Here is a 72089-nt window from a genome sequence, read left to right as displayed (position 1 = left end):
GTGCGCCAGGCATCGAATGAAGTGCTTAAAACATGTTTCATTTGATCCTCACGATGACCCTGTGAGGGAGGTACTCTTAGTCATTGCCTCCCCTACCTCGCCTCTGTGCCCTCACTGAGTGTTACCCCAGGCACCTGGGGGTACCTCCCAAGTGCATACACAAGCGGATCCCCGCCTTGCCGTCCTCCCAAATATATGTAGTCCGCTTGGGTGTCCCCCAAGCACCCCCAAGCTACAAAATTCATTTCACTCCCTCCACAAACCAGCTTTTGCTGCTTTCGTTCTCACAGTGACACCAGCATTTAGTTTCCCATGTCTGAAATCTTAGAGGTCTCTTTGACTCTTCCTCACCCCCATCTAGTGAACTACCAAATCGTTGATTCGATCTCAATATCTTACATCTATCGTCTTGACTCCCAATCACCCCGATACAGGTGCTCACCATTTTCCCTGGGTTTTTGAAATTGTTTTCTAACAGGCCCACCAGACACACGCTCCTCCTTCCAACCTATATCATGTCCCACAGCCAGGCCCATTTTGCTTTACACGTTGACCCAGTTGTGTTATTCCTTTGCTCACAGCCTTTTCATGGCCTCCTATTACCCTACTGATTAAAACTTCAGCTCTACAGCCATGCACAATCTGGCTGCTGTCTCCTCGGCAGGAGCTCTTATTCATCCACCCACTTGTGATAATATTTATGGCGCATTCTAGTTTGCAAACCAGCTCTGATTATCTCATTCTCATTACCTCACGTGAGCCTGATGGTAACCCTGGGAGGCAGGGCCCACACACCTCACTCATTTATGTTCCAGCCAAACTGCAGTACTTGACAATGTCAGCTAACATTCCGTTTCCCACCTCCTTTTCCTCCACAATTCCCTACACAGGCCGACTCTAGCCCTTGGAATCCTCTCCCTTTTTGACTCTGCCTCTTGGAAGCCCTAACTATATTTGAGACTCAGCTGAAGTGCCACCTTTAGTGTCTACATACTTATCCTCCAGTAGAATGTAAACTCCTTGAGGACAGGGTAGGCACAAAGGGAATTGAATTTAATTCTGCCTTCTGCATAATGCCCAGGGGAGTTCTTGGCAGTTCCCTCCTGGGTGGCACCCCATTTGCTGGCATCTCTGTGAGCTGGCTGAAGGATCCCACAGGTTTACCATACTTACCTGTGAGGACTTCTGGGATCCCGGAATGTGTTTAAGACTTGGTAAAGATTGGGGATGGGGGAAGGTTGCCCATTGTAGAAAGGACTTTATGCCTCCACTCTCCTCATCCCAAGGGCTCTGAATTTAGATGGAAATCTTTATCACTCAGGTATGCCGGAATGTCAGGATGCAGTGGAGTTCTAGTCTTAGCTCTGTCACCGCGTCTCTTGCCCCAGTTTCCCCATTTATGAAATTGGGATAATATATTTTGAGCTGGAAGGGACCTTGGAAACATCGAGCCCAACCTACTCACTTTACAGATGGGGAAACTGAGGCACAGAGAAGTAACATAACTTGCCTGGGATTACGTAGCTAATAAGTGTCTGAGCCGGGATTTGAGGCCAGATCTTCCTGATTTCCAGGTCAGTGGTCGGACTAGATCCACGATAGTCTTTCCAACTCTGGTGTTCTCATTTATAGACATTTATTTTGTATGCACAGAACAGAAGACTGTGCTGGCAAGGAGTTGTCAGTCGAGCTGAGTACTAGATAGAAAAGTCAGAATCTCAGAGTTAGAAGGGGATCATCTAATCTCAAATCCTCAATGTATTGAGGAGGAAGCAGACCCACAGAAGGAAAGGATGTCCCCCAGGGTCAGGTAGCACATCAGTGGCAAATGGAACTCAAACCCAGGCTTCTTCCCACCCAGGCCAGTATTCTGGACAAACACAGGTTGCTTCCCCAGACCTTGCTTCATCAGAAGAAGGAAGATGTGATCTCTAGAAGGAGGAAATGCTTACTCCCTTCATCCCTGGAGCACACTCTTACCTTCCTGGGGCAGGCGGATCAGTCCACGGCTCCAACATTCGAGCTAGAGGCTGGGATAAACGTTAGCTAGAGGCTAGGCTAAATGTTGTCATCCGCGTTTGCTCCTCTAGTGGTCCTGGGTCCCTGTCTGAGAGCCAACAATTTTTCAGGGGGAGGAGGGAGGCAATTGGGGTTAAGTGACTTGCCCAGGATCACACAAGTAGTGTCTGAAGTTGGATTTGAACGCAGGTCTTCCTGACTCCAGGGCCAGTGCTCTATCCACTGTGCCCCAAGGTGCCCCGGAGAGTCAGTGTTTCTAAGCCAGGGCCTTAACCACCCATGTTTCCATTCAGTGCAGGCTAGCTGAATCCTTCCTTCACAGTAAATGAGTACCTTCCCATGAAGGGGCTCAGGCCCTGCCAGTGAGTGACCAGAAGAGAGTCGTCCCTCCTAATTCTTGAGGACTCTTTTCTGCCCAACTAATGACTGGGTTTTAGAGGCAGTGTGGGCTCTGCAGAGTATGAGGCAGGAAAAAAAAAACCTTTTCTTGTTCCCTTCCATGGGTTTAATGAAAACCTTTATTCAAATGGATCCCAGAGCAGTGTATCTTACTTCAGTCTCTTCCGAGCCACTCATTCACCCCCAACTGCTTCTTGGACATCTCAAAGTGGATATGCTTCGTGCAGGCATCCTGAAATCAACCTGTCCAAAACAACTCATGATCTCCTGAAAACCTCTCCTCTTGTACGTTTCCCTGTTACTGTCAAGGACAGCAGGAGATCCCCAGATACCTTGGTGTCATCCTCAGACTCCTCACTTTCGTCCTCCATATTCAACCCACAGCTAAATCTTGTCATTTCCTCAAGGATTGGCCCCCTTCTCTCTAGTCAAACAGCCACAATTCTGGCTGAGGCTCTTGTCTTCTCTGACCCGCAGCCTTCCATAGCTGATCTTAAGTCTCTCTCCCCTCCATTGTATCCACCACTCAGCTCAGGTGATTTTTCTAAGGCACAGTCTAACTGTCACCTCCCTGCTCGGCAAGGTCCAGTGACTCCCTCCAACATCAAATGGAAACTACCTTGACATTTAAAGCCTTTCATGACCCATCCCCTTCCTACCTTTCTAGTCTTTTCACACTTTACTGCATTCAATTTCCTCTATATCCAGCTATACTGGCCCTCATGCAGTTTCTCAGAAACAACACTCCATGTGTTGTCACTGGCCATCCCTCCTGCTCAGGATGACCCCTTATCTCCACCTCTCAATTTCCCTGGCTTCTTTCAAGATTCATCTCAAAGTGTACCTTCTACAGGAAGTCTTTTCTGGTCTCCCCACTGCCAGCAACTGAATGTTTCCCTTTTCGGATTGCCTTTCCTCCCTCCTTCCCATCTCTCTGTTCTTCCCTCCTCTGTGTATTTCACTATCTGTGTCTTTCTCCCCTTTCCTCTTTCCTTTCCTCCCTCTGTTTGTTTCTATATCTCTCTCTCTCTCACCAAACGTACATATATATGTATATATCTCTCTCTATGTGTGTAGATACATGTCTAATATACATACTTGTATATAACATGTTTATGTATGTATGTATACATTTATAGACATACACATATTTCCATCCATCTATCCATGCATCTGTCTATCTATCGACCAGTGAGGTGGCTCAGTGGATAGAGCACCGGTGGATAGAGTTGAAAAGACTCATCATGAGTTCAGAATCTGGCCTTAGACACTTATTAGCTGGGCAAGTCACTTAACCCTGTGTTTCTCAGCTTCCTCATCTATGAAATGAGCTGGAGAAGGAAATGGCAAACCACTGCAGTATCTTTGCCAAGAAGACCCCAAATGGGGTTACGGAGAGTTGGACATGACTGAAACAACTGAACAACAAATGCTGATTTACATGTTGTCTCCCCCATCAGAATGTGCACAGGACTATTTTTTGCCTTTCTTTGTATCCCCAGTGCTTAGCACAGGGCCTGGAACACAATAGGTATTTAGTAGTGCTTTTTTGACTAACCGGGCTGGATGGTGTCTGGATTGGATGAGGGTCTGAAGTTAGAGCACTAGCAGGTCTAAAATTTGCCCTTGTTACTGTCAGTGTTCAATCCCAGTTCTGGATACTGAGAACCTCTGGAACAAAAGCATAGGTGTCTCCTGGCTAGAACGGACTTTAGAGGACATGTAGTCATCCTTATGCCCCTTTCCTGGGGTGGGAATGCCCTCCACAGTCAGAAAGCCTATGATGACTCTGAAGATTCCTGTGGACTTCATTTGCTTGGGGCCTGCAGGTGGCACTGTCTCCTAGAGATTAGAGATTCAGCTCAGTTGGGAGTCTAACGACAGAGCCATATATTGAGTGAGCATGCAGGATAGCATTTAGCCAGGCCCAGAAGCTTCCACTGCATTGACCAGTCGAGGGAGGAACCTGGCAACCTTTGTGGCCTCAGATACCTGGTTTCAGAACATTTTCTGTGTCTGCATTTTTACCTTTTCTTTGTAATGAGTAAACTCTGCATGTAATGAATAGGTGCTCTATTGCATTATGGCAGAATAAACTCTTTGGAACTGAGAAAGTAGACGCCCTGGCACCATGCTAGTCTGGGCTTCCATTACCAGCCCCTGAACCATTGTGGTCATCTGTTCTGGGTTCCACACTCTCCTTCAAGCCATCCTTCACACTGCTGCCAGTTTAATCTTTCTGGTGTATAGATTTAGGCACAGCATTCCTTGGCTCAAAAATATTCTGTGGCTTCCTATTGCCTACCCAATAAAGTTAAAGATAAAAATTCTGCCTGGCATTCAGTGCTCTCTACAATCCGGCACCACTCTCCTTTCTCACAGAATCCAGCTAAACTGTTCTAATGTCTTATCTCCAGAATTTACATCCTATCACCTTAATGACTTTGATTACCTTCTTCTGTATGCCAGAAATGCCCTCCCTCCACCTGTTAAATTCCTGCCCATTCTTCGAAGCCCTCCTCAAATGCCATCTCCATGATGTTGGTCATCTTTAACCATCCCCTTCACACCTCACATACCAGGCACTTGTCTGGGTTTGTGTCATTTCCCCTTAATAGACTACAAGCTCCATGAAGGCAGAGATCATGTGTTATTTAAATTTTGTCTCTCTCCCAGTGTCTAGCCCAGTGCTGCATAAAATAGGTACTGTATTGTGGTCCAGTGGAGCACCAGACCTGTAGTCAGGAGTTAACGTCCCAGTTCTGACATTAGCTTTGTTTGCCCTGGGCAATTTCCTTCCTCTCAGAACCTCAGATGCCTCATTTGTAAGTTGGGGGCAATAGTATTGATACTACCCAACTCTCCATATTGTTGTGAGGAAAGTGCTTTTAAAAATATAATTGGAGTAGCAGACAGTGGAGTAGGGGAGCCACTCAGCTGATCTCTCTTAACATTCCCTTCTAAACAACATTAAAATAATGACTCAAATGAAATTTTGGAGTGGCAGAGCCCACAAAAAATCAGAGTGAGACATTTTCCCAGTCTAAGAAAATTAGGAGGCCAGCAGGAGGAGACTGTTATATTAGGGTGAAGGTGAAAGAGGGGGAAAAATACACACACACACTCAGTTGTATATAGATATGTAAGTTACCCGATAGGGAAATAGCAGGGAAGGGCATAAGAGAAAGGAGTAGGGCAGATTAAGGGAAGCAGTGGTTAGAAGTAAAATAGACATTTGAGGAGGGATAGAATAAAAGAGAGAGAGAAAGGAAGAAACAGAAGAAAATGGGAAGGAGGGAATTATTATAAAGTTAGTAATCATAACTGTGAATTTGAATTGGATGAGCTCAACCATAAGACAGTAGTGGATAGCAGAATGGATTAGAAACCAGAATCCAACAATATGCTGTTTACAAGACACATAATTGAAACAGAAAGACACACACAGAGTTAAAATAAAGGGCTGGAGCAGAATCTAATATGCTTAAACTGAAGTTAAAAAAAGGCAGAGGTAGCAGTCATGATCTTTGATAAATGCAAAAGCAAAAATAGACTTAATTTAAAAGAGATAATCAGGGAAACTACATTATGCTAAAAAGTACCATAGAAAATGAAGTAATATCAAAAAATTTGCAGCAAGTTTCTCTGATAAAGTCCTCATTTCTCAAATATATGCTGAGTCAATAGAACTGAGTCAAATTTATAAAAATAAGAGCCATTCACCAATTGATAAAAAGTCGAAGGATGAAAACAGGCAGATTTCAGAAGAAGAAATCAAAGCTATCTATAGTCATGTGAAAAAATTCTCTAAATCAGTATTGATTAGAGAAATGCAAATTAAAACAATTCTGAGGTCATACCTCAAACCTATCAGAAATGAAAATAATGGAGGGGATGAGGGAAAATAGCTACACTAACAAACTGCTGGTAAGGTAGTGAACTGTTCTGAAGAACAATTTGGAGCTATTCTCAAAGGACTATTAAACTGTGCATACCCTTTGACTCAGCAATACCACTATCAGGTCTCTATCCTTAAGAGATCAAAGAAAAGGAAAAAAAGACCTATATGTATAAAGACATTCATAGTAGCTCTTTCTGTGGTGGCAAAGAATTGGAATTGAGGGGCTGTCCGTCAGTTGGGGAGTGGCTGAACAAGTAGCATATGATTGTGATGGAGTACTGTTGTGCTGTGGAAATGGCAAGGGGTTTGGTTTTAGAAAAAGCATGGCAAGACCTATATTAACTGATGCAAAGTGAAGTGAGAAGAACCAGGAGATCATTGTGCACAGTAATAATGTTGTAATAATGATCAACTGTGGAAGAAGTGGCTACTCTGGTCAATCCAGTGAGCCAAGACCACTTCAAAGGACTCATGACAAACATGCTCTCCATCTCCAGAGAGAGAACTGATGAACTTTGAGGGCAAATTGAAGTCTAATTTTCTCACTTTCTTTATTTTTCTTGCTTCATTAAAAATATGGCTAATATGGAAGCATAGTTTGCATGATTTCACATGTATAATCGATATAATATTGCTTGCCTCCTCACTGGGCCTGGTCTTTACCTAGGAAGATTCTCTGATCCCCTGTAGCTGTAAAGCATAAGCCAAAGTGCTCTCTTTGTCCTGGAAATGGGACCAGGGCCACTGCTCCCTTGATCCCCAGCACTTCTCTCCACCCTGGAACTGTGACCCAGAACTACATATGTGCAATAGAGTTACTAGTCAATGCCAGCTGTACCCAGCGCCAGCAAAGCATCCCCTGTAATCTCTTTCTGGCCAGTTGTCTGATTCCCTTTCTGTCTCTGGGCTGAGAGCTCCCAAACCTCCTCCTACTGCTGTTGCTGTTGCCACTTCTGCACGTGTAACCTCCAGACAGGCTTCCACCCTAGTATAACAAACTATTGCCAACCTCTTAATTGGAAAATTGGAAAAATGTCCTACTCTTATCTTTTGTTGGCTCTGCCTCTCCAAAATTTGATTTAAGGCATTATTTTAAAGTTGTTTGGAGGGGAATATTGAGAGACTTCAGCTGAGTTGCCTCTAATCTGCCATCTTGGATCTGCCCCACCAAAGTAATTTGAACTAGAGCAAGACCCCACCCACCTACCCACCCAGCACTTTGGGGTAGGCCCTCTGCAGTGAATTTTTCATTATTTTTTAAAATTCTATTTTTTTTTTTTTTGCTTTTTGGCTAGGCAATCAGGTTAAGTGACTTGCCCAGGGTCACACAGCTAGTAAGTGTCATGTGTCTGAGGCTGGATTTGAACTCAGGTCTTCCTGACTCCAAGGCCAGAGCTCTATCCATTGTGTTACCTAGCTGCCTCTTGTAGTGAATTTATAGGGAAGCATGGAGGAAGGTCACATAGGGTTGGCAGGCATGGATGGATTATTATCTCTACTTTCAGGTGATCAGTGAGGCCACTAGTCAATCAATGGCAAGCATTTATTAATTGACTACAATGGGCCAGGTACTGTGCTCAGTCCCATGGATACAAAGATCAGAAAGGAAATACCTTTCCTTTGAAGAGTTTAAAGTTTGCCAGAGAAAATATGCACATATAAAAGTACCTATGAAATACATACAAAACAAATAAAAATCATTTTTTGAGGATGGGCCAAGGAAGGCACAAGAAGCTAGGCTGTAGTATTGCTAGAGGAATCCAGAAAGGCCTCATGTTGAAGGTGGTGTCTGAACTGAGCCGTGAAGGAAACTAGAGATTCTGAAAAGAGGAGGGAGGAAGTGGGAAAGGTGGAGGTGGGTCACAGCCAGGGCAAAGGCTTAGAGGTGAGAGAAGAACAGCTTTGCCACAGCTTGTTGGAGCATTCACGTCATACCCCTTCTTTGATACCCTGAGCCTCTTTGGGGCTGGGAGAGTGTCTTCTTTAACTCTGTGTCCCAGAGCCAGGTGCACAGTCCCGAATATAATAGTAAGCACTTAGTAAATGTTTGTGGAACCTCTAAAGAAAGGAATCTCTAGCAGGCTTGCCCCTCCTTGGCCAGGAGATGGAACTGGAGGTCAGACAGCCCCTCAGCCTCTGACTTCTTAAGGATCTCTCTTTTTATACCCCGTCCCTTGGCATGCTAGTCTCAGATCACAGGTTTGAGCCATAGCAGAGGCTGCATGGCCCAATCAGTCAACAAACAGTTAATAATCACTTACTCTGTGTGCCAGACAATATACTAAGTTCTGGGGATACCAAGAAAGAAAAAAAAAAACAACAGTCCTTGCCTTCAAGGATCATAGATTCAGAGCTACAAGGGTCTTTAAAGGCCACTGAGTCCAAACCCTTCATTTTACAGATTGGGAAACTGAGGCACAGGGAGATCAAGTGATTTGCCCGTGGTCACAGCCAATAAGTGCCTGAGGCAGGATTGTAATTCAGGGCTTCCTACCTCTCAGTCCACTGTAGCAACCATGCCACCAAGCTGCTGACTAGCTTTGTCGAATAATTGGAGATAAAACTGGAAAGGTGATGTCACAAAAATAATGAAGTCAGAGAGGAGCAGGTTTAGGGGAAAGATAAACCTTAGACATTCTGAGTGTGAAGTGGAAGTGTGAAATCTGGGTGATTTCCTGTTAAGTAGTTGGAGATGCAGGTTTGGAATTCAGAGGAGAGATCAGGACTGGATATACATATCTGTTATCACTTGAGTAGGGATTAGAGTTGAAGCCGTAAGAGCTTGTCAAGGGAGTGTGTAGACAGAAGAGAAAAGTGTCAGGGGCAGAGGAGTGAGGAGGAGGGTGAGAAGACACTGAAGGAAACGGAGGAACAAATAGAGAGAGAAGAAGAGAATCAAAAGTGTACATTCCTCTAAAGCCAAGGAAGAACAAATTATCCAGAAAACTTTGGAAGTCAGCTGTTTCCAATGCAACAGAGGTAAAGGAGAATAAAGCCTGGAAAAAGACTTTTAAAAATGTTTTTGTTCAAATCTGGTATGCATTGGTGTCTTTTGCACTTACCTAAATTTCATTTTTTAAAATTTAAATTCTTTTTCACAATTAACAAGGAATTGAAGTAGCTCAAAAGAAACACGAGATGTGCAAATTTAGAGGATCCCCCCCAAATATTCACATGGACTATTTGTGCCCATCCTGTGGTAGAGCCTTCTGAGTTTGTAGTGGTCTGATCAGCCACAGTCGGACACAGTGTAACTTGACTCTGACATAGTGAGGTCATTTTGGTCCTTTCTGAGAACAGACAAAAACCAACTAACCCAGAGCTCTGCCTCGGTTTCTTTTATTATAGAACGAATGGGTTCTGGACCCACAGTTATTCTCCTGGCTTTGCTCACCTCTCTGTGTCAGGTCTCAAAGGGCTTCCCACTTTTCTCCGAAACTGTTCTTTTTTATCGTTTCTTTTGGTGTAATAATATTCCCTTGTATTCATTTACTGTGATTTATTCAGCCATTCTCCATTTGATTGGCACTTCCCTAGTTTCCAGTTTTTGGTTTTGGTTTTTTCGCTACTACAAATGGAGCTGCTACAAATGGTTTTGTACATAGGAGTCCTTTCCCCTCTTTCTTTGATCCTGTTAGAGTGTAGGCCTTGTAATATGACTGAGTCGAAGGGCATGCACAGTTTAGTGACTTTGGGGGCATAGTTCTAAATTGTTTTCCAGAAAGGCTGGACTACTTGAAGCTCCACAAGCAGTTTCCCTTGGTACTCCAACAATTGTCATTTTTTGGATATCTTTGCTGATCTGATGGATATAATTTATGATCTTAGAGTTAGTTTGATTTAATTTGCATTTCTCTGCTTATTAGTGATACGGAGCATTTTTTTTCATGTGGTTGATGATAGGTTGGATTTCTCCCTTGAAAACTATCTGTTCATATCATTTTTATCATTTTTCGGTTGGGTAATAACTCTTGTTCTTATAAATTTGAGTCATTTCTTCATATATCTTGAATATGAGACCTTTATCAGAGAAATTTGTTGCAATTTTTTCCCCAGTTACCTGTTTCCCATTCTAATTTCAGCTACATTGGTTTTGTTTGCACAAAACTTTTGCAATTTTATGTAGTTGAAGAAGAAAGAAAAACAAAAGTCATCCAGTAAAACCAGTAAATATATGAACCATACCTGATAGGCTGCAATATTCTATACCCCTAGTTCTCCACCTCTGCAAAGAGGGGAGGCAGGTTGGGGTGGTGAAGGCTTTCTTGATTAGGGCATCACTGGGGATGTTAGAGCAAATGCAGTAGACTCTAGAGGAGGTCATATTTAAAGGGATTGAGGAGATAGATTGTGAGCAGTGAGGAAATAGGGGCATCAGGTATGTACAACATTTTTAGGAAAGGAATAAGAAATGGTACAGACATGGACAGCAGGTATTTTGTTTCTCTCTAGTGCCTTTATTGTATAACATTGTATATTATACTTATGCCTTTTGTCTTACTGCCTTATGTCCTTTTGTGAATTTTAAAGGAGCAGGAGTATGTCTGATCTGCTTTCCTTTTGATTCAGAAACCTCACTTATTGTTCAGTCGTTTCAGTGAAGTCTTACCCTTCATGACTCTATTTGGGATTTTCTTGGCAAAGAACTGGAGTGGTTTGCCATTTCCTTCTCCAACTCATTTTACAGATGAGGAAACTGAGGCAAACAGGGTTAAGTGCCTTGCCCAGGGTCACACAGCTAGGAAGTGGCTGGGGCTGGATTTGAACTTAGGAAGATGAGTCTTCCTGACTCCAGGCCCAGAGCTCTATCCACTGTACCACCTACCCGCCCCCAGAAATCCCACTACTATCCATCTTTTCCAAAGAGATTACTCTGTTTTCCTTCTAGGATGCCTAGGTGATTGTCTCCTCTATCTTTATAAAATCTTGACTTGACCCTGCCATCCCTGAAAGTCTTTATCCTATATCTCTTCTCCTTTTCACTGACAAACTCTTGGTCTAGCAGATTCCATCTTGACAACTCCCTTCCATCGACTCACAAAGCTATCAATTGTGTGTGGGCTCTCATCACCTTTCATCTGAACTGCTATGATAGCCTGCTAATTGGTTGCTCAGCTTCCTGTCTCTTTCCTCTGCAATTGGTTCTCCACACAGCTGCAGAAATAATCACCCTAAATCACAGGGTCTAGTCATGTCACTTCTCTGATAGGATGAGATAGAAACACCTGAGCCTAGTGTTTAAGACCTTCCACAGTCTGGCTCCAACGTACCTTTCCAGCCTTATTTCATAGTACCCTCCTTTCCCCCACTCTATTTTCCTCCCAAACTATCCTAACAGATGTTCCCTGAACCTGGTATTCTGTCTTTATAAAGGAGGAAAAATGGTATAGAAAAATCATTGGGATCAGAGGATCTCAAGTTCTAAATCTTGTCTTTATTACTTACTAACTGTGTGACTTTGGACAAATCACTTTAACCGCTCTGGGCCTCAGTTTCCTCATTTGTAAGATGAAGGGGTTGGATTAGGTGGCCTCTACAATCCTTGCAAGCTTTAAATCTGTTACCCTGTAGATATGCTGATTTTTCCACTTGACAGCCTTCAAATACTTAGAGACAGATAGTTTGGGTTCCCCCCCCCCCCCCCCCCCCGCCTAGCCAGTCTGGCATGAGCCGACAGGCTCATGTCTGGCCCTGGTGGTGGCTATCCCTGGTCTTCCCAGAACATGGCAGGAATAGCCCTGATAGCTGTACCACTGAGTGCTGTGGCTGTAAAATTAAGACCTGCTTCATTTTACCTGGACTTTCTAACATCTCCACAGATTGGACAGCATTTGTAACTCTCTCTCTCTCTCTCTAGGCTCCATACCCAAGTTGCCCTAACCCTGAACCAGATAGTGCCCATCTTGATGAACACCCTCCAGTGAGTGGTAGGCTCCAGCCTCCTACTCCACCCTCACTTCTTCCCCAATTCCTTCCAACTCCCTCTCATCTCTTGATCTTTCTAGTCACTTCCCTTTCCTGTCTGTGAACTTTATCAACTCCCTCTTTCTTTTCCTACTCTCCCATCCTTCCTCCCTTCTTCTTGATCAGACGTTCCCAAACTTATTTGGCCTACCACCTCCTTTTCAAAAAAAATTACTCAATGGCCCCATGGAAATCTTTCCTTAACACTTTAATGGTTTGGGTTTTTTTTTTTTTGAAATTTGTGCCATTTCAATATATATATATATACATGTATATAGATAGATAGATAGATATAGATATAGATATATAATGAAGCATCTTAAACTTAATAATTTGTTGTTAATTTGTGGATATTTTCCTGCATCAAAATTTTGATGACACAAAATCCCATCGTGTAACCTTAAAGTATCGTATCGTAAGTAAGTCATTGCACGCACATATTCCTGCCGATGTATGCTGGACTTCCAGACAATGCACGACTTGCTGGCCTGTCAACACTTGCTTATTAAGATCTGTTGGTGGACTTGACCATGGATTGGTTATAACTTGCATTTTGTGTGTTTATTTGGAAAATAATGTAATCACTACAACTTTAACTCTGTTACACAACAGATGAAACATTGTACAAATGTTTTTTCAAAATTTTCGGGGTTAAGTGACTTGCCTGAGGTCACACAGCTAGTAAGTGTTAAGTGTCTGAGGCTGGATTTGAATTCAGGTTCTCCTGACTCCAAGGCCAGAGCTCTATTCACTGCGCCACCTAGCTGCCCTCCAAATTGTCTTCTCTTCTTTCCTTATGCTTCCACTGTTTCCTTATTTTTATTCAATGCCCCCAATCACACCCGAGGCTACCACCCCCCCTCCCCAATCATTCCAGTGCTCCCCAGAGGGCAGGATCACCCACTTTGGGAACCTATGCTCTTCACCAAAAAAGTCCTTTAAATCTGAAGCTTCCTATAGGAGTATGTGAATATGGGCATAACCAAGGCAGGCTGGAACTTGAATTTAACTTCGGAGGGGAGAAAACTGAGGGATGGAACGAGGAAAGGTCTTACTTAAGGCTAGAAAGGTAGGCAACAGGCATTTATTAACTATGTGCCAGGCATTGTGCTGAGCACTGGGCATACAATACAAGCAAGAAGAAAGAGGCAGGAGCCTTTGAAGAGCTTACATTCTAGTGGGGGAGGATAAGACATAAAGGGGAGCTGAAAAGCAGGGAGACTGGAGGGGGGAAAGTACCCACTAACCTGTAGGTAAGGACACAGAGGGAATTAACAGCAGAGCCAGGATTTAGACTCATGGAACTACAAGAGTCCTTAGAACGTTCCATCCAAACTCTCCATTTTATAAAGAAGAGAAGGGATTTAACCAACATCACACAAGTAGGGAGGGAAAAGGCTAGGATTCAAACCCAGGCCCTCTGACTCCAAATCCAACATTATTTCTGCTATCCCTTTCTCTTTCTTGCTTAAGCATGGGGCTATTTGCACTGCCCATTGCTACCTATTTTCCTCCCCGCTTCTGTTTGTATCATGAGGGGTACCCTGTTCACCCAGGGTGGTGGGGTTGGGGTGGGGCACTTAGTGCCCAAGGGGAGCAGGGGAGCAATGGCTCTGTCCCATCCCAACACCCACCTCTAGCTTCTTATTCTAACCAGTCCAAGGGAAAGACTTAGGAGTAGCCTGATGAGAGTGCAAACGTGTTAACGAGTTCCCAGGCCAAAGACGCTAGAAGATGGAGTAAAACGGGGAATGGATCACCTGGCAGCTTGTGTTGAGAAGTCTGATTTTATGATAAAAAAGCAAACAGATGGCCACCTCTTGTACCTTTTTTTAATCCAGAAGATGTCATGCTATAGTAGACTTCTGGGAATGTTGGTGACAATCTTGGAGGAAAATTGAATTTAATGAGCATTTATTAGATGCTAGCTGATTTGTTATTGTTGTTCAGTCATGTCCAAAGCTTCGTGACCCCATGTGGGGTTTTCTTGTCAAAGATACTGGAGTGGTTTGCCATTTCCTTTTCCAGGTCATTTTACAGATGAAGAAACTGAGGCAAACAGGGTTAAATGACTCGCCCAGTGTCATACGTTCAGTAAGTGTCTGAGGCCAGATTTAACTCTGGTCTTCCTGAATCCAGGCGTAGTGTTCTATCTACTGTGCCATCCAGCTGCCCCATTCTAGCTGATAGAGAGGCAAATAACACACAAACAAGATAGTGTCTTGTCTCCAAGAGTTTACATTCTTTTAGAGGGAAATATGTACATAGATATATAAACGTAGAATACATGCAAAGCAAATACAGTGTAGTTTGGTGAAGGAAGCATGAACAGCTGGGAAAGGCATCTTGTAGGAGGCGGCTCTTGAGTCTTGAAAGGGGCTATTCCAAAAGGAGGAGGTGAGATGGGAGAGCATTGCAGGAAGTCTGGGCAAAGGTGCAGAGTTGGAGGGTAGGTTTTCTTGTGTGGGAAATACATATTCCAAAGAGATTTTTTAAAAAGGAGAAGAGGATCTATATGTACAAAAATATTTATAGCAGCTCTTTCTACGGTGGCAAAGAATTGGAAATCAGGGGGACGACCATCACTTGGGGAATGGCTGTACAACTTGTGATATGTGATTATTGTGATATGGAATACTATTGTGCTATAAGAAATGATGAGCAGATGCTTTCAGAAAAACCGAGAAAGACTTAAATGAACTGATGCAAAGTGAAGTGAGCAGAATCAAGAGAACATTGTATACAGTAACAGCAATATTATACAATGACCAAACATGAATAACTTAGCTATTCTCAACAATACAATGATCCAAGACAATTCCAAAGGAAGCATGATGAAAAATGCTATCCATCTCCAGAGAAAGAACTGATGGGAGTCTGATTGCAAATCAAAGTATGTTATTTTTCACTTTATTTTTCTTGGAGGTTTTTTTTTTTGGTCTGTGTTTTCTTTCACAACATAACTAATATGGAAACATGTTTTGCATGATTGCACAGGTACAATCAATATCAAACTGTTTGCCTTCAGTAAAAGGGGAGGAGAAGGAGAGAATTTGAAACTCAAAATTTTAAAAATAATGTTAAAAATTATTTTTACATGTAATTGGGAAATATTTTTAAAGGAGAAAGATTTATTTTTTCATCTCTTCTTAGAGTCGAGATTCATCATTGTAATCATAGAGCACTTGGCTTTATGCTGTTGATTTCACTTACATTACTGTAGTCATTGTGTATATTGTTTTCTTAGTTTTATTTTATTTAGCATCAGTTCATCTAGGACTTCCACTGGTTTTCTGACTTCCTTATGTTCATTATTTCTTACAGTGCAGTGATATCGCCTTATATTCACACATCACATGGCAATAGGATTTTCTGGGTTAAAGGATATTAATAGCTTAGTGACTTTTCTTAAACAATTTCAAATTGTTTTGCCAGAATAGTTGAACTGATTAATGGCTCCACTACCAAGAATTCATTAAGCCTTAAGTAACATTTTAAGGATAGAGTACCAGGCCTGAAGTCAGAAAGACCTGTGTTCAAATCAGGCCTCAGATACTTACTAGGTGTGTCCCGCTGGGCAAGTCATTTAACTCTGTTTGCCTCAGTTTCCTCATCTATAAAATGGATGAAGAATGGCAAACCACTCTAATATCTTTGACAAGAAAACCCGAAATGGGGTCATGAAGAGTCAGACATGACTCAACAACAACGACAACAACATTTTAAATACAAGAGGGTCAGTGAATTGAGAATGTTTTATTTGCCACAAGGGTAAATTCATTGGAATGTACAGAGAGAATGGAGATTTCTAACTGTATTTGGGATGTGATACAAAGGCTGTTGCAGCTTCATGTTCCTTGTGAGAGACTAATACTTAGAGCTTTCATTATCCCAAAGTGTTGGTTTTATCATCTGAAATTGGCTATTAGCAAGAAATATTGCTCCTGACTAATAACTAAGATAAGTTTAAATAGAATTGTCCATGACTTATTAACAAATCCTTTCTCTCTCTTGGTCTCAGGATGTGTATCTAAGATGTGGATGTTTTTTAATTTTTCCTTGAAAATTGTATTCATGAATCATAAAACAGAATATTAGAGTTGGGACCTTAGAGATCAAACCAACTCATTCATTTTACAAGAGGAAATTGAGATGTAGAAGTAGTGAAATGACCTGGCCAAGGTTGCACAGCCAATCTGGGGCAGAACTGGGCCAAATTTGAACCTTGCTCTTCTGGAGTCCAGCCCCCAATGACTCCCACTTCCCCGTCTCTGACTGCAAAAGTAGAAAGTCCCATTTGGCAATAAATTCCTTTTTATGAAAGCTGCCCGGAGTTAAGTGGTCTTGTATCTCACTTTTAGGAGAGTAATAGCCCAGAGCTGCCAGGCAGCCCTAATCTTTCTAAGAAGCCTGGGCCCCTGCCTCCATCAGGCAAGCCCAGACCAAGCCATAGCTATACCACAAAAATTCATTGACCATGTAGAAAGCCTTATAAATGGAACTTGGTGTTCTGGCTGTGAAACTGGAAAGAAGAAAGTGGGGGAGAGATTATACCCACCTGGCTTTAGGAATATAGCAGGTTGTTAAGCACAGTTTAGATGAAAAACTTAAAAAAAATAAACTTGTGTTTTTCATTTTTTCAAGAACACTCATGAGCCTTCCCAGTGAGCATACTTAGATTGGTCATGGGGAATGAGGCAATCAGGAGAAAAAGTGGCCTGGCTCAAGTGGGATGCTTCATCACCATCATCATCATCATCATCATCATCATCATCATCATCATCATCAAGCATTTATTGAGCACATACTATGTACCAGCTACTGTGCTAAGCACTGGAGATACAAAGAAAGGCAAAGGATAGCCCCTGTCTCAAGGTGCACTCAGTCTAATGGGGGAGACAGTACGTAAATCACTGTGTGTGTGTGTATGTACACGCAGACACAACCACACACACACACACACACACACACACACACATATATATATACACACACAAATGATATATACACAATGTAAATGGGAGGGGGGTAATCTCAGAGGGAAGGCACTAACAGTTTTGAGGAGTGGTTGGGGGTACCAGGGAAGGGCCAGTGTGGAATAAAGCTAGACAAAGAGTTAAGGGTTAGAGGAGTGAGGAACATGGAGGGCCTCCCCATGTGGGCAAAGGAGCCTGGATTTAAGTCTATAAGGTGATAGGGAGTCTCAAGAGGGTGAGGTGAGTGCTGTTTGAGAAGATGATTGGCGGTGTAAGCAAGGATGGATTCAGGAGAAACATTGCAGAGAAAATTCAACAAGATGAGAAGATTAATGGGAAGGGGAGGTAAGGAAGAGAGAGGAATCGGAGATGACTCTGAACCTGCGTGCTGACTGGCTCCAAGAGCTGGCATCGCGTTCAGTTCCCTTACATATGTAGCAATCCCTTTCATGACATCCCTGATGAGTAGTCATTCAACCTCTACCTGAACACCTTTAGTGATGGGAAAATCACTATTAACTTTACCCTTGGAGCAGTTCTGCTTATGCTTTTCTTTACATGGTACTGAAATCTTTCTGAATCTCTAATTTGAATCTGAAATCTCTTAATTTCCCCCTAAATTCCAATTATGCTTCCTGGGGCCAACTGGCCTGAATTTAATCCTGCTTTTTCACATCAGCCTTTCAGATATTCAGTGACAATAATGTTGTTCTCCTTAATCTTCTTTTCCTCAAGCTACCAGGGGTGAGGAACTTGTAGCTTCGAGGCCGCATGTTGGCCCTCTAGGTCCTCAAGTGAGGCCCTTTGACTGAATCCAAATCTCACAGAACAAATCCCCTTCATGAAAGGATTTGTTCTGTAAAACTTGGACTCAGTCAAAAGGCAGCACCCAAGAACCTAGAAGGCCATATGGGGCCTCGAGGCTACACCTGCCTCTTTTGGGGGTCTCGATGCTGCTCTGCTTCTTGTGCTTTTTCCAACTCCTCTTGAACCTGGATCCAGAGTCAGAAAAACCAGGGTTCAGACCCCTTCACTGCCAATGCCTGTGTGACTTGACAAAGCCACTGAACCCTGCTGGGACTGAGTTTCTTCATCTGTAAAATGAGGGGATTGCACCAAATGACCTTTGAGGTGGCTCCAGACCTGTGGCTTTACAATCCTTCCCCTTGTAATCCTTCTGCCCCAATGCTATGGTGCTTCTGTAATCAGAGTGGGCCCAAATGGGTAGTGAGGGCTGTCCTTACATGGCTCGAAGGGAGGGAGAATAGACATCTCTAGCCTCTTCTCTCCTCACCTGTCTCCAAGGAAGACTTTAATTCCTTCCAGGAGGGCAAGAAGGAAGTTGGAGCCAGAGGCTACAATTCTGTTCTCTTCAGAGAGAAGGAAGACCGGACTAGGATTATATCTTTCTGCTCACTTAAATATTGTTCATCTAGGGGATATGATCCAGTTCAATCTAGCTTCAGATCACTTTGCCATCATTATGGAGGGGAAGGAAGGCCTCAAGTTGTATATCTAAGGCTTGACCCCTTTCTCACCAAATACCAGTTCCATAATGAGCACACATAAATAATAACAAAGAAACCCATTTATCCAAATAGCAAAACAGAAATTAGAGACAGTAAACATCGGAGAATACGTACCAGACAAAACAGAGTGAAGGAGCTCCCCCATTGGGAGTGAGATAATGTAGCTCAACCAAGAGAGAGTCCTAGATCTCAGCTAAGGGGAAACTCCCCAAAGTCTCTATTGTAGCAAGTTGGGGATGGGGACATTTTGGAGACTTCTGGCTTCTCTCAGTCTTCCCAGAGTCTTTTCTTTCAGCAACCTGAGGGGAGGTTGGCCTCTTCCATCTTCTCTTCTCCAGGATGGAAATCAGAAGCACTGGAAGAGACTGAGCTCTCGAAGAGTCCCAAAGACTGCAGAGAAGAAGGCTGGTGCTCTCCTGCTCTGGTCAACTCTCCCCAGGCCCTCACTCAGGGAAGGGTCTTCATCTTCACCACTAAGGAGACTCCCATTCGAATGGGCCTCGGATCAGGGGTTACCCTTCTTACCATACCTCTTCTCACCCACTCCTAAGCTTGCTCCATTCTCCAGCTTGGGAGGAGGGAAGATTGAGAAGAAGCCTGAGAAGGAGGTTGTTAGATTTTCTTCCAGGGACATTTGCTGGAGCCTGGGGTGGGTAATGTAGGTTCCGAATGCCAGAGCCCCCAGTTTCCTTATTGAACATCAGGTCCGACCGACCCTTCATTTTATAGTTGGTTAAACCAAGGCCCAGAGCGGGGGGACACACAAAAAGTTCATCGTGGCTGGAACTTGAACTTCCGATCCCTGGCTCCTTCCACCACCAAACCTCTTTCAGTTAGATTGTTGGTCGTCCCAAGGAACAGGAGCTGGGGGAGCTGGCAGTCCACATGCACCCTCCATCTCTGTGCTGACTTCTGGGCAGTGGGTGAGGGGAGGGCCTCCCTCCAACCAGAGGCCTAACCTAAGCTCAGTAATGCACATAAACATATTTTACATGTAAACTGGCCAATTAAGAAGGCAAATGTTTTAAAACATGAGGATTTATTGGCATAAAATTTGCTATCTATCAACACTGCATAAACAGTTCTGCATAAAAAGCCATCTGGAAAGGGCCGTTTATCATGTTTATTCAGTTACAAGTTGGTGGTTTGGAATTGGTGCCTGGCTCATTAGCGGTGAGGACAGAGACGCCCTGTGTGGCTGTGCAGACCCGCGTGGGTGGCTGTGTGTGGATGCTTGTGCCAGGGGGAACGGGGTGTGTCTGTATGGGGACTTGGGGAGCACGGGTGCGTACGTGCCTCTGTGTTCACAATGCCTGCTTGTGAATGGGTTTGTGTCTATGGATGTGCTCCCTCCCTCCATCCCTCTTTAGAACCCTCCCAGTCCTGTGTCTGTCTCCCCTTCATGACCCTATTCATACGCAGCTGTGGATTGTACATCTGGTTCCCTGTCTTGGCCCTTGTCAGGCTGTGAGCCCAAAGAAGGCAGTACAAGGCCTTGCACAGAATAGGTATATAACCACTTGTGGAATGAATGAATAAATGTAGGTATTTGTATATATTTGTGTGTTTTCCTCACTTTCAATGCTTGTGATCAATTAGCAGATATTTATTAAGCTACTTCTGTGTACCAAGCACTTTTCTAGGCCCTGGGAATACAAAGAAAAAAAAATTAAACAATCCTCGCTCTCCATAGTTTACATCAGGAGTGGGGAACCTGTGGCCTCGAGGGCACATGTGGCCTTCTAGGTCCTCAAGTGTGGCCCTTTGACTGAATCCAACCCCTGGCTTGTATTCTATCAAAGGAGACAACATCCAGTCCAATAAACATTTATGTAGAGCCTATAGGTGCCAGGACTTGAGCTAAGCCCTGGGGATACAGTAAGTTAAAAAAAGCACCACTCTCTGCCCTCAACAGCCTTACACTCTAAAGGACCAACACGTATGTATACATATGAGAACAATGTATGCAAATTGATCAGAGCAATTCTATACAGATAAGTAAAACATAAATGGAAAATAGTTGAATATATGGTAGTTAGGCAGGTCACTAGCAGCTCTGGGGAATGAGGACAGGCTCTGGCAGGAGGGAGGTGCTTAAGTGGTATCTGGAAGGAAGTGAAGGATTCTATAAGGTGAAGTGAGGAGGGAGGACATCCCAGGCAGGAGGCACAGCCAGGACAAACGCATGGAGGAGGGAGATGGATGCCACGTGTGAGGAAGAGAGAGAAGGGCAGTTTGGCTGCATTTGGGAGTTCAGGAAAGGGAGTACGTACAATGACACCAAAAATTACAGCTGGACTGAGGCCAAGCTGTGAAGGCTTTTAAAAGACAGACAGTGGAGTTTATAGTCTATCCTAGAGGCAACAGGGAGCCACTGGAATTTAGTGAATGGAAAAAGAATGACGTAATCAGATCTATGCTTAAGAAAAATCTCTGGGGGCAGCTAGATGGCGCAGTGGATAGAGCTTTGGATTTAGGAAGGCCGTAGTTTAAATCTGACTTCAGACACTTGACACTTACTAGCTGTGTGACCCTGGGCAAGTCACTTCCCCCCACTGCCTTACTCCTCCCCGCCCAAATCACTTTACTAGCTGTATGGAGGATATTATTAGCAGACCTTAGGCAAACCACTTAATTCAATTCAATCCAGGACAGTAGAGTAGAAAGAACACTGAGTCTAGAGTCAGGGTTCTAGACCTGGGTTCAAATTCTACCTCTCACATACTTAATATCCATATAACTTTGAGCAAGTTACTTATTGTCCCTGGGCCTCAGTTTCCCCATTTATGAAATGAGGGGATTGAAGTAGGTGGGCTCTCAGGGCCCTTCAAGCTGTAGGTCTATAATCCTATAAGATCTAATTCAATTCATTTTAGCAAGCACTTATTAAGCACCCACTAGGAGGTAGATACTATGCTAGTATCTAGGCGCAGAGAGACAAAACCAAAACAATCCCTGTCCTCAAGGAGCTTATATTCTACTGGAGAAAAGCAACGTATGAGCATGTAAATAAAAACTCAACAAGAAAACATGGTAATTCGAGGGGGGCAAGGGCAGAGTGCCAGCTACTAGAGGAATTAGGAAAGGCCTCATCGCAGAGATGGCACTCGAGCTGAGCCTTCCTGTAGGTCAGAGGTCAGGAATGGGGGACAGACAGCCTGTGCAATAGCATCTAGGTGGGATGTGGAATGTCCTGTTCGGGGAACACCAAGTGGGCCAGTTTGTCTGGAATAGTGCGTGCCTCAGTTTCTTTATCTGTAAGACGAAGATAACAATACCTGTAGCATCTTCTTCACAGGGTTGTTGTGAGGATCAAATAGGTTTTTTAAAAAAATTTTAAATAATTTATTTATTAATTTTTAGTTTTCAACATTCACTTCCATAAGATTTTGAATTTAAAATTTTCTCCCCCTCCCTTTATTCCCCCTCCCCAAGACAGCATGCAATCTGATGTAGGCTCTACTTATACATTCATATGAAGCATATTTTCCCATTAGTCATGATGTAAAGAACAATTAGAACTAATGGGAGGAACCACGAGAATGAAGCAATAAAACAAAACAAAAAAAGAAAAGGAAAGCAAAACAGCCTGCTTCCATCTGCATTCAGACTCCATAGTTCTTTCTCTGGAGGTGGACAGCATTTTCCGTCATGAATCTTCTGGAGTTGTCTTAGATCCTTGAACGGCTGAGAAGAGCTAAGTCTATCAGAGTCAGTCTTCGCACAGTGTTCTCCTGGTTTTGCTCATTTCACTCAGCATCTGTTCATATAAGTCTTCCCAGGTTTTTTTCTGAGGTCTACCTGCTCATCATTTCTTATAGCACAATAGTACTCCATTACATTCATGCACTACAACTTGCTCAGCCATTCCCCAATGGATGGGCATCCCCTCAATTTCCAATTCTTGGCCACCACAAAAAGAGCTGCTAGAAATATTTTCATACATGTGAGTCATTTTCCAGTTTTTATGACCTCTTTGGGATACAACCTAGAAGTGGTGTTGCTGGGTCAAAGAGCATGCACCCTTTGGGTGGAGTTCCAAATTGCTCTCCAGAATGGTTGGATCAGTTCACAACTCCACCAACAACAATGCATTAGTGTTCCAATTTTCTCACATCTTCTCCAATATTTAGAGGATTAGATATGTTAATGCATGTCAAGCCCTTTGCAAATCTTAAAGCATTATGTAAATATAAACTATTATTATTGTTAGTGCTAATATGTTGTTTGTCTGTACGCAGACAACTGATTCAAGATTGACTCCCACATAAGTGATGAATCATTTTCTATCTGTCAAAATATAATTAATTTCAATTTTTGTGATGTTGTTCAGTGTTTGCTATGTCTAGAATCTTGTCTTCTTTCTTGAAGAGAGTGATGATACAGGTATGGAGCTTTTTTGCGGTCTACACTTCTCTGATCTCTTATTTTTACTCCTTAAACTTAAAAAAATCTTTTTCCTTTGTATTTTTTAACCTTCTTCATCTATTCCCACCTTTCCATTAAAGTCACTGGATATCAAAATGTATGTTAATTTCATCTGGAGGGTCTTATCAAATTCTTCATAGAATTTCTCTCCCTCCTCATCCTCAATGACAGATATCATCCTGCAGTCATTTTCATTGTTTTTTTTTTTTTTTGTAAATACTTATCATGAGGTTTACAACACAAGTTAACCAAATGTTCTATGAAATTGTGTTTCTTTTGGCCTTTGGGCATACAATAAAACCAATGCTGCTGACTTCTCCCTTTGTTTCTCCAAGGTACCTGTGAGCTGTGCTCCCATTGAGTTCAGCCTCCTTGTCTTCTGATTTTGATTGTAGTGAGAATGTGAAGATAACACAATTCAGTTTCTCCATCAGCAGGCCCATTCATTGACAAAGCTCTTAACCAGAGTGAGACAGAATATAGAGTACCAAAAGCCAATTAGCGTTTAAAGATGGCCTAAGAACCATGATCCTTAGCCCTTTCTGTCCCATTTGGTGGTACTCTGCCCCTGTCACAGCAAGAAGAGAACAGGGCCATACAAGATTTAGGGCCATTTTGTATTTTGCTTGGTTTAGCCAGTTGCCACAGCCAGGGGATTCATGACCAAGCATCTTGCCTACTGGTCCTGAGGCTCTGTGCGCTTAACTAGGCTGGAGTTCCCAGGATCACTCCCATGCTACTTTCTTTTTAGAGTAAAGATCAAAATTAATACAAAGTTGGAAGAAACAATGACAATGAGAATAATATATGAGATGCAATTACTCCAACATGACTTATCAAGAGAAGTTATTGATTGGGCAACTAGGAGGCTCAGTTGTCAGAGTACCAGACCTGGAGCCAAGAAGACTCCTCTTCCTGAGTTCAAATTTGGCCTCAGATACTTACTAGCTGTGTGAACCTGGCCGAGACGCTTGACCTTGTCTGCCTCAGTGTCCTCCTCTGTAAAATGAGCTGAAGAAGGAAATGGCAAACCACTCCATTTATCTCTGCCAAGAAAACCCCAGATGGGGTCATGAAGACTCAGAAATGACTGAAAATGACTAAACAACACCAACATTGATGCCTAGAAATGGATGGGAGGAAAGATATCAACACAGAGTATAATAGCTTCATGGTTAAGCCATGTAAATTAATTGCCATAGTGAGAAGATTGAAAGAGCTAAAAATCACCTTAGTCAGCAAACACTTGACTTCCTGGCCAAATGCAGAAATCCGATAGCCAAAGACAGTGCCAATTTAGAATTGGAACTCATTTTTAAAATCTTACAGAGAAGGATGGTGGACGATTATGAGCAGGTGTCACCCCATGAAAGAGCAAGAAGCATTAGAGGGAAAAACCAGTTTAACAGAAGCTTGGCAAGAGACACTTACCACTGCAGAGAGTGAAGGCCCCACTTTTGGATTCCTATATTACAGTCCTAGATTTGCTTATGGAGGAAATAGAAATAGCACAGAAGAAAACAAAGGAGAAGGGAAGGGAGTAGAAGGAAAGTGAAGAAACATTTACAAAATGCCTACTAAGTGCTAGGCACTGTACTAAGTATTTTTTTTCCTTGCAAATTTTATCTGATTTGATCCTCCCAACACCCCTGCTAGGTAGGTGCTATTATTACTCCCATTTTACAATTAAGGAAACTGAGGCAAACAAACATTAAGTGACTTGCCTAGGGCCGTTCAGCTGGTAGGTGTCTTAGACTAGATTTGAACTCAAGGTTTCTTGACTCCTCTAGGACCAGCACTTGATCCACATGCCAGCTTGCCCATGCATACAAAATATTTATGAGCGTGGTCTACACATGCCATTAAGGGTACCTTTGATGAGAATATTGGAAATGAACAGACGTGCTGTCACAAATGATCTTACACAGCAGGCCACATCTTTATCATCCTACAACTGACTAAAGGATGTAGAGAATCATTTCGTTTGTTGTTAATTGACCATAAAAAAGATTTTGCTTTAAATATGGTCTTAAAGGCTCTCCTTCAACCTGGGTCTTTCAATGGGTGGTTCTCCTGTGACAAATTCATGGACAAGTAAAATGTGGATAGGAATATTAATTAGCATGCTAAGATAGATTTTCAATTTCTCATATGTACCATAGTTTCAAAACAATAAATATGATTAATAATAATAGCAGTCACATTCCTCTGTTGCTGCAAGGTTTACAAAGCATTTTCCTCCTAGCACTCCTTGGAGGCAGGTATTATCATTCCCATTTTACAGATGAGAATCCTGAGCTCTGGTATAGAGATGGGACTTGTATGGGTCTTATCACTATTAAGTGTCAGAGCAGGGACTCAGACCTTCTAACTACAAGATTCTTTTCACTGTGCAGCAGAAATGTCCTCCCATAACGTCTCTTTATTGAGGGCTCAAAATCCTAGCCATTTTTTCATTTGCCGTGAGCAGCTCTGCTTAGTTTCAACTCCACCATTATCATCATGCTCCCCTGCTGAGTGCCCCCTCCTCACTTTTATCTTCCTTTTGTGTAGTGTCTTTCCCCATTAGATTGAGAGCAAGGATTGTCTTTCTTTTTCTTATTTGTATCCCCAGTGTTTAGCACAATGCCTGGCACAGAGTAGGCATTTAATAAATATTTCTGTATCATATATATTGTATCTCCATGATATATATTACTTAAGATGAGAAACTGGATCTATTGAGTCCTACCATCATGGCCATATGATGGCTAGAGGCTACATTTCCCCAGTGCTTCTAGGGCCACAGTAGAGGAGCCCGAATTTACAAGGGTCAGAACTGACTAACTGGCTAGTTAAAAAAAAGTTAGGCAAACTGACCAGGACAACAGAATAAGTGAGATGTCAATGCCCTACCTGGGGATGAGTAGCACTGGAATTAGACATGAAAGCCTACATTCAAGTTTTGTCATTTTGCCACTGATTATACCATATCATTTTGGGCATTTCCTCTCTCTGGACCCCACATTACTCATTGGTAAAAGGGGAATTGGGGCGGCTAGATAGCAATGGATGGAACACTGGGCTTGGAATCAAGAAGACTCACCTTCATGAGTTCAAATCTGGCCTCAGACATTTACTAGCTGTGTCACCCTGGACAAGTCACTTAACCCTCTTTGCCTCAGTTTCTTCATCTGTAAAATGAGCTAGAGGAGGAAATGGCAAACCACTCCAGTATCTCTGCCAAGAAAACACCAAAATGAGGTCACAAAGAGTCAGACATTACTGAAACAACCAACCAACAACAGAAAAGAATTATCTTTGCCCTGTCTCTCTTTCAGGATTATTGTGAGAAAAGTGCTCTGTAAACCTTAAAGAAAAATATGAAATGTTGTTGTTGTTGTTGTTATTCCTTCATGATAACTTTTTTTCACAATCATGACTTCAGGGTCTGAAAACGAGTTCTCAGTGGCAGGCCAGCGCAGCAGTTACAATACTGCACTAGGAGTCCAGAAAACCCAAATTGAATAATGACCCAGATGCTTATTAACCATGTGGCCCTCGGCAAGTCACTTAATGTCCCAAAGCCTTGGTTTCCTCATCTGTAAAGTGGGGATAATAATTTACATCTCTCACTGAACATGATGCATGGAATAGAGAAACTGCCAAGTAATGAATGCCTCATCCATAGGGTGGGAATCATAGTCCTGGATGAGCTGTTCTGTTTTGAAGTTTCTTTTGCTGGTTCTAAGTGATAAGCAAGAGAAGTTATTGGTGGTGAAAGACTAGAAGCCTGATGAAAATCAAAGAGATTTCCCCTAGACTAGGAGATGGTCCTTTATTGTTGTCCTTTATTCTCGAAGAGGACCAAAATGGCATCACCATATTGGGGTCAAGGTGTAGTATGCCCGATTGTGGCTGATCAGACCAGTATGAGCTCAGAAGGCTCCACCACGGGTAAGGCACAAATAGTTCATATGAACATTCAGAGTGGAGATGTCTCTAAATTGGTGCATCTCACGTTTTTCTTTTGAGCTACTTCAGTTCTGCTTTGCTCATAGAGCACGGTGCCTTCTTTGACGTGGGCATGTTGTGCTGGGAAGGCCTGTGCCAGTGCCTCCCATGTCTCCTAATCAGTTCTGAAGTTCTTCAGAGAGACTTTGAGGGAGTCTTTGTATCTCTTCTTCTGACTTCCACGTGAGTGTTTACCTTGTGTGAGATGTATGTTTGGCATTCGGCTACATGGCCAGCCTATCAGAGTTGTTCTCTCTGAAGCAGAGTTTGAATGATTGGCAGTTTAGTTTGAGAAAAGACCTCAGTATCTGTATCTTATCCTGCCAGGTGATCTTCAGAATCTTCCTAAGACAATTCAAGACAATTCAATAGAAGTGATTCAGTTTCCTGGCATGGCACTGGTAGACTGTCCAGGTTTCATAGGAATACAACAATGAGGTCAGCACAACAGCTCTGTAGACCTTCAGTTTGGTAGTCAGTCTAATACTTCTCTCCCACACTTTTCTTTAGAGCCTCCCAAAAATGGAGCTAGCTCTGACAGTGTGTGCATATGATTTTATGAAAGGAGAGCCTTCCTTGGGAACTTTTATTGGGGATACACTTGAGTTTCCTTCCTCTCACTTCCTACATTTTGCCTCATAATATAAAAGGGGGCACATCCTTCTTGTTCAAGCTACAAGTGGGCACCTTTCCTTAATTTTCCTTATATATGGGAGACAGATTTTCCCTCATTTTTATATTATATACAATAATCTTCATATGTATAGATATGCGTGCATGTGTTTTATATATGAATACACATATTAATATATTCTAGATCTATAACTTCATTGGTATAGGGTACTCTCCGTAAGGAAACTCCTACCAATGCAGGTCAGCCCTTACTCTACAACTCAAGAGTTTGAGAGAGTCACCTGAGACACCGAGACTAGGACTTAAGTGACTTACCCAGGGTCACATGATGAGTATGTGTTAGAGGCAGGATTTGAACCCAGATCTTCCTGGCTCCAAGGCCTAGCTATCTATCCTTTATACTTCCCTGATAGATAACAGCTGCTATAAATTATGGCTGTTTACAACTCCTGCTTTAAAGTGTGGACTTCTAGGCCCTAAGTCTCTAATCTGCTCTTGGTGAAGATAATTTGACAGCCTACAAAAACTGTGGGCCAGGAGGAGAAGGTGTGATTAGAGCCATAAACATTTAGAGAGGCTCTCAGATGTCCCCAGAGCCATAGCTCATTCAGCAGTGCAGAAGGGGGAGGGCAACAAATGCTATTAAAGAGATGGCAAATAATGAAAATGAAAAAAAATCAGTTTAAAATTGAATTTTGGAGTCATTTGATGGGAGCCTGAAAGCTTTAAAAAAAAAAAAGAGTACATATTCTCTAGCTGTGCTGCCTTTAGAAGTGTGTGGAAGATGGAGGTGCTGGCCAAAGGCACGGTCCCAGATGCTGGAGCCCTGGGCCCAAAGCTTATGCCGTCAGAGATGGAAGGGACCTCACAGGTCATCTCGTCCAACAAGCTCATTTTTTTTTTCCTTCTTGTTCAGTTGTTCCAGTCTTGTCCAACTCTTTGTGACCTCTTTAGGGATTTTCTTGGCGGAGATACTGTAGTTTGCCATTTCCTTCTCTAGCTTGTTTTACAGTTGAGGAAACTGAGGCAAATAGGGTTAAGTGACTTGCCTAGAATCACCCAGTTAGTAAGTATCTGAGGCTGGATTTGAACTCAAGTAGCCAGGATTCTAGGGGCCACCACCTCCCACAACCTGCCTTGGGCAAATAACCTCTCTGCCACTTGGTCTCCTCACCTGTAAAACCAGGCTGTTGGTCCAGACAACTCCTGAGCTCTCTTCCAGTTCTTTATTTTTGATCACTTTCCATCATTTGCCAAATAAGGAGGGTCAGGGTAGATGATGGCTAGAGTCAGATGAGCTGCTTTCATTTTTTTTTTAATTGGTGAGGCAGTTGGGGTTAAGTGACTTACCTAGAGTCACACAGCTAGTCCGTGCTATGTGTTTGAGGCCAAATTTGAACTCAGATCTTCCTGACTCCGGATCTGGCACTCTAATGTATCACCTCGCTGGGCTTCCCCCTGCCAACTCCCATTTTACAGATGGGGAAAATTCTAGGCCTAGACTGGTTAAGCGATTTGCCCAAAATTGTGTCAGAAGTGGAGTCTGAAAGCAGCTTGTCTTAGGGGCAGCTAGGTGGCGCAGTGGCTGAAGCACCGGCCCTGCAGTCAGGAGGACCTGAGTTCAAATTTGATTTCAGACACATAGCACTCACTAGCTGTGTGACTCTAGGCAAGTCACTTAACCCCAACTGCCTCACCAATAATAAAAAAAAAAATGAAAGCAGCTCGTCTGACTCTAGCCATCAACTACCCTGACCCCCCTTATTTGGCAGATGAGGAAACTGAGGGAACGTGATCATAGATAAAGAACTGGAAGAGAGCTCAGAGGTTGTCTGGACCAACCCCCTGGTTTTACAGGTGAGAAGACCAAGTGGCAGAGAGGTTATTTGCCTAAGGCAGGTTGTGGGAGGTGGCGGCCCCTAGGATCCCCGCTGCTTGGGGAGGCTGAGACTGGTGGAGCTTTTGAGTTCTGGAGAGCTGAGACACCAAAGAGCTTAAGGTGATCAGGTGCATGCACTGTCTGGCACAAATGCAGTGAGTCTGGGGAGCAGAGGGCCACCAGGCTGCTTAAGGAGGGAAGGACAGACCCAGGTCAGAAAAACAGGGCAGGTCCAAGCTTCCAGGCTGATCACTACCTGGGTGGGCTTTGTGAATGGGGGCTGTGCTTCCATCCTGGGGGACTCGGGGAGACCCAGTCTCAAAAACCAAACCAAAACTTGCTCGAGTTTGCATAAGTTGTGTTAGAAGTAAGATTTGAAGCCTGGTCCTCTGCTCCAGAGGCCCTACTTTCCCCACTGTACCATGCCTCTGTCATCGAGTGCAAACCCACTCATTAGACAGAAGAGGAAACCAAGGGGAAAGCGCTTGCCCAAAGTTATTCGGAGACTCAGTGCCGCGGCCAGGACCAGACCTGAGGTCTCAGGCTCCCTCCGTCCCTAACTTCACTTTCCCTCCCTGAGGCTGTTTCCATCACATTATGTTGATTTTTGTCTCTCCATTTAGGAAGGTCTAGAAAACTTAAAAACAGCTGTGCCTCCCACAATGGATTGATGCTGAACTTCTTTAAAATTAAAAAAATGATCGTCGCCACCAGCCAGCATTTACAACGGCGATGGTAAACAAGCAAACAAAACCACTCTGGAGTTGGGGGCCTCACTTCTCTGGAGCAGGCTAGGCTGTCTCTACTCTGGACCTGCCTCCCTCCTCTTGCCTTTATGGCCCGTACCAATACAGCGGGGTTTCCTCCGGCCAGTGCTTGGCATCTCCCTTCCTAGCCTGTCAGAAATGGAAAATGAATCACACATACCTGAGAGAGAAGCTCCCTGTAAAGTTCACAGCCCTCTTCTGCATCACTGACTGATCTGCCCTGGTGAGGAGATGACAAAGGATCTCGGTGTCCTAAGCCAGCTACGAGGAGAAGAAAGGAGAGCTCAGCAGAACCCGGGTGGGTTACGCTCCAGGGCAGCTCTTTGAAGGACCATAACGGAAACTTTCCTTCTCTTCATGTGGCCTGAAGATCATTGTACCTAAGGCCTAGAAACCCCTGCTCTGGAGCCTGAGTCTTGTTTTTTTCCTTTTACTCTCCAGCACCTGATTCCTGGTGGCATTTTTGACTTTGTCTCCCTTTGCTGCCTTTCCCCCATGCTCCTGCCCATGGGTATCCCATAATAGGCTTTCACTCTTCACTTGTGTGGGTTGAATGTGCTGTAACAAAAGCCTTCAAAAAAAGCTCTAAGTAATTACTGACTTATCTGACTTTTTCTGAAAGGCTCCTTAAGTCCCAGGGTGTCTGGAATGGACTAGGACAATAAATAGTCAGTCGACAAGCATTTAGTGAAGTAATTATAACGTGCCAGGCACTGTGCTAAGCATTGGGGATACAAAGAAAGGCAAGAGACAGTCCTTGCTCTTGAGAAGTTTACAGTCTAATGGGGGAGATAACTTGCCAACAACTACATACAAACAAGATGCAGACAGGGCAAATTGGAGATAATCTCAGAGGGGAAGGCACCAAGATGAAGGAGGTCTGGCAAAGGCTTCTTACAGAAGAGGAGATTTTAGTGGGTAATGAAGGAAGTCATGGAGGCCAAGGGGCAGAGATGAGGAAGGAGAGAATTCCAGGCAGGAGGGACAGTCCGAGGAAATACTTCAACAGGACACAGAGAGTCTTGGGCTAGGAACAGCAAAGAAGCCAGTGTCCCTGGATCACCAGAGAGGTGGGAGGGGGCCATAGGAGCAAACCTCTAACCAAAACACCCAAATAGGAGTCATTTGCCTCTTGATCAGATATAGAATAAAATGCCAACTTTGTGCCGTATAGCTTAACAAAAATAATTAAGCTAACAAATGAAAAACAAGGAAACAAAACACAAAAACATATTTGCTTTGGTTCTCCATCCAAATCCAAGACTCACCTATTTTTTTACTTGTTTTTCTTTTCCTGTTTTCTATTTTTGTCACCAATATATCTTCTCTTCTGATTATGCCCATTTCACTTTGCATCATTTCATAAACAGCTTTTCCTATTTCCTTGTAATAATAGCTAACATTATATTGCTTTTTAAGGTTTTCAAAGCACTTTACATATATTATGTCATTTGGTCCCCATAACTAACCTATGAAGTAGATGCTATCATCCCCATTTTGCAGATAAGGAAACTGAAGTGGAGAGATGTTAAGGGTAACTTGCCCAGGATCTGAGGCAGGATCTTCCTGACTCCAAGTCCAACATTTCATCTAGATGCCTCTAACCTTTATCTAAAGCTGAATCTCTTTAAAAACATTTTGTAATTCTGGTTTGTCCGGTTTGTGGCCTTGGCAATTTAAATGCATGAAGACAGACCTGAGTGGGGCAACAGGGAATAAAGGGAAGAGGATGGGAGGCAGGAGGTCTAGGTTTGACATGCTCCCCATGGAACTTTGGGCAAGGCTTTCTTTTAGCCTCAAGTTTCTTCCTCTTGTAAATCACCCTGTTGGACGAGGTGAACTCTAAACTCCCTCCCAGCTCTGACAGTCGAGGAGTCTGGCCACACTCCTATTTTTTTCCTCTATAAAACAGGGATGTGACAACTGGCAAATCACTTAGCTGCTCAGTGCCCCCGGGCAGCAACCTAAGACTCTGAGTTATAGATGGGTTGGTAGATCTAAATCAAGAGAGGGAGTTCCATAGACCAAGGAAATCACAAGATTGGGCTAAATCAATAGATAAGCACACACACACACACACATATGTATGTATGTGTATGGATAGTTAGATACATAGATGCATAGATACATATATCGATACACAGGTACACATATACATATGTAGATAGATATCTATGTATCGATATCCATCTGTGCATGTATATGTATATTTATGTGTATGTATGTGTGTTCATGTGTATGCACATACACATACAGCTGGGTGGCACAGTGGATAGAGCACCAGGGCCTGGAGTTAGGGAGACTCATCTCCCTGAGTTCAAATCCAGCCTCAGACACTTACTAGCTATGTGATCCTGGGCAAGTCACTTAACCCTGTTTGCCTTTATTTCCTTATCTGTAAAATAGGCCGGAGAAGGAAATGGAAATGGAAACCCAGTCCAATATCTTTGCCAAGAAAACCCCAACTGGGGTCATGAGGAGTTGGACACAACTCCTGAACAATAATAACAACACAGTTGCACAATACACACACACACACACACACACATACACACACACACACACACACATAGAGAGAGAAAAAGGGGTGGATACATAGATGGATAGACAGAAGACAGACAGGTAGATAGATAGACAGAAATGTAGATAGGTAGGTACATGGGTAGATAGATAGAGAGATGGATGGATATATATATATATATATATATATATATATATATATATATAGAGAGAGAGAGAGAGAGAGAGAGAGAGAGAGAGAGAGAGATGCATGAGATAGATACAATGAGATGATACATATAAAGCACTTTGCAACCTTAAAGCACTATATAAATGCCTGGCATTATTATTATTATAGATAGATTGATAATGAGGATACTAATCCCTTCATTACCAGCCTCACAGGGTTGTGAGCAATTTTTAAGTGCTATAGAAATGAGGGCCAGCTAAGTGGTGCAGTGGATATAGCACCAGCCCTGGAGTTGGGAGGACTGAGTTCTAATCCAAACTTAGGTCCTGGGCAAGTCATTTAACCCTGATTGCCTCAAAAAAATGCCACAGAAAATGGAAGCGGCGGTTCTTATTAATCACGACATCAGTTCTATCAAGTTCAGCTCCCTGGACAAAGAGGCCCAAGGTCTCCCGGTGGATTCCTCTCACTCTAGCTCCAGCCTGCAGCCAGGCATGACTCACTAATTCCCTTTACACACTCAGTAATCCAGCCTACTTTGTGTCCTCCTACCTCTTGCCTTGCATAGTTTCTTGGTACTCCTGGCTCAAAATTCCCTGCTCAATCTTGGCCTCTTAGACTCCTTAGCTTCTTCCAGGCTCAGCTCAGGTGCCATGTTCTGCACGAGGCCTTTCAGGGTCCACCCCGCCCTCCCCTCCCCTCTCCTTACCTAGTGCTTTCTTTTTTTAAAATTTTTAAATTTATTTTGATTTATCAACAATCACTTCCATAGGCTTTTGAGTTTTAAATTGTTCTCCCCCTTCTCTCCCCCCTCCCTCCCCAAGACGGTTCACAATCTGATATTGCCTAGTGCTTTCTCCATCACACATTGATTGCCTTGCATTTACTCTTTTTTAAAAGATCTCCTTATGTGTTCATGTTGTTTCCTTCAGTAATATGCAAGTTCCTCGAGGTCTGGAGCTGGGTTTCTTTTTGGGTTTTGTTTTTTAGATCCCCAGGTAACACAGGCTGACAGGCAGCAGGTGCTTAAGAAATGCTCATTGTTTGATTGCTTCACCAGAGATAGTGCATCTAAGGTAGAGTCCTTCTGGACTCCAAGGCCTAGCTTTCTATCCACTGTACCTCGATGCTTCTCCCAAGTTGCAAAGAAAGAAGAAATTCTCTACTTTGAACCATCCTAATTTAAACATAAAGGCTTTTTATTACTTTCCTACTGGCAGAAAGAAGTTTCAAGTATTCATCTGATCTCTTCCCAGCTTTTAGAACTTAATGACCATTATATTGTATTCCTGAGAATTAATGGGAAATTTTACATTCTTAAAAGAGTGGAGCAAAACCAGTGTGGATGTGAGGTGAGCTGGCTGGTGTGCTTCTGATCTCAGCACAGCCACTGGTTCCACACGGGTCATTTCACCCCTGTAGAGAACAAGCTGGTGAGGTCCTCAGGTGCATACTGCCCTGTCCCCCGACGTCCAATGCTCCCCTCACTCTCTCCACCATCTGGACATAGCAGAGCAAGGCCCAGGCTGGCCGGATTTGTGACCACCATTGCTTTCTTCCTCTTCCTGTCAAGTTAGATACAATATAGTTGACTTTTATGTAACACTTACTATGTATGTATCTAGCTAACATTTATATAGTCGTTACTATGTGCCAGGCACTGTGCTAAGTACTTTCCAATGATCTTTTTTGATCTTCACAACAACCCTGGGTGCTATTATTATCCACATTTTACAGGTGAGGAGACTGTGGGTAAGTGACTTGCCCACGATCACACAGTTAGTATCTTAGGTCAAATTTGAACTCAGGTTTTCTTGACTCCAGGCCCAGTGTTTTATCCACTGCACCACCTAGCTGCCTACAGAACATTTTGTCTTGGACAGGAATCTAGCCTGGGAATGTGCTAAAGTGAAAAGAGAGATAGACAAAGTCAGGGGATCTGTTTTCCACTCCATGATTCAGTGTTGCCTTGTGGTGTGAATCTGGGCAAGTCACTTTTGCTCTATACCTCAGTTTCTTCATCTGTATCTTTTAGGGCTGTTTTGGATGAAACACTTTTTAAAAAAAATCCAGCTAGCTAGGTAGATAAAGAAAGGAAGCATTTATTAAACACTTACTGTGTTTTGAGGACTAGGCTATGTGGTGGGAATACAAATACAAGCAAGCAAGACAGTCCCTCTCTTCTGGGAGACTACATTCTAGTTGAGGAAAGCTTGTGGGGCGGGGGGGGACAGGGAGAGGCAGCAGAATTTGAGGGAGCATATGGAGCAGTGATCCCCAGAAGTGCTTTGGAGGCCTGCACTGGGGTAAGATAGGGCCAAAGCCCCTAGTGGTTCCAGGTAGAGTCCAATTCTTTGTTCTGGAAGGGATGAGGGGTGATGACTCAGGTAGAGAAGAGAGGCTGTTATTGTCATTATTTCTGGACACAATCCTGGCCTTGAGTAGTCTGAGGCATGGCTCCATTTCTCACAGCCACGTAGAGCTCCACCAAGCCTCCACCAGCCTGAGAAACAAACAGACTGGGCTTCTTGGGCCAGCAGCAGCTGCCTGGCATAAGGGCAGTGTGGATACAAAAGCTGAAAGCACCAGTCACTATAGGGTGAGGTGGGTTCCTGGGTAAAGCATCCTAGAGGTGTGAATTAGGGCACCATCGAGGCTTTCCCAGTGAGGTCTTCTGCCTCATCCCTCCCTGCTCCTCAGTGGGCCTGAGTAGACCCCAGGGAAAAAACTGCTTCATCAGTGGGTCTGGCTGAAGAAGGGGGTTTCTAGCCTGTCTTCTCAGCTACACACACATTCAAAAGAAGTCTTGATGAAGCCCTTTCTGATAAAAATCCATCTTTCTCCAAACTGTGACTGTATATTTGGTCAGGAACATACCTGACGGGGTCCAGAGGTATGAATGTTTACCTATAAATGCAGTGCCTTAAGTGATTTAGAATTTTTAAATTGATATCATTTGTTTTTATAGTGCCTTCATTTCCAAATATATTTCTTCCTCCACCCCAACCCAGAGAACCATCGATTTCCCTTTTTTAAAGTGTAGTAGACACCATGGTACAGTAGAAAAAGAGCTGAATTTGGACTCACAGGCCTCAGGTCTCCCACTTTCTACCTCTATGCGTCTTGGTCATTCTCTGGGCTCCTGTCAGCTTTACAATGAGCATTTTGGTCATCGGTGGTATCAAATTCAAGTAGAAACTGGGGCCAATAAACCTTACATAAGGATCCTCCAGGTCGCTTAGAAAACCACAATTTAATACCATCTATGTTGTACTCTATTTTTGTTTATTTTATTAAGTATTTCCCAGTTACATTTTCATCTGGTTCTATCTGCAATGGGGAGCTTTGTAGGCCATGAGTTGGACACCTCTAGTCTAGATCAGCACTTCTTAAACTGTGGGTCATGACCCCAAATGGGGTCGCAAGTGGAAAAGCTTAAGAAGGCCTGATGACCCCTCCAGTCCTGTCCAATCTATATCCTTGCCCTAGCACTTCATATATCTGTAGGAGTTAAGGTCTTAAACAATCCAATGAGGCTGGCAGCTTAGGTGTTATTGTCCCCATTTTATAGTTGAGGGAACTAAGAGAGGAGAAATTATTTACTTGGGGTCACATAGCCAGTAAGTGTGGGAGCCTGAACCTGAATTCATGTCTCCTGATTCAAGCTCAGCAGTCCTCTCGCTGTGTCAGGCTGCCCCTCAGAGCCGACATGTTCTTTGCACGGTTGTAAGGGTGGCATTATAAAGTAACAAAGGAATCAGCTTGGGGGTAGGGAGCTTGTAGATGCGGGGGGAGATGGCCATCAGAAACATGATGGAGAGAGAGAGTTAGAATGAAGAATCAGGAGATGGTGTGGCCATGAGCCTTGGGAAAGAAGTAGAAGAGGAAGAGGAAGCTGGATGTGAGGTGGTGACCTGGGAAGGGGTTGGGAAGTAGGACAGAACCACAGGACCGGACAATCAAAGGATAAGCGGGAAGGCAGGACACACAGGGCATTTTTCAGGAGAGTATAGGGCCTCTGTCTCCAACCTCGGAGAAGAGACAGAGATGGCAGGGATATGACATTTACTGCCAGGGAGACCCAGGCTCAAGGTGAGGGAGGTGGCTGAAACATCGGGGAGGTTTCAACTAGAAATCCAAGAAGTAGCAGCTGGGGCCCAGATAGATCCCTCTCTCTGAGAGCCCAGAAAGGGCAATGTTGTCAGCAGAAAGATGGGCAGAGTGGAGGCGGCTGGCCTTCCAGGAAGGAACCATCCTCTGCTGGGGAGGAAGATTTCAGTGCCATCAGTGAAATGCAAGGGATCTTTTCCTGCAGGTTTACTGCAAGTGCCAACAACATACAGTTTTCATCAAAAGTCAGAGGAGAGCTGGCCCCTTCATACTCAAAGTACACAGAGTGATATATCTGTAGAACTAGAAGAAATCTTAGAGACCATCCAGTCCCCTCCCCTCTTTCCCATTTTATGGATGAGAGAACTGAGGCCCATTAGAGGTTAATCAACTTATCCAAGGTCACACAGAGTCAAATCATAGATTTAGAACTGGGAAGGATCTTAGTGTTCAAGTCCAACTCCCTCATCTTACAGATGAGAAAACTGAGGCCCATTAAAGGTTAATCAGCTTGCCCAAGTCACACAAGGAGAATCATAGGATCATAGATTTAGAGTTATTTCATTCCAGTCTAACCCACTGATCTTATAGATGAGGAAACTGAGGCCCAGATAGCCTAAGGCATTTGCCCAGGCTCACACAGCTAGTTAGTATCTGAGGCAGGATTTGAACTCAGGTCTTCCTGACTCCAGGTCCATATGTTTAAAGTTCATGGGACTTTTCCTACTCTGCAAAACCTTCTCTGAATAGTTTTGTATAGGGATGAGAATCTTTGGGCCTTCCCCATAAGCCCCCCAAGGAGAGAGGGCTCTCTGACCTCCCTGTGGTTCATTAGGCAGGAGACCAGACTGGGAGGCCTAGAGAATGTGGATTCCCTAGCCTTGATTCAATTCTTTAAGCCTTTGCTACCCTCCTCCCTTAACACACAAGCAGGGGCTCTTACTTCATGAGCGGTTCAACCAGGCCATTCTTCCTATTTTCCTAATGCCAGTGGCTTATATGGGAGGCAGCCTTCCCCATAAGGCCTGGCTGCTCATTAGGATTCACAGAATCCCAGAATCCCAGTGCTGACAGGACATTAGAGGGTGTCTAATCTAACCCTTATTTGAGTAGGAATCTCTACAGCATCCTTGCCAAACGGGCATCTAACCCGTATTTAAAGGCCACTTCCAGAAAGGTTGGGAAGCTCACTCCTTCCCAAGCAGCTCATCCCACTTTAATACAGAGCAGTTTGTTGGGAAGTTTTTCCCAACATCGAGCCCAAATATGCCTCTGCAATTGAAACCTACTGTTCCCTGCTCTGCTCTCTGAGGCCAACCAGAACAGAGCTAATTCTTCTTTTACGTGACAGTCCTTCCTCGGAGAGCCCCATGAAAACCAAATCTACTGTCAGTCTACCTCCCCAGGAGTTTCTTCTGCACCTCCCCAGGACTGATAAGCTCCAACCTCTGCTACCCAGACTCAGCCATCCTACCCAGAATAGGCCAGGCTGAGCCCTCATGGGGCTGCCCAGGTTAAAGCCAGACCATGGGTGGCTGCATGATGGGACCAGCAAGGGAGGCAAAGGTGAGAGGAAGTGAGGCATGTGGGTCCAGTAGATCCCAAGGTAACGTGTAGTCTAAGGGTAATGGTCAGAAGGCTAGTCCTAAGGGAGAGGTGCCTGAGTGTCCAGTAGCCAGGAGGGAACAGGCAGATACAAAGGTCTGATAAAAAAGGCCAGGGATTCATGTATCAGCTTTAACGTATGTATCAAGAGGGAATGAGCAGGGGCCTGATTCAGGCTAGAGTCAGGGAGGAGGGGGATGGAGCCACATTCTGGGCTCTGCAGGGGGGAAAAGGTTGAGAAAGATGAAGGACTGAGGCACGCTCTCTTCTTTCCTGCGCTCATATTCCTTGAGGGGCATAGGCCAAGGAAGCAGGAGTGCTATAATTGGAAAAGTGCTGGATTTTAAGTCAGAAGACATGGGTTCAAATTCCATCTTTGTTCAGTCATGTCTGACTTTTGTGATCCTGTGTACTATAGCATGCCAATACAATCCATGAGGTTTTCTTTTCTTTTTTAAAAATATATATTTTAAATTTTATTAATTTATTTTGATTTATCAACAATCACTTCCATATGCTTTTGAGTTAAAAATTTTTCTCCCCCTTCCTCCCCCCCCACCCTCCCCAAGACGGCACACAATCTGATATAGGCTTTATGTTTACATTCCCATTAAACATATTTTCACATTAGTGAAGTTGCAAGTAAAAATTAAAACCAATAGGAGGAAGCATCAGAAAGAGGAAACAAAACTCAACAGAAGTTAAAAATAAGTGAGAGCGATTCGACTTCCATAGTTCTTTCTTTGGATGTGGACAGCATTTTCCATCACGAGGCCTCTGGAGATGTCTTAGATCCTTGTAATGCTGAGAAGGGTTCAGTTAAACAATATTAGTCATCACATAACATGGCTGTTATTGCGTACAAAGTCCTCTTGGTTCTGCTCACTTCACTCAGCATCAGACCATGTAGGTCTTTCCAGGTTTTTCTGAAGTCAGCCTGTTTATCATTTCTTATAGCACAATAGTATTCCATTCCATTCATATACTACAACTTACCCAGCCATTCCCCAATTGATGGGCATCCTTTCAATTTCCAATTCTTTGCCACCACAAAAAGAGCTGCTATGAATATTTTTTATACATGTGGATCCTTTTCCCATTTGCTTGATCTCTTTGGGATTTAGCCCTAGAAGTGCTATTGCTGGATCAAAGGGTATGCACATTTTTGTAGCCCTTTGGGCATAGTTCCAAATTGTTCTTCAAAATGGTTGGATCATTTTGCAACTCCACCAACAATGTATTAGTGTTCCAATTTTCCCACATCTTCTCCAACATGTATCATTTTCCTGTTTTGTCATGTTGGACAATCTAATAGGTGTGATGTCATACCCCATGAGGTTTTCTTGACAAAGATACTGAAGTGGTTTGCCATTTCCTTCCCCAGTGGATTAAGGAAAATAGAGATTAAATGATTTGCCCTGGGTCACACAGCTAGTAAGTATCTGAAGCCAGATTTGAACTCAGGTCTTCCTGACTTTAGGCCTAGCATTCTATCCACTGAGCCACCTAGGGCAAACCATTTAACTTAACTAGATGGTCAGTCAGTCATAGAATCATAGACTTAGGAATAGAGGGAAATTTAGAGATCATCTAGTCTAACTCTCTTATTTTACAGATGAGGAAACTGAGAACCAGAGGGGTCAGTGTCTTACTCAAGATGACACAAGTAATAAGTAGTAGAGCCAGAATTTGAACCCAGACCCTCTGACTCCAAATCCAGTATTTTTTTCCCCATTATATCACACTGGACTCCAAAGTCTTTTCCATTTCTAAGATTCCACATACCTATAGACTGGGAACCAGCAGCCTCAACTTCTGACCTCAAGGTATTGGAGAAGTTAATTTGGCAGCCCCCAGGGCTTTTCCTTGGTTAATGGAAGGTCCCATTGCTTCTTTCATCAATTTACCTGACAATTCACTTGTTCCATATCCAGCTCCAGACTTACCTCCTCCAGGAAGCCTTCTCTGATGTCACAAACTCAGATGCACATACTGATTGCTAAGTCGTACCATAAACACCTAACTCACTCACACCCTGAGTTCTGGGTCCACTTGTGGGCCTTCTTTTCCTTGCCTAAGGGGAGGGGGGAAGAGCAAGGAGGAGGGGAGGGAGGCTGGGGGAAGAGGAAAGAGGAAGGGGAGTATTTTCTTTTCCAGTACAGAGACTAAGGGTAGCAGGAGGGCTCAGAAACGTGCCATTTAGATATATAGAATCTTATTTGGCTTTCTCATAATATCTCCCCAAAATTGATACCCCTGAATTCATTCTTTCATTCATTCAGCAAGCTTTCATTAGGTGCCGAGTATATATGGCACTGTGCTAAGTAATTGTAAGAGGTAAACAGATGGAAGGACAGAAGGCTGTGTCAAAGAGGGGAATTTTGAGCTTGAAATCACAGAGGTGATTCAAGGTTATCTCTGTGGGTGGCTGAGGTAGAGCAAAGCTGTAAGTCATGAGAGTTGATGAAGTTCAGGGATGGGGAGCCCAGATGTTAGAGGGGCCATTGGTGTGTATGTTGAAAGCCTTATATATAAGGGCAGGGTTTGGGCTGAAGGGGAAGGCTGCCATCCTGACAGTGAAACCATTGAGAAAAGACAGAGAATGACTTGGAGGTTGGTGGATCACAGCCACCATAATCTGGACTAGTTGGTAGAGGTGAATGGAGAAAACCTCAGAGGAGGAGAGGTTGCTGGGTAATAGTGACAGATGAAAGGTCAGAAAGGGGCAGTGTGTGTCAAGGAAAATGTCCACTCTTCCTTCTGGTCTGGTATGTTGGGAGAAATGAGAGAAAGATCAACTAGCAGTGGAGAGGATGGCCAGAGATGGAGTGCCTTCTGAAAAGAACCAGTGTAAAAGATGGATGGTGTTAAAAAAAAAATCAAGGATGGAGGGAAATTTACTAATGATTGAACAGGGGGGTTCCAGAAGGCATAATGGAAAGAGAGAACTGAGGAGGAAATGGACAGGGGTTATGTAGGAGTGAGCTGGTTGGAATATCAAAGTGCAGAGAGAGATAGCAAGAGAAGGAGATACTGGTCTTCCTGCTCCTAAATTCCTACACCCATAAGACAGTTGTATTTTGGCACAATGGATAGAATGTTAGACCTGGAAGCAAGAAGACATGGGTTCAAAACTAGCCTCACACATTAGCTGCAAGAGCCTGGGCAAGTCACTTACCTTCTGCCTGCCTCAATTTGCTGATACATAAAATGGGGATAATAGCAACCTATCTACCAGGCTTTGGGCTCCATACTTAAGAGTTTCCCAACGATCCTGAGCTATTATAGAAGAAAGGGCTCCTTTGTCACTGGGGGTGAGGAGGCTTCAAGCAGACAGTGGATGACCACTCATTAGAGATGCTATAGAGGAAATTATGGATGAAGTGGGAGATTGGACCAGAGATAGATGAGGTCTTTTCCAACTTGGAGACTGCATGATGGGAGAAATTTTGGAGTAGTGGCAAGAGAGGTAGTCCTTGAGTCAAGAGGCCTGGGTTCTAATCCCAGCTCTGCTATTTACTATAAGTGTAAGATTTGGGAAGCCACTTCTACTCTGGACCTCGATTTCCTTAGCTGTGTAATGCTGGCAATAATCCTTGCATCTACTCCCTCACCTTACAGATGTGAGGAGTTTGGATGATAATGATGATGATGACGACAATAATGATCTTACAGACTGCATGACAAAAGGCTAAGACCATGACTGTCTGGAACCTTTCTAAATACAATTGTCTGCAACTTGGAGATATATATACTTGCTGTATATATGAGTGATCCTGGAGAAGTGATGAAAAGTAGCGGGACATATACTTGACTTGGAATCAAGAGAGATCTGGGTTCAAATCACACTTCTGGATCTTAGTGGCTGGGAGAGCCTGCCCAAGTCAGCTTTGACCCTCCAGGCCATCACTCACTCAGCTGTCAAAGTGATCTTTCTAAAGCTCAGTTCTGACTGTGTCACTCCTTTCCCTATTCAAAAAACTCCAGAGGCTTCCTATCACCTCCAGCATCAAATACAAAATTCTATTTTGTGTTCCAAGCCCCTTACAACCTAGCTCTCTCCTACCTTTTCAGTCTTCTTACATCTCACACCTCACCATGTTCTCTTCAATACAGTGATACTGGCCTCCTGATGGTTCTTCAAACAAGACGCTCCATCTCTTGTGTCTGGGCATTTTCTCTGGCTGTCCCCCATGCCTGGAATGCTCCCCCTCTTCACCTCTGCCTCCTGGCTTCCTTTAAGTCCTGCCTAGAATCCCAGTGTCTACAGGAAGCCTTTATGAATGTCCCCTAATTCTAGTGTCTTCTCTCTTTGAATATTTCCAGCGTATTCTACATGTAGCTTGTTTGTATGTTGTTTTCCCCATTTCTATTTGAGAGCAGGGACTATTTTTTGGCTTTCTTTGTATCCTAATGCCTGGCACAAAGTAGGTGCTTAATAAGTGATTATTGACTGACTATAAAATGGGGACAATAATACCTACAGTACCTACCTCAGAGGGTTGCTATGAGACTCAAATGAGATATCTACCATGTAAGTGCTGACTCTAATTTGTTTTCATCCTGCTGTGTTAGGATAGGGGATATGGTCTAGGGATGCAGACAGACAAATGTAGCCTTTGGTGCCAGCATGAGCAGCCAAGCAGGGAGAATTGCATAGTAAAGCAGCAGTCTCCACATTCATACCTAACTAATACAAGCACAGGGAAAGGCCATTGCAAATCTCTCCCTTTTGAAATTTTCATTCCCATTAGAATAAGATGTCCCAGGATCTGTCCCAACCCTCAGAGATAGCTAGGTGGTATATCAGTGGTATACTGATAGAGTGCTAGGCCTGGGGTCAGGAAGACCTGAGTTCAAATCTGACCCAAGACACTTACTAGCTATGTGAGCCCTAGTCAAGTCACTTAACCTCTGTCTGCCACAGTTTCCTCAGTTATAAAATGTGGATAATATAATTTTTACTTACAACTTCACTAATGTGAAAATATGTTTAATAGGCATGTAAATATATAGCCTATATCAGATTGTGCACCATCTTGGGGAGGGTGGGGGAGAGGAAGGGGGAGAAAAATTTTTAACTCAAAAGCATATGCAAGGGGGCAGCTAGGTGGCGCAGTGGATAGAGCACCGGCCCAGGATTTAGGAGGACCTGAGTTCAAATCCGACCTCAGACACATAATACTTCCTAGCTGTGTGACTCTGGGCAAGTCACTTAACCCCAATTGTCTCACTAAAAAAAAAAAGCATATGGAAGTGATTGTTGATAAATCAATAAATTAATAATATTTAAAAAAAAAGAAAAAAAAAAGAAAATGTGGATAACAACATCACCTTCCTGCTGGAGTCTCAGATGAGATAATATTTGTAATGTGCTTATCATAGTGCATGGTATAATAGGCACTTAATAAATGTTTCCTTCCTTCTCTTCTTTTTCTTCTCCACCATTACTGCCCATATTATCTGGGCCACAGGTCTCTTAGGAGACCTTACATTTCCTCCAACCCTACAGATCTTTGCTCATGTAAGGGAACACAATATAGTCACCAGAGCACTTGGTCCTGGGGCCACTTTGTTGGAGGAAGGGATGGAGTTGGTGTGGGACAGTAGAAGTTGTCAATAGCTAGATGAAAGTAGATGAATGGGGGCAGCTGGATAGAGCACCGGCCCTGAAGTCAGGAAGACCTGAGTTCAAATCCTGCCTCAGACACTTGACACTTATTACCTGTGTGACCCTGGGCAGGTCACTTAACCCCAATTGCCTCCAAAAAGAAAATGAATGGATGAATCTTCCCCCAATATCCCTGTGAGATATGTAGCATAAACTTGATTATCTTCGAGAAGAGGGAAGTGGGGCTCAGAGAGGGGAGGGAACTTGGGGGAGGCCTGATGTGATCTTCTTCAGAGAGATTTTTGCATTTTTCCTTCTGCAGCTTAGTCCTTTCCAGACGCCTGCGGGTATTCTCCCCACGGGAATCAACCATCTGGCTTTCCCTCCACGTGAGCACAGACAATGGCTAAGGTTTGCACGATGCTCTGCATGCTCTGGCAGTGGTGAGTGAGTTTCAGGCATTAAGTCCCCCAAAGGAATCATCTTCTACTCTTCTGCCTGTGGGCCCTGGAACCTTCCCCCAGACTCTAGCACAGACTGCCGAGGCTCCTACAGGGGGCCCTCCATGAGAGCCACCGGGCCAACTGAGGGCAGACAGCTGGCAGAGAAAGGGAAATGTCAGACTATGAATGAGCATTTTCTGAACCAGCTAGTACAGGTGAGTCCCATGATGGGTAAGCACAGAGGGACCTCCTTTTTATTCTCAGGAGGTACCCAGCAGGCAGACCCCTTGATTCCTAAGGGGTAAGTTAGTAATCCTGGGGCTTACTAACACCATAAACACCATGCAGTAGATGGGAATGATCCAGGGACCTGGGTTCTAGTCTGGACTTCTCACAACTCATACAGAAGAGCCAGAGTTGGAAAGTGGGCTGGGGGATGGGGATTTGCAGGTGATACGGTTTGGATATACCCAGAAGCATCATAGAGGCCTGGTTCTAGACAAGATAAGATAAAAACTCCCCTCTCTGAGTCCAGGGTCCTGGGGTCAGAGTCTCAGTTCTGATGGGAGGAGGGAGGATGGTCAGAATAGAGGGGGTATGGTTAGGAAGTGGCAGGGGGTGGGGGAGGGAGTGGAAGTCTGGTTCTTGGCAAGACAAGATGAAAGCTTGTCTTGTGATACAAGGCCTTTAAGAATTCAACAATTAATAAGCACTCACTGTGTGCAAGGTGAACTGATCTTTATTATAAGGAAGAGTGTGGGGAAAGCTGGAGACAGGGGAATGCAGCGGTATGAGTCCAGGGAGCAGGAAAAGGCTCCCTTTTATGTGGTAAACGACTAAAAATGCTTGTTCAATTGAACTCAGGTCTTCCTAAATTCTAGTCACTAATTGTAGAGCGATGCTCAGGGCCACAATACCTTGAAGGCTCCTTCTGCTCTCATCACCTAACCTGCTCCAAGATCAAAAAGAGATTTGGGGGGAGGGGCAGCAATGAAACTCAATTTAACCTTCCCGCCTCCCATCCTTGGCTGGGAGCCTATTCTTTAAGTGCCTTTCCTTCCCCTTTACCCCCCACCATGTCTGAGCGTTCATCTGTAAAAATAATAGCAGCAATAATAACCATAGTTACGTGTCTCTTTGTTCACAACAGCCCTGAGAGGTAGGTAGTGAATGTTTCTTTCTCCATTTTACAGATGAAGAAGAAAGAAACTGAGTCTCAGAGAAGTGAAGTGATCTACTATGCTCATAGGCACCAGAGCCAGGGCTCAAACTCACATTTCTCTGGCTTGGAGTCCAAAACAAAAATCCCAGGTTCAACAACTGCCCTGAGAGAGAAACACCCAAAGTGAGAAGCTCATTTCCTGAGGATGAGGTATTTGCCCTCATGGAAGACAAAGAATCTTCTTAGCAGAAACAACAACAATCACTTGCATAGCACTTTGAAAAGTACTTTTCTTGGTGCCTGTCTTTCATACATGTTAGAGCCCACATACCACATTAAGTTTCTTCTCCCCTCAATAGGAGAACGAGATTGGATTGGGTGGTCTCTAAAGGACCTTTATGTATAGGTTGAGTTTTCTGGGAGGAGGGGACAAGTGGGCAACAGGAGGAAAGGCCTTGGGCACCATTAGGGGTGGGAGTGAGTGGGGATCTATTTGGTTCCCCACTCCCCCACTTCACATTGCCTGAACACTGCCTTCACCTCACCCCACTGACATTCCTAACCTGTTCTACAGCTTTGTCTAAAGCAAGCCGGAGACTTTATTCTCTTCATTCTACCCCAACCTTCCCCTGAACTACAAGACAAACACTCTGATTTCTAATGCAGTGTTTAGTGTTTTGGGGGGCAGGTTTGGAGACCATATGAGAGGCTAGACAACAGTGCCTGTGGTGGGCGGGAATAGCCAGCTGTGCATGCATGGATTGATAAGGACCTTTTCCAGGTCCTCCCTTGGCCTGCCTCATGGGCTAGAAAAGGGTTTCTCTATGGCCTCCTTAGGGTCTCTCTATCATGGCCTTCCTTAGCTCTCCTCAGACCTACCCCATACCCTCCATAGGGTTCCTCTATTTTCTTCAGGCCCACCTCTTGGCCTCCAGAAGTAGGAACCAGACACCTCAGGAGATATGATCCAAGGAGCTTGTGTTTCATGTGGAAGAGATTTGGGTGGTGGCTTGGCTGTGAGGGTGGGAGTGTATTATTGTTGCTTTTATTCTGTGATGTGGCAGAAAGGAATCCCCAGGTAGTGCTAGGGTAAGAGACCCTCTTCTGCTGGCCTGGGGCCTGTGTTGCTCCTTCCCTTTCTGTGTTTCAGTTTCCCGAGTGTTTCAGTAAAAGCCACTCTGCTTCTCCCTTAGCAATATGAGGAGTCTTGTTCACTGGCACCTCAGAAATGTGGGCTTCATCTCACCCTAGGCCTTTGGGCCACAGCAGCCTGGAGGCTGGACCCCTTCCCCTCCTCCTATTTTTTTTCATACTATCCTGGTTCCTCCTAAATCCTAGGCAGTTACTGCACTGTCATTTCCTGCTACTCAGGATCTGATCAATCACATCAAGGTCTCCATTAACTGGTGTCTTCTATCAGCAAGCCTGAAGGTCAGGGAACTGGTTAGGTGAGAAGAATGGAAGCCTTGGGCTCATTTTTCTTTCCTCCCTACTCCTTTCCCCAAATGGTCTTTTTCTTTCTCCCTTTCCTGCCTGCCCCCCACTTTTTCTGTTTCTCTCTGTATGTCTTTCTCTTTTTTCTTGCCTCCTCCTTCTCCTTTTCCTCTCTCATTTTTGAACTGAAAAAAAAAAAACCACCTTTGTCCTCAGGGCTCAGAGAACCATAGGATCTGGAGGCACCTTGGACATCACCTAGATGAAACTCCTTATTTTATCATCATGGAAACTAAGGTTCCGAGAAGAGAAGGGGTTTGTCCAAGGTCCATTAACACAGTAAGTTAATAGCTGAACCAGGACAGGAGTCTATAGTCATAATTTGCACTGATGTTTGTGACCCCTTACCTCATGTAAAGCTATCCCTTCTTCCCTTACTTCTTGACAGGGATCCCAGTTCTGCATTGACCTGATCCCAACCCCCTAGCATCTCCCCTTCCTATTCTGGCTCCCTGGGCTGGTAGTTTTCTCTTATTAAATCACACATGCCCCATGTGATAAATGGCTGGGCAGCCTCATTAACTGCAAAGCTTTGTCAGTTTTCCCAAAGCAATCAGAGTGTTCGTTGGCCCTGAGGAGTGAGGAGAGCCAAGAGGGAAGCCATGCGCAGCCCGATTAATTCTGTGCTATGGATCAGCATTTGTCAGCCACATTGAAGTTTGTGGGACTCAATCGAGCCCCAGAGACCACTCAATTACTTTATCTCTTAGCAATTAGGAGCCTGCACCTTTAGACCTATCTGTTAGCAAATGGAGGGAAAACACTGTAGAAGGTAAGCTGTAGGATTCTATAGTCCTCTGTGGTCCCAGATAAGCAGCCATTTTTATTTAGCACACCAGACCTAGGAACAATCTTCGGTCATAAAAATATAGGCTGTCAGAGCTGGAAAGGGCACGAGAACATAGAACATGCAATGTCAGATATGGAAGGGGCTTTAAAATACAGAATGTCAGAACTGGAAGGGAATTTGGAACAAAGAATGCACAGCCAGAAGGAGTCTTGGACCATAAAACAGAGAATGTTAGAATGAGAAGGCACCTTAGAACATAGAATGTACAATATCAGAGCTGGGGCCTCTGAATCATAGAACATGGGATGCTATAATGAGAGGAGACCTTCAAACAAAACATGGAATATCAGAGCTATAAAGAACCTTAGAATGTAGAATATTAGAGAGGGAAGGAACCTTGAAACAGAGAACATAGACTACTAGAGCAAGAAGGCACCTTAGAACATAGAATATCAGAGCAGAGAGGGACACTAGGGATCATATTTAAAAACACTTTATTCAGGAGTACAGGTGGGAATGAAAGTCCTAGGAAAAACCTGATTTACAGACTCAGTGACCCTAGAGCAGAAGCCATTTCTGGGTCACTGTGAACAGCCAAATGGAAGAGTTAGTCTGCTGGCCATGGTGCTGACAGGGTAAGCCAGGACCTGGAAAAATATACTTCCACAGACACAGGTGGTGCTTGTATCCAGGCTTCAGAGTAAGCCTAGGCTCCAATATACTTTGGTGAACCCAGCTATTGTCAATTCTGACTTGACTCACTTCCCTTCTGACCTCTGGTCAGATTCCCCTAGACTCCTTGGATTCAACAACAGAAATTCCTGTTGTGACTCCATCTCTGGGGTCATCTTCAGGGTTTGGGGTAACTAAGCCCTATGAGGCCAGGCTCTGCAGCTATCACTCCTCAGGGCTTCTGTGTTCATGTAGCTGCTCTTCTATGGGCAAGAAGGAATGGGCTATAAGGACCCAGGAGAAATACCTTTCCCAACCTCCCTGGGTGGGTAGATCTGTCTATACTTCCCATCTCTCAATAGGTTGAAAGTAATTTTAATTCAATAGTCTGAGAGTGGGGTGCAGCAGAACTCAGTTCCACCAAGCTGTATGGTGGTTCAATCCTTCTGGTACCATCTAGAACTTGGGCTAAAGCACAGTTTTGAGTTCATGTGGAAGTGCTTTTCCTAGTTTGAGAAATCAGAATGAGGAGCAAGGAGTGGGAAGTTAGAGGGAAGTAAACTTTGGCTCAAAATAAGGAAACATTTCTAACAATCAGGGCTGTCCCAAAGTATAATAGGCCTTGGGAAGTAGTGAGCTCCCCGTCAATGGAGGTATTCAAGTAGATATCGAATGACTGTTTCTCAGGAAAGCTGTAGAGGTGATTACTGATTCAAGTAAAGTTTATATTAAGTGACCTATAGTGTCCTTTCCAGCTCTCATATTCTGTGTTTCTACTACCTTTTTTCTCAGCTCCAACGCTATGACTTTTAAATACAAGGAAGATTTATGATTTCACTGGGAGGAGGAAATTCTGAGGTGGGAGCTCCCTCCAGTGAAGCACTTAGAGGTTAAGTGACTTGTCCAGGATCACCCCAATATCACAGATGGGATTTGAACTTGGGTCTTCCTCACTCTGACCCCTGTACTCTTGCCTTTATGGTTATGAGTATGAAGTCACTGTATCTAGGCTTGGCTTTGGCTCAGGGGCTGGGGTTGTAAAGGGTGCTCTGATCAAACAGGGCTCTCAGTATCAGGTTAGCCCTTAGGGGGAAGGCCCCCCCTTCTCCCACAGACTATTCTAACACTAAATGACCTCAGAGAAGCCCCACCCACCCTATCTGGCCCCTGCATACAAGTTTGCTGTGTATGTTGTTGTTTCAGATTGTATTGATTTCCTTACAGTGATAAAAAAAATAAATTCCCCCTACTCTGCAAGGACAGCTTTATTGCCTTATTGTACTGATCATTAGAGAATATATAAATTCTGAAGTGTCATCAGGAATCCACACACAACTCAAAGTTATCTCTTTGAAATAGTTTCTGAGATCTTACAGGGTGATTGGGGTGTGTGAGAGAGGGTGTTTTGCTATGAAGGAGGGAGGATCAACCCTTTCCCCCTCTTCACCCCTACTTACACCTGTTTTACCTACACTCCTAATAAGCAGCAATCTAACCTCTACTTGAGCACCTCTGTTGATGAGGAATTCACCCTATCCAAAAGTAGTATATTTTACTTTTCCACAGCTCAGATTGTTAGAAAGATTTTTTTTTTTTGTTTTTTCCCCCCCTTATCCTGAGTCTCAATCTGGAAGGGGAAGAAAGCCTAATTTGCAAATGGAAGGAATTTCTGAAGTTACTGGCTCCCCTATTCAGGCCTGTATGAGGCCAAGGCTGGGAGTTCAGAGTCCAGCATCCAGCATCCAAGGTGTCCTAATGAGAGTGGAGCAGGGATGGCAGGAAGGAAGGCTGGAGATGTAGGTCTAAGTCTTCTCGGGAGGTTAGACCTAGCCTTGTCCTTACTAAGGAGTTGGTTTTCCATGTGATGATGACAGTCATAAGCATATAGTGATGGGAAGGAGATAGCATGGCACAGCAGAAAGGGCACTGGCTCTAGAGACAAAGGACTTGGATTCAGATTCTGCCTCTAATTCTTACAACCTGTGTTGCCTTAACCTCTCTGGGTCTCAGTTGCTTTATCTGTAAACTGAGAGGGTGGAACTAGATGGCCTGCAAGGTCTGTGATCCTATGATGGGGGAATGGTGGTGAAGATGATGGTGAGAACAATGACGAGTTCCTGATCAGCTCCACTCCCACCCCAATCACATCACTAATGACCTTCTGCTCAGACCCCGCATTGAACTTTGTTTTGCAGCTCTCTGAAGTGCACAGCTACAATGCACAAACTTACATGATGTCTTTGTTTATACCACATTCTCTTTCTAGGCAACTAGGTGATACAGTGTGTAAAGCACTGGACCAAGAGGCAGGGTAGAGCTGAGTTTACATCCTGCTTCAGCCACTTACTAGCTGTCTCACGCTGAGCAAATCACTTAACCTCTGTCTGCCTCAGTTTGCTCATCTGCAAAATGGGGATAACAACAGCACCTGCCTCCAGGGGGTGTTGTGAGGATAAAAAGAGATATTTGTAAAGTGCCTTACAAACCTAAAAGCACGCTATAAATGTTTGCAATTATTATTAGCGATTATGCCTCAACTGGAAGCTCCGTGAGGTCATAGACTGTGGTATAGTGGAAAGAGTACTAGGTTCATTGCAAAGTCTGAGAGGCTGGATTTGTATCCCAGCTCTAACACATACTCACTGGGTGACCCCAGGAAAGTCACTGGACGTCTTTGAACTTCCATTTCCTCATTTGCAAAATAGGGATGATAATGTCTCCTTCACGGGCCTATTGTGGAAAAGTGCTTGGGAAAACTTATCATGCTAAAGAAACATGAGTGGTTATGGTCTAAATTTTGTATCTTGCTTATCACTGGGCACGGGACTTTGCACACAAGACACCTTTAAGTGAATAGTACAGAGGGAACATTCTATCCACTGCGCCACCTGCCCTGGTTTTTTTTTTTAATAATTTATTCATTTTTTGTTTTCAACATTCATTTCCATGAGATTTTCAGTTTAAAATTTTCTCCTCCTCCTCCTTCTCTCCCTCCCCAAGACAGCATGCAATCTGATAGAGGCTCTACTTACACATTCACATTAGTCAAGATGTATAGAAGAATTAGAACTAATGAGAGGAAACACAAGAAAGAACAAATAAAACAAAACAACAAAAGAAAAAGAGAGCAAATAGTATGGCTTCCATCTGCATTCAGGCTCCGCAGTTCTTTCTCTGAATGTGGGTAGCATTGTCCATCGTGAGTTCTTTTGGAGTTGTCTTAGATCCTTGCATTGCTGAGAAGACCCAAGTTTATCAGTCAGTCATCACACAATGTGACTGTTACTGTGTACATGTTCACCTGGTTCTGTTCACTTCACTCAGCATCACTGCATACAAGTCTTTCCAGGTTTTTCTGAAGTCTGCCTGTTCATCATTTTCTATAGCACAATAGTATTCCATTACATTCATATACCACAACTTGTTCAGCCATTCCCCAATGGATGGGCATCCCCTCAATTTCCAATTCTTTGCCACCACAAAAAGAGCTGTTATAAATGTTTTTGCACATGTGGATCCTTTTTTTATGATTTGGGATACAGCCCTAGAAGTACTATTGCTGGGTCAAAGGATGCCCTTTGGGCATAGTTCCAAATTACTCTCCAGAATGGTTGGATCAGTTCACAACTCCACCAACAATGCATTAGTGTTCCAGTTTTCCCACATCTTCTCCAACATTTATCATTCTCCTGTTTTGTCATGTTGCTCAATCTGATAGGGGTGATGTGGTACCTCAGAGTTGTTTTGATTTGCATTTCTCTAATCAATAGTGATTTACAGCATTTTTCATATGACTGTAAATAGCTTTAATTTCTTACTCTGAAAACTGCCTGTTCATATCCTTTGACCGTTTATCAATCGGAGAATGACTTGTATTCTTAGAAATTTGACTCAGTTTTCTATATATTTTAGAAATGAGGCCTTTATCAAAGACACTGGCTGTAAAAATTGTTCCCCAGCTTTCTGCTTCCCTTCTAATCTTGATTGCATTGGCTTTGTTTGTACAAAAACTTTTCAGTTTAATGTAATCAAAGTCATCCATTTTGCATTTCATAATGTTCTCTGCCTCTTGTTTGGTCATAAATTCTTCCCTTCTCCATAGATCTGAAAGGTAAACTATCCCTTGCTCTTCTAGTTTGCTCATAGTATCATTTTTTTATATCTAAATCATGTACCCATTTGGATTTTTATCTTGGTATAGGGTGTAAGATGTTGGTCTATGCTTAGTTTCTGGCATGCTATTTTCTAGTTTTCTCAGCACTTTTTGTCAAATAGTGAGTTCTTATCCCAGAAGCTGGAGTCTTTGGAATTATGAAATAGTAGATTAGTATAGTCATTGAATGTTGTGTCTTGCATACCTAATCTATTCCACTGATCCACCACTCTATTTCTTAGCCAGTACCAAGTAGTTTTGATGATTGCTGCTTTATAATACGGTTGAAAATCTGGTATAGCTAGGCCACCTTCCCTTGCATTTCTTTTCATTTGTTCCCTTGATATTCTGAACCTTTTGTTCTTCTAGATCAATTTTGTTGTTGTTTTTTCTAGCTCTATGAAATAATTTTTTGGTAGTTTGATTGGTATGGCACCAAATAAGTAAGTTAATTTAGATAGAATTGTCATTTTTATTATATTAGCTCAGCCTACCCATGAGCAACTGATATTTTTCCAATGATTTAGATCTGACTTTATTTGTGTGAAAAGTGTTTTGTAATTGTGTTCATGTAGTTCCTGGGTTTGTTTTGGCAGGTAGACTCCCAAATATTTTATGATTTCTACAGTAGCTTTAAATAGAATTTCTCTTTCTATCTCTTGCTGTTGGGCTTTATCAGTAATATATAGAAATGCCAATGATTTATGTGGGTTTATTTTATATCCTCCAACTTTGCTAAATTTGTTTATTATTTCAAGTGATTTTTTACTTGATTCTCTAGGATTCTCTAAGCATACCATCATATCATCTGCAAAGAGTGATAGCTTTGTTTCTTCTTTGCCTATTCTAATCCCTTTAATTTCTTTTTCTTCTCTTATTGCTAAAGCTAACATTTCTATAACCATATTGAATAACAGTGGTGATAAGGGACATCGTTGTTTCACTCTCAGTTTTATTGGAAATGCTTCTAGCTTATCCCCATTACATATAATGCTTGTTGATGGTTTTAGATAGATACTACCTATCATTTTAAGGAAGACTCCATTTATTCCTATGCTCTCTAGTGTTTTTAATAGGAATGGGTGTTGTATTTTGTCAAATGCTTTTTCTGCATCTATTGAGATAAGCATGATTTCTGTTAGTTTTGTTGTTGATATGGTCAATTACGCTGATAGCTTTCCTAATATTGAACCAGCCCTGCATTCCTACCCGGTCATGGTGTATTATCCTTGAGATTAGTTGCTGTAATCTCTTTGCTAATATTTTATTTAAATTTTTTGCATCTCTATTCATTAGGGAAATTGGTCTATAATTTTTTTTCTCTGTTTTGGCTCTTCCTAGTTTAGGTATCAGCACCATACTTGTATCATAAAAAGGAATTTCACAGGACTCCTTCTTCACCTATTTTCCTAAATAGTTTATGTAATATTGGAGTTAATTGTTTTTCTGGTCAGACAATTGGGGCTTGCCCAGAGTCACACAGCTAGTGAGTATTATCCAAATTTGAACTCAAGTCCTCCTAACTCCAGGGCAGGTGCTCTATCCACTGGGCCACCTAGCTGCCCCAGGGCATTAATTGTTCTTTAAATGTTTGATGGAATTCACTTGTAAATCCATCTGGCCCTGGGGATTTTTTTCTTAGGGAGTTCATTGATGGTTTGTTCAATTTCTTTTTCTGAAATGAGGCTATTTAAGTATTTTATTTCCTCTTCCCTTAATCTAGGCAATTTATATTTTTGTAAATATTTATCCATTTCACTAAGATTGTCAAATTTATTGGCATACAGTTGGGCAAAATAGCTCCTAATTATTCCTTTAAGAATTTGGATGCTATACCACATGGTGCATATATGTTTAGTATGGATATTACTTCATTGTCTGTGGTACTTTTTTAGCAAGATGTTGTTTCTTTGCTTATTTCTTTTAATTAGGTCTATTTTTGCTTTTGCTTTGTCTGAGATCATAATTGCTACCCCTGCTTTTTTTTTTTTTACTTCAGCTGAAGCATAATAGATTCTGCTCCAGCCACTTACCTTTACTACATGTGGGACTCTCTGCTTCAAGTGTGTTTCTTGTAAACAGCATATTGTAGGATTCTGGTTTTTGATCCACTCTGTTATCCACTTCCGTTTTATGGAAGAATTCATCCTATTCACATTCACCGTTATGATTAACATCTATTTCCCTCCATCTTATTTTTCCTCCTGTTTATCCTCTTTCTCCTTTCACCATTTCCCTCATAGACAATGTTTTGCCTCTGAACACCACCTCTCTCAATCTGCCCCGCTTCTGTCAGTCCCCCATTTTTTAACCCTTTCCTCTTCTACTTACCTATAGGGTAAGATAGATTTCTATACCCAACTGATTTTGTATGTTATTCTCTTTTTGAGCCAATTCTGATGAGAGTGAGGTTCAAGGGATGCCATTGCCACCCTGCCATCTTCACCTCCACTGTGATAGGTCTTTTGTGCCTCTTCCTGTGGGACAATTTACCCCATTCCAGCTCTTCCTTCTTTCTGCTCCAAGTGTAGTCCTCTTTCTCACCCCTTAATTTTTTTATATCATCCCATCAAAGTCACCTTACACCTGCACCCTCTGTATATGTATAATACTCCTTCTAACTGTGCAAATAGTGACATAGTTCTTACAAATTACAAGTCTCATCTTCCTGTGTAGAGATGCAAACAGTTTTTATTCTTATTTAATCCCTTGTTTTCTCTTTCCTGTTTACCTTTTTATGCTTCTCTTGAGTCTTGTATTTGAGGATCAAATTTTTTGTTCAGCTCTGGTCTTTTCATCAAGAAAGTCTGAAAGTTCTCTATTTCACTGAATGACTATTTTCCCCCTGAAGGATTATGCTCAGTTTCACTGGGTAGATGATTCTTGATTATAGTCCTAGGTCCTTTGCCTTCAGGAATATCATATTCCTAGCCCTCCGTTCCTTTAACATAGAAACTGCTAAACCCTGTGTAATCCTAACTGTGGCTCCATTATATTTGAATTGTTTCTTTCTGGCTGCTTGCAGTATTTTCTCCTTGACCTGGGAGTTCTGGAATTTGGCTACAATGCTCCTGGGAGTTTTCATTTTGGTATCTCTTTCAGGAGGTGATTGGCGGATTCTTTCAATGTCCCTTTTACCCTCTGATTCTAGGATATCAGCGCAGTTTTCTTTGATAATTTCTTGAAGTATGGTGTCCATGTCCTTCCCCCCCCCGTTTTTTTTAAAAAAAATTATGGTTTTCAGGTAGTCCAGTGATTCTTAAATTATCTCTTCTGGATCTATTTTTCAGGTCAGTTGTTTTTCCAGTGAGATATTTTATATTTTCTTGTACTTCTTCATTTTTTGGAATTGGTTTGATTGATTCTTGATTTCTCATGGAGTCACTAGCTTCCACTTTTTCAATTCTAATTTTTATGGGGTTATTTTCTTCAGTTCTTCAGAGATTTTTTTTAACTTGATTTTCCAACTGGTCAATTATACTTTTTAAAAAATGTTTTAATAATTAATTTATTTTGATTTATCAACAATCACTTCCATATGCTTTTGAGTTTAAAATTTTTCTTCCCCTTCCTCCCCACTACCCTCCCCAAGACAGCACACAATCTGATTTAGACTATACGTATACATTCCTATTAAACATATTTTCACGTTAGTGATATTGTAAGGAAGAACTAGAAGCAATAAGAGGAACCAGAAGAAAGAGGAAACAAAACTCAACAGAAGAAAAAAAAATAGCAAATAGTACGCTTCGATCTGCATTCAAACTCCATAGTTCTTTCTTTGGATGTGGATAACATTTTCCATCATGAGGCCTTTGGAGATGTCTTAGATCTTTGTATTGCTGAAGAGGGTTGAGTTTATCAATATTAGTCATCACACAACATGGCTGTTATTGTGTACAACTTTCTCCTGGTTCTGCTCACTTCCCTCAGTGCCAATTATACTTTTAAAAGAGTTGTTTTCTTCAGTAAATTTTTGTACATCTTTTTCTATTTTTTGTGCTTCCTTTATCAAGCTATTGATTCTTTTTTCATGCTACTCTTATAGCATTCTCATTTCTTTTCCCAGTTTTTTTTCCACCTATTTTATTTGATTTTTAAAGTCCTTTTTGAGTTCATCTAGGAATTCTCTTTGGGCTTAATGCCAATTCTCATTTTTCTTTGAGGCTGTGAATGTAGGTGTTTTAACATTGTTGTCCCTCTTCTGAGTTTGTGTTTTGATCTTCCCTTTCACCATAATAACTTTCTAGGGTCAGTTTCTTTTTTTGTTTCTTGCTCACTTTTTTCCAGCCCATTTTGTTACTTTTAAAGTTAAGCTCTGCTCCTGGAGTGGAGGGGGTACTGTCCCAAGCTTCTTTTTTTTATTTTTAATTTTTTGGTAAGGCAATTGGGGTTAAGTGACTTGCCCAGGGTCACACAGCTAGTGTCAAGTGTTTGGTCTGAGGCTGGATTTGAACTCGGGTCCTCCTGACTTCAGGGCTGGTGCTCTATCCACTGCGCCACCTAGCTGTCCTTATGTCCCAAGCTTCTTATGCCAGGGACTGCAGGCTCTGGCCTCTTGCCTGGTGCTGTTAGGGCCCAAACTGGGCCTACTGCTATGTTGGGGCCCAGGGGGGAGCAGAGCCTGACCACTCACCTGCTGCTGGCCCTTGGTGGGCCTAGTGCTGTGCCAGGGCAGTGCTGAGGAAGAGCCTGGTGCTGCCTGGGGCCTGGTGGGGCCTTCAGGAAGCCTAGTACTGTGCTGGGGCCATGGAGGGGGCTGCATTGGGGCTTGTGGGGAGCCTGGTGTTGTTCTGGAGCCCTTGGGGGCACTGGCTGTTTGTTTAGTGCTGCGTCAGGGACCTTGGGGGGCCTGGTGCTGCAGGCCCACTGTGGGTAGGAGGTGATGGGGGGGGCTCTTGGGCCGCTGGTATACTGGTTTCTTGGGGCCTTGGTCACTGACCTGTGCCGGGGATCAGGGTATCCTGCTGTCTTGCTGAGGCAGAGCCTGCTACTGGCTTGCCAGGACACTGACTGCCATGGACTGTGCTCCCCTTTTCCCCAAGTGAGACAGAACTTTCCTGCAGACTTTCCAGGTTGTTGTCTTGGGCAGGAAAATTGTTTTGCCCCATCTTTTCATTGGTTCTGCCTTTCCAGAATTCATTTTGAGGTGCTATTTTGGAGGTGAATTTGTAAGAGTTCAGGCAAATTCCTGCTTACTGTGCCATCTTGCCTCCTGGAAGTCCTGAAGTAGCATTTTAGGAAACAATTTGTCATTCGTGGGACAAGTTACACAATCCAGTACCACCTGTGTGACCCTGGGCAAGTCACTCACTTCTCTGGGTCTCAGTTTCCTTATCTAGAAAATGGGAGGGGTAGATTCGATGACCACTAGAGAGCCTTCCATGGATCCCAAGATCAAATGATTGTTGTTGGCATCGATGATTCTACCACTCTACCTAGGTCAGGGTGACCAAGCAACCCAACCTGATTTGCCTTAGAAATTTCTGTTTCAGAAGGAATGCCAGGAAGAAGCATAGACAAACAGGACAGGTTTGAAAGCTACAGGTTGAATTTCTTATATGCTTTGGAAGAAAAGCAAGCTGTACACCATAGAGATCTGTATTTTCATGTGCAATCCTCTTTTTCAGTTCTACTACGTATATGGCAATGCCCATTTCTGATAGAATCAATATCTACCAATCCCCTCACTGTTGACATCAAGGATTAGGCAAGATTTTCCTAAAAGGCTACAAAGTCAGCACTTGATTGTGTTAAAGGTGGTTTCCTAAGGACATAAAAGCCCCACCCACATGGAGGTGGTGCCCTTCAGACTTGAAGGATGTTCCAAGACCACTCAAGTGAAGGGGTTTCTTTCCAGGTCCCAAACAGGACGTTGTGGTTGGTGGGAGTGGGGGTGGGAAAAGAGTTGTGTTCAAAGACTGTATTGTGGTAGAGATGATAGTGGAGTCAGAATTAGGAGATCCAGGCTCTTGGTTTAACTGGATACTTGGCCTTGGGGAAGCCACTTTAAAATCTCTAACTCCTTTTCCTCACTTGTACAATGGCAACCATAATCCTCGACTTGCTTCCTTAATGGGTCTGTGTGAGGGTCACATGAGATAACATTTAGGAAAGTGCTTTGAAAAGTAGAACGAGTCTTATGCAAGTAAAGGATTATGGTCCTGATTCTTAACAGGAGCAAAACCTGGCCATCCTTGGAAGCTCCTACCTCCAGCTTCAGCGGCAGCTGCCACCAAGCTCCACCATTGCCAGGTGCCGCAGGAACACCTTTGATGTCTTAATGCAGGCTCTGGGCCCCTGTGGGGAGAGGGAATGGGATTATGGCGTCTCTGCGTCCTGTCTCTGCTCTCCCTTCACCAGAGCTGGCTGTGCCCAGGTGCCGCCGTCGCGTTCCACTCCAGGCTGAATGAGAGGGTCTTTTCAACTGTTTTCCGTCTCCCCCAGTGAAATAATTTTTTAAAAAGGAGCTTTAATTGGGATTAAGGAGATTTAGGAACAAACAAGGAAAATGGATTTGGAAGTTAATGTTCTCCTCTTGGTGGCTTTCTGTTAATCTCCAAAACCCCAGCATGAGGATTAATTGCTTGGATGAGTGCAGCCAGCGCCCGGAGGGCTTTTGTGGGAATAAGCCGGCTCGGGCTAACTGCAAAAACCGAGTTGCTGGCCAGGGCAGGCGTGAGGCCAGGTTAGAGGGCTTGCTTCTCAGACTTAGGGACATCTAGTTTCAAGACCTACCTCCCTTCTCTTAGGACTGTATGACCCTGGGCAGCTTCATTGGACCTCCCTACCCCCAGGCAACTATAAATTTAGGAGTGGGTTCTGGTCTGGATTGGTAGAGGGAATTTCTTCACTGGGAGTTCCCCAAACCAGAAAATCATGGGTCTGGTAATAAAAAATAAGAATAAGAATAAAGCTTCACAGAGTTGATCTTAGCCCTCAGGGAGCAGGGAATCTGACACAAGGCGGGTCTGCTTAATGTGGGGGCCACAGATTTAAAAAAAAATGAAAATGAAAAGAAAGAAAGAAAGACTCCAAAGCAAAAAGGGGAAAAGTGGCTTCATAGAATCTTAGACCTCAAAAGGACTTCAGAGGTCATCCGGTCCAATCTTAACTGGAGATGAGCAACTCATTTGGAGCATTCATGACACATGGTCACCCAGTCCATAAGATCATAGAATTATACATAAATTAAGAGTTGTAAGGGGCCATCTAGACCAGCCTCCTCATTTTACACATGAGGAGACTGAGGCTCGGTGAGGTTAAGTGACTCACCCAATGTTACACAGCTAGTAAGTGTCAGAGGCAAGATTTGAACTCAGGTCTTTGAGAATACCAGATCTGGAGTCTGAGAACATGGGTTTCAAGCCTGGCTCCCTACTATACTACTCACCTGTGTCACTTTGGGTAACTAGCTCAACTCTGAGCTTTAGGTTCCTCACATTAAAAACGAGTCTAGGAGAAGTACTAGGTTGTGTGGACTAGGTAGACCCGAAAGTCTTTTGCAGCTCCCATGACTCCCAGTGAAAAAGAACTGACCCCTTGCCTCCTGAGTTACCCTGCTCTCATTAGGAAACATTTCCCCATAATGAAATAAAATCTGCCTCTTCTATTGAAATAAAATCATTTGGGGCAGCTCTCATCATTAGAAAACATTTCCTTATATTGAAATAAAGTCTGCCTCTGAAAGTTCTAGCCATTCCTCCTAATTCTCCCCTCCAGGGTGAAGTGGTCCAAGGCTGATGATGACCCTAGAGTTGTGCCCCAGCCCTAATCCCTCTGAGCCTTGCTCTTTCTCTTCTCAGTCTCCGCTGGATTCAGCCCCAGAGCACCTCCATAGACATCACTCCTGCTTGTCCTTGGAAGATCCCATCTCTCCCTCCCCTCTTCCCCCTTACTCAGTGATGTTTGACAATCTCTTGGACCTGGTCGAGGTGCCCTTTTTTCTTTCCATATCTCACTGAAGACAGAAATTGGATTTTCAAAAGGGATTTTACTAACAAAGGGAAAGAAGGCAAAACAACACAGCTTCATAAAGCACAAAACTGATGAATACAAAGGCCTGTGGAGCTGAAGCTGACTCCTGCCTGTCTGGCCATGGTTGTCCTTCCACCCTCCTGGGCTGAGTAATTCTCTTCCCATCTAAGAAGCTTTCCGACTTGGCCCTACCACATTCTCATCTGAGAAGACCCCATACTCGTTTTTTCCCACCTCTCTTGTTCTTTTCTGTTTTCAAGATCTTAAACTGTTAGCATATTAGAGCTGAGAGGGACCTTAGAACAGAACACAAAATGTCAGTGCTGAAGAGGACATGAAAACAGAACATCAGAGCCCACAGGGGCCTTAGGACCTAGAATGCTAGAGCAGGAGGGGACCTGAGAACAGTCTTAGAACTGGGAGGAAACCCAGCATATAGAATGTCAGAGCAGGGACAGGAATTTTAGAGATCATCTAGTCTGACAGAGCCCTTTCTGGGCCCTCCCACCAACTTCCCACATCAAGTCTTCAGGAAAAATACAAAGCCTATTAAACCCCTCTGTGCTGGTTGCCCAGTGGAAATTGTTGTGGTACTTAAGACCTGATAGCAGAATATATCCAGCATGTGCCCACACCCGTGGGTAAATTAGTCCTGAAGAACTAAATTCAAGCTGTTCACTGCTCTGAATCAAAATGTAATATATAAAATGCAAATACACACTATTTTAGGGAAGGGGAAAATGGATTACAATTGGTGACATCAGGAAAGACCTTATGAGGAGGAAGAGGAGGAGGTGTAGTAGAGAAGACTTGGAATGAGTGAGACCAGAGCTACTAACTGTGTGACTCTGGGTAAATCACTTAACCTCTCTTAGCCTGAGTTTCCTCATCTATAAAATGGGGATAATAATAGTACTTACCTCACAGGATTGTTGTGAGAGTCAAATGAGATACCACGGACAGAGCTTTGTAAACCTTAAAGCTCTGTATAAATTCTGTTATTATTATTAGATAAGAAGTGGCATATCCCCAGAGCTTCACACAATTCCTAGCATCAGTTAGGTACTTTAAAAGTGTTTGATGAATTTAATTAATAATGGATGAATGAATGAGTGAATGAATAAATGAATGAAAGAAAAAGCATTTATTCAGAGTTTACTCTGTGCTAGGCACTGTGCCAAATGCTGGAAATACAAATAAAGATTGAGTTGAGGCTTAAGTGAAGGCAAGAGATTGAGGTGAAGAGGAAGAGCATTCCAGGTATGGAGGACGATTTGGTCACAGGCATGGAGGCAGGAGACAGGAATGTCATGTACCGGAAACAAATAGACTAGCTGATTGTAACATGGAGTGGTTGAAGGGATGTGATATGAAACATGCCTGAAAAGATAGATTGGAGCTGGAATTCCAATGGCTTTAAATACCAGAGGATTTCTAGTAGTAGTATGGGGGCAGCTAGGTGGCGCCATAGTGCACAGAGCACCGGGTGTGGACGTAGGAAGACTCATCTTCCTGAGTTCAAATCTGACCTCAGATGCTTACTAGCTATGTGATCCTGGGCAAGTCATTTAACCCTGTTTGCCTCAGTTTCCTCCTCTGTAAAACGAGCTGGAGAAGGAAAGGGCAAACCACTCCAGTATCTCTGCCAACAAAACACCACATGGGGTCAGGAAGAGTTGGACACAACTGAAAGGACTGAACAAGAATAACAAAGTAAATAGTAGAGATGAGATTCCAGTTCACGCCCTCTGCCTCCAGATCCAAAGTTCTATCAGTTCCTCATGACAGACACTAGCTTTTTTTTTTGGTGAGGCAATCAGAGTTAAGTGACTTGCCCAGGGTCACACATCTAGGAATTGTCAAGTGTCTGAGGCCAGATTTGAACTCAGGTCCTCCTGACTCCAGGGCTGGTGTTCTATCCACTGCATCACCTAGCTGCCCCTATAAAGGCTAGCTTTTGAATATCCTTACCTTGACTGTAGTCAAGGCCCCATCTTTTCACCCCTCCTCCTGAAGTGATGCCACAAAATAGACTTCTAGAATGTCAGAGTTGGAAGGGAATTTAGAAATGACCTAATGTAACCCTACCTCACTTTACAGATGGAGAAACTGAGGCTCAGGAAAGTTAAGTGAATTGCATAGGGTCACACAATAGCAAATAGAACATAAGCTCCTCGAGGCAGGGTCTATCTGCATATTTGTCTTTATATCCCCAAAGCCTCACTTAATTGCTAGCATTGAGTTAGTGTTGTTTAGCCATTTTTAAGTCATTTCCGAAACTTTGTGACTCCTTTTGAGGTTTTCTTGGCAAAGATACTGGAGTGGTTTGACATTTCCTTCTCTGGCTCATTTTACAGATAAGGAACTGATGCAAACAGGGTTAAGTGACTTGCCCAAGGTCACATGGCTAGTTAAGTGTCTGAGGCCAGATTTGAACTCAGGAAGAGGAGGCTTTTTCATTCCAGGCCTAGCATTCTATCCATCTATCTATCTAGCCTCTTAGCATTGAGTAGATACTTTTAAAATGTTTGATGAATTAAATTAAATTAAGTGTTAGAGATAATATAGATGAATGAATAAATGAATAAGAGAAAAGCATTTTTTTCCAATATTTTATTTTTTCCAATTACACGTAAAAACAATTTTTAACATTTGTTTTTAAAACGTTTTGAGTTCCAAATTCTCTCTCTCCCTCTCTTCCATTCCCCCTCAATGAGAAGGCAAGCAATTTGATATATTTTATACATTTGCATTTCCATATTAGTCATGTTGTGGAAGAAAACACAGACCAAAAAAAAAACAACCTACAAGAAAGATCAAGTTTAAAAAAATGGATGCTTCGATCTGCTTTCAGACTCCATCAGTTCTTTCTCTGGAGGCAGATAGCATTTTTCATCTTAAGTCCTTCAGAACTGTCTTGGATCATTGTATTGCTGAGAAGAGCTAAGTCATCCACAGTAGATCATGGTACCATATTGCTGTTACTATGTATAATGTTCTACAGGTTCTGCTCATTTCATGTTGCATCAGCTCATGTAAGTCTTTCCAAGTTTTTCTGAAACCATCCTGCTCATCATTTCTTATAGCACAAGAGTATTCCATTACAATTACATACCACAGCTTGTTCAGCCATTCCCCAATTGATGGCCATCCCTTTGATTTCCAAATTCTTTGCTACCACAAAAAGAGCTACTATAAATATTTTTGTACACATAGATCCTTTTCCTTTTTCCTTGCTCTCTTTGGGACACAGACCTAGTAATGATATTGCTGGGTCAAAGGGTATGTACAGTTTAATAGCCATTTGGGCATAGTTCCAAAATGTTCTCTAGAATGGTTGAATCAGTTCACAACTCCACCAACAGTGCATTAGTGTCCCAATTTTCCCACACTCTTTCCAACATTCATCATTTTCCTTTTCTGTCATATTAGCCAATATGATAGGTGTGAGGTAGTATCTCAGAGTTGTTTTAATTTTCATTTCTCTATTCAGTAATATTTAGAACATTTTATATGACTATAGACAGCTTTGATTTCTTTCTCTGAAAACTGCTTATATCTTTTGGCCATTTATCAATTGGGGAATGACTTGTATTCATATGAATTTGATTCCGTTCTCTATATATTTGAGAGTTGAGGCCTTTATCACAGAGATTTGTTATAAACATTTTGCCTCGGTTTTCTGCTTTCCTTCTGATCCTGGCTGTATTGGTTTTGTTTGTGCAAAACCTTTTAAATTTCATGTTATTAAAATGATCCATTTTACATCCTGTAATGTTTTCTGTCTCTTGTTTGGTCATAAGTTCGTCTCGTATCTGACAGGTGAACTATTCCACGCTCCCCTAATTTGCTTATGGTATTGTCCTTTATGTCTATCCATTTTGGCTTTATCTTGGTATACAGTGTGAGATTTTGGTCTATAACTACTTTCCAGTTTTCCCAATAGTTTTTGTCAAATAGTGTGTTCTTACCTCAAAAGCTTGGATCTTGGCACTTATCAAACACTAGAATACTATGGTCATTTACAACTGTGTATTGTATACCTAATCTATTCCACTCTATTTCTTAGCCAGTACCAGATAGTTTGATAATTATTGCTTTATAATATAGTTTGAGACCTGGTATTGCTAGGTCACCTCCTTTTGTAATTTTTCTCATTAATTCCCTTTATATTCTTGACCTTTTGTTCTTTCAGATAAATTTCATATTTTTTCTAATTCTATTAAATAATTTTTAATAGTTTGATTGGTACGGTACTGAATAAGTAAATTAGTTTAGGGAAAGTTGTCGTTTTTATTATATTGACTCAGCCTACATGAGGACTTTATTTGTATGAAAAGTGTTTTGTAATTGTGTTCATATAGTTCCTGGGTTTGTCTTGGCAGGTAGACTCCCAAGTATTTTATATTGTTTACAGTTATTTTAAATAGAATTCCTTTTTCTATCTCTTGCTGTTGGGCTTTGTTGGTCATATATAGAAATGCTGATGATTTATGTGGGTCTGTTGTATATCCTGTAACTTTGCTAAAGTTGAAATACAATACAATAAAGTTGAAATAAAGTTATTTCGAGTAGTTTTTAGTTGATTCTCTAGGATTCTCTAGTATATCATCATATCATCTGTAAAGACTGATAGTTTTATTTCCTAATTGCCTATTCTAATTCCTATTTCTTTTTCTTCTCGTATTGCTATAGCTAACATTTCTAGTACAATATTTAATAATAGTGGTGGTAATGGGCATCCTTGCTTTGCCCCTGATCTTATAGGGAAGGTTTCTGGCATATCCCCATTACAGATAATGCTTGCTGATGGTTTTAGATAGATACTGCTTATCATTTTAAGGAAAACTCCATTTATTCCTATGCTCTCTAGTATTTTTAATAGGAATGGGTGTTGTATTTTGTCAAAAGCCTTTTCAGTATCTATTGAGATAATCACATGATTTCTGTTGGTTTTTTTAATTGATGTTGATTGATTATATTGATAGTTTTCCCAATGTTGAAGCAAACCTGCATTCCTAGGATAAATCCCCCTGGTGGTAGTGTATGATCCTTGTGATATATTGCCGTAATCTCATTGCTAGTGTTTTATTTAAAATTTTTGCATCAATATTAACTAGGGAAATTGGTGTATAATTTTCTTTCTCTGTTTTAGCACTTCCTGGATTAGGTATCAGCCCCCTATTTGTGTCATAAAAGGAATTTGGTAGGACTCTTTTGCCTATTTTTTGAAAAGTTTATATAGTAGTTGTTCTTTAAATTTGTTGATAGAATTCACTTGTAAACCCATCTGGCCCTGGGGATTTTTCCTCTGGGAGTTAGTTAATGGTTTGTTCAATTTCTTTTTTTAAGATGGGGCTATTAAGGCATTCCATTTCCTCATCCGTTAATCTGGGTAATTTACATTTTCTTAAATATTCATCAATTTTATTCAAATTGTCAGATTTATTGACATATAATTGGACAAAAATATTTCCCAATGATTGCTTTAATTTCTTCTTCATTGGTGATAATCTCACTCTTTTAATTTTTGATAATGGATATTTGGTTTTCTTTCTTATTCTTTTTTTTTCCCTTTTGCTTTTTGGTGAGGCAGTGGAAGTTAGGTGACTTGCCCAGGGTCACACGCTGGTAAATGTCAAGTATCTGGTCTGAGATCAGATTTGAACTCACATCTACCTGACTCCAGGGCCAGTCCTCTATCCACTGCATCACCTAGCTGTCCCTCTTTCTTTCTTTTTAATCAAATTAATCAATGACTTATCTGTCTTATTGTTTTTTTCATAAAACCAGCTTCTAGTTTTATTTACTAGATCAATAATTTTCTTACTTTCAGTTTCATTAATCTCCCCTTTGGTTTTCAGGATTTCTAATCTGGTGCTCAATTAGGGTTTTTTAATTCATTCTTTTTCTAGTTTTTTTAGTTAGATACCTGATTTATTGATCTGCTCTTTCTCTATTTCGTTAATGTAAAAATTCAGAGAAATAAATTTTCCAGCTTTGGCTGTATCACATAACTTTTGGTATATTGTCTTATTGTTGTCAGTCTCTTTAATGAAATTATTGATTGTTTCTATGAATTGTTCTTTTACCCATTTATTCTTTAGGATTAGATAATTTAGTTTCTACTGTCCTTTTTTGAATGTAATTTTCCTTGCATTATGAACAGAAAAGAATACATTTACTATTTCTTCCTTTCTATATTTGATTTTGTGGGTTTTATGTATTTATTATTTACATAGTCATGTAAATAGTTTTATATTTTTTATTTACATAGTTTATATACTTATTATTATTTTATTATTATTATTATTATTATATATTTATCATCTACATAGTCAATTTTTTATGTAGGTGCCATGTATTGCTGAGGAAAAGGGCATATTCTTCTCAATTCCCATCCAGTTTTCTCCAAAGGTATTTCATATCTAACTTTTCTAAGATTCTATTCACCTCCTTAGTTTTTTTCTTGCATATTTTTTCGTTGGTTTTATCAAGTTCTGAGACGGGATAGTTGAGGGTCCCCACTAGTATAGTTTTGCTATCTATTTCTTCCTGTAACTCACTTAACTTTTTTAAGAACTTAGATGCTATACCACTTGGTACATATACCTTTAGCATTGATATTAATCCATTGTCTATGGTACTTTTTAGCAAGATGCTGTTTCCCTGTTCATCTCTTTTAATTAGATGTAGTTTTGCTTTTGCTTTGTCTGAGATCATAATTGCTATCTCTGCTTTTTTTTTTGTTTTTACTTCAGCTGAAGTATAATAGATTCTGCTCCAGCCCTTTACCTTTACTCTGCATGTGTCTCTCTACTTCAAGTGTGTTTCTTGTAAACAACAAATTGTAGGATTCTGGTTTTAAATCCACTCTGCCATCCACTTCTGTTTCATTGGTGAATTCATCCCATTCACATTTACAGTTATGATTACTGTGTATTTCCCTCCATCCTATTTTTCCTCTTGTTGTTCCTCTCTCTCCTTTCATCCTTTCCCTCCTCACCAGTGTTTTGCTTCTGTCCACAACTTTCCCTGATCTGCCCTCCCTTCTGTCATTCCCCCTCCCCACCTTATTTAATCTCCTCCCCTCCTACTTCCTGTTGGGTAAGATAGATTTCTATATTCAACTGACTGTGTATATTATTCTTTCTTTGAGTCAATTCTGATAAGAGTAAGGTTCAAGTGAGGCCCACTGCCCACCCTCCCATATTCCCTTGTACTGTAATAGGTCTTTCATCCCTCTTTATGTGAAATAATTGACCCCATTCTACCTCTCCCTTCTTTCTGCACCCAGTGTACTCCTCTTTCTGGTCCCTTAATTTTTCACGTCATTCCCTCAAATTCACCTTACATCTGTACCCTCTCTGTCTATGTATATTCCTTCTAGCTGCACTATTAGTGATGCAGTTCTTGGAATTACAAGCATCATCTTCCCATGTAGGGGTATAAACAGTTTAACCCTATTGAGTCACTTATGTTTTCTTTTTCCTTTTTTCTTTTTTATGATTCTCTCAATTTTTGATGTTGGAGATTAAAATTTTTTGTTCAGTTCTGGTCTTCTCCTTATGAAAGCTTGAAATCCTCCTGTTTCATTAAATGATTTTTTTCCCTGGAAGTATTATGCTCATTTTGCTAGGTAGGTGATCCTTAGTTGTAGTCCCAGCTCCTTTGCCTTCTGTAATATGTTCCATGACCTCTGATCCTTTTAGTCATGTGTAATCCAGATTGTGGCTCATCCATATTTATATTCTTTCCATCCGTTTGCAATATTTTTTCCTTGACCTGATAGTTCTGAAATTTGGCTATAATGTTCCTTGGAGTTTTCACTTTGGGATCTCTTTCTAGAAGTGATTGGTGGATTCTTTCAATGTCTGTTTTGTCCTCTGATTCCAGGATATCAAGACAGTTTTCCCTGATAATTTCTTTTTTTTAGTAGTATTTTATTTTTTCCCAATTATACATTTTCCCCAATTTTTAGCATTCATTTTTTACAAGATTTTGAGTTCCAAATTTTTCTTCCTCCCTCTCCTTCTTTCTCCCTAAAATGGTAGGCAATTTGATATAGGTTATGTATGTGCAATTATGTAAAACATTTTTCCATTATTAGTCGCAGTTGTGAAAGAAGAAACAGATCAAAAGGGAAAAAACCCACAAAAAAGTAAAGTGAAAAAAGTATTCTTTGATCTGCATTCAGAGTCATCAGTTCTTTCTGGGTGTGGATAGTATTTTTCATCATAAGTCCTTTGTTCTTGTCTTGGATCGCTGTGTTGCTGAGAAGAACTAAGTCATTCATAGTTGACCATCACACAATGTTGCTGATACTGTGTACAGTGTTCTCCTGGTTCTGCTCATTTCACTTCGCTCAGTTTGTACAAATATTTCTAGGTTTTTCTGTTATCTGCCTGCTCATCATTTCTTATTGTACAATAGTATTCCATTACATTAATATACTACAACTTGTTCAGCCACTCCTCAAATTCCCCAAATTTCCCAAAGGGCATCCCCTCAATTTTCCAATATTTTGCCATCATGAAAAGGGCTGCTATAAATATTTTTATATATGTAGGTCCTTTCCCCTTTTTATGATCTCTTTGGGATATGGATCTAGTAGTGGTATTGCTGAATCAAAGGGTATGTGCATTTTGGTTGCCCTTTAGGCATAGTTCCAAATTGTTCTCCAGAATGGTTGGATCAGTTCACAACTCCACCAACAATGCATTAGTGTCCCAATTTTCCCCCATCCTCTCCAACATTTATCATTTGCCTTTTTTGTCATATTAGTTAATCTGATAGGTGGTGAGATGATACTTCAGAATTGTTTTAATTTTCATTTCTCTAATCAAAAAATGATTTAGAGCACTCCTTCATATGAATATAAATTTCCTTGATAATTTCTTGAAAGATGCTGTCCAGGTCCTTCTTTTGACTCTGGCTTTCAGGTAGTCCAGTGATTCTGACATTATCTCTCCTGGAGCTATTTTCCAGGTTAGTTGTTTTTCCAATGATATATTTTACATTTTCTTCCATTTTTTCACTCTTTTGATTTTGTTTGATTCTTGGTGTCTCATACAGTCATTAGCTTCCACTTGCTCAATTCTAATTTTTAAGGAATTATTTTCCTCAGTTAGCTTTTATACCTCCTTTTCCATTTGGCCAATTGTACTTTTTAAGTTGTTTTCATTAGTAGATTTTTGTACTTCCTTCTCCATTTGGCTAATTCTACTTTTTAAGCAATTGTTTTCTTTTTTCCAGGCTGTTGACTCTTTTTTTGTAATTCTCTTGCATCACTCTCATTTATTTTTCCCAATTTTTCTTCTCTCTCTCTTATTTGATTTTTAAGCTTCTTTTTGAGCTCTTCTATGAGTTCTTTCTGGGCTTGAGACCACTTCCATTTTTTCTTTGGGGCTTTGCCTGTAGGTGTTTTGATATTGTCCTCTTCTGAGTTTGTGTCTTGATCTTCCCTGTCACCATAATAACTTTCTAGGGTCAGATTATTTTTTGGTTGGTTTTGCTCATCTTTTTTTGGCCTTTTTCCTCTTTTAAATTTGAGCTCTGCTCCCAGGGTGGAAGGGGCACTGTCCCAAGCTTCTTGTGCCAGGGGCTCTAGGTCCTGGTTGTTTACCCGGCTGCTGCACTAGTGTTGCCCTGAGGTCCATGGGGGGACCTCGTGTCTGGTGCTGGTCTGAGAGGAGGAGTGGCTGGCACTGCTGGAGACTGTAGGGGTCTGGCAGCTTACCTGGTGCTGAGCCAGGGTCCTGGTGCTTGTGTCTGACAAGTGCTCAGGCCCAAAGGGATCCTGGCACTGACACCTGCCTTTTTACCCGATGTAGAGGGCTGGCTTTGGGGAGTTGGAGGGCTTAGGCGAGCCCAGGTCTTACCTGCAGCTTGTACTAAGCCTGACAGCTGTGAAACTCAGGATGTCGGCTCACCACCCCCCTGTTCCGTCTCTTGAGAACAGGATGCAGGAAGGGAGGAAACAGGGCGGGGTACAGGACAGGACGCAGGAAAGAATGTAACAGACAAGGTACAAGGAAGTAAGGAAATCACCTAATTAGATTTGTACTTTTCATGAATAATAATGTTACTATTGCTTGACCCAGTACTATATAAGCCTGAGCCCTCAGATCAGTAAACAGAGTTTGTTCTTCACTGCTCTCACCTGGCCCGTGATTCTTTCTCTCTTCACACTCCGCCGCATCAGACCACAGCCGGGGATGCAGGTGCTCCCGGCAGCCTGGGGCTATGCTGAAGCATGTGGAGGGTCCTGATGCTGGCATCTGCCTGTTTGCCTGGCTCTACATGGGAGGTCCCAGTTCTGGTGTGTGCCCATTTGCTCAGGCATTTGTGGTCCTGGAGCCTATGGGTTTGCCCACAGCTATGCTGAAACACATGGCAGGTCTCTGAGCTGGTACCTGCCCGTTCCCCTGGCTATGCTGAGGCACATGGGGGCTCCTGATGCTGGCATTTGCCTGCTCCACTGCACTGGGGCTGAGGACTTGCTGTTGGTTTACTGAGGCAGGGCTTGCTGCTAGCTTGCTGAGATAGTTCCTGTCCTGGACTTCACTCTTCCTTTTACCTGAATAAGACAGACCTTTCCTGCCAACCTTCTAAGTTTTTTGGGCTAGGAAATTGTTTCCCTTTATCTTTCTGCTGGTTCTGCTGTTCCAGGATTAGTTTTGGGGCACTCTTTTATGGTTGCTTGGAGGTGAGTGTGGGAGAATTAAGGCAACTTCCTGCTTATTCCACCATCTTAGATCCCAGAAGTCTCTGGTGTTTAATTTTTAAACTCCTTTTTTGAGCTCTTCGAGGAGTTCTTTTGTACCCAAGACCAATTCATGTTTCTTTTTGGGGCTTTGCATGTAGCAGTTTTGAGTTTGTTGTCTTCTTCTGTT

The sequence above is a fragment of the Phascolarctos cinereus genome, unplaced genomic scaffold, assembly GCF_003287225.1.
Source record: "Phascolarctos cinereus isolate Bilbo 61053 unplaced genomic scaffold, phaCin_HiC Scaffold_2;HRSCAF=192, whole genome shotgun sequence".
NCBI classification, from domain to species: domain Eukaryota; kingdom Metazoa; phylum Chordata; class Mammalia; order Diprotodontia; family Phascolarctidae; genus Phascolarctos; species Phascolarctos cinereus.
This window is presented reverse-complemented; position numbering follows the sequence as displayed.